This window comes from Notolepis coatsorum (genome assembly GCF_963971535.1).
Source record: "Notolepis coatsorum genome assembly, chromosome: 14".
NCBI classification, from domain to species: Eukaryota; Metazoa; Chordata; class Actinopteri; order Aulopiformes; family Paralepididae; genus Notolepis; species Notolepis coatsorum.
Genome location: NC_140178.1, coordinates 34,517,589 through 34,573,916, shown reverse-complemented (window position 1 = coordinate 34,573,916; position 56,328 = coordinate 34,517,589). Strand labels below are relative to the sequence as shown.

The 56,328-nt window shown below is 43.1% G+C and overlaps 1 protein-coding gene across 1 annotated transcript; it reads left to right on the top strand.

Moving 5' to 3' along the window:
- The first annotated feature begins 28,837 nt into the window (after positions 1 to 28,837).
- Positions 28,838 to 38,845, top strand: LOC311240156 (protein HEG). The gene is made up of 12 exons (XM_084328699.1): positions 28,838 to 29,509; positions 30,182 to 30,394; positions 31,430 to 31,528; positions 32,488 to 32,594; positions 32,701 to 32,759; positions 32,876 to 33,015; positions 33,177 to 33,317; positions 34,545 to 34,587; positions 35,067 to 35,104; positions 35,850 to 35,937; positions 36,164 to 36,362; positions 37,432 to 38,845. Exons 1-12 carry the CDS (start codon positions 28,864 to 28,866, stop codon positions 37,561 to 37,563), a joined length of 1,905 nt encoding a protein of 634 aa, XP_084184825.1. The 5' UTR covers positions 28,838 to 28,863; the 3' UTR covers positions 37,564 to 38,845.
- The last annotated feature ends 17,483 nt before the right edge of the window (positions 38,846 to 56,328 follow it).

Below are 56,328 nucleotides of genomic sequence, written 5' to 3'. Positions count from 1 at the left end.
AACATTATATATAGGATATAACCTTAAAGACTCTTAACAGTTTTGCACACATTAATAGTTTGGCAGTTATTGAGAGTAACTGAGTTTGAATATGGCCACCACCAGTGATGTCAACTCAACAGGGATATTGAATCATTGCGTTGTGTTAATTACAGCTCAATGCAACTACAAGGTGGCAGTCCCTATAAGACAAGGTATTGCTATTTTCTTTTCATTCACATAATTTCAGTTTGCTGTAATTGAAACAACACAAGGATTTAATGTCCTGGTGACATTACTGGTGAACATAATTAATTTACTCTCAATAACTATATTGATATATGAATGTGTGCAAAACCGTTCAGTCTTAGGATGTGTGTGAGATTATGTGCAAAGTAGCCTAAATCAGCAGAAAAAATAGAGGAGACGCATACTATTTATTCTATTGGGTTTATTCGCTTTATTCTATTGGGTTATCCTCATAATGTTATTCATACATTTTAATAAACCATACCTGTATCTTTAGAAAACTACATATTTCTCAATTATATTAATTCATTATAGAAATCAGGCAGATTTTACATCTTTATGACGTCAAAAGTTCAAGTCCTTGTCTGACCTTTGGGAGAGAGTTCATGTTCATGTATAGCCCATAGCTCTTAGACCATGGGGATATGTAGTCGAAGTATGTCCCTTGAAGCACTACTCTATTGATTGCATTGGTCTATTGGGGTAAAATGTGAAAGTTGAACAAATATCAGCCATCCTTTGGGAAAATGTGATAATGATCTTAACAACATGTGTATTTTGTCAGTGTAGGTTTGGCATTTTTTTCTTCTTTTTTCCCCCCGTACTTTTGGGTAACTGTGTAAAACCAGACAAATCAAATCAAAGCAATGTGAGAAAGTAATCTAAGTCAGATGTTGCCTATCTTTCTAAACCAAAGTCAGGCTACTTCAATGCAAGCCATAGAAGAGAGCACAGAGACTACAAATATTATGGGAATAGAGTAGATTCTTTTTTTTCTTTCACCACGATTTTCTCCAAATTACAAATCAATCAAACAATTAACAGTAATGTACTACTGCTGAACAGGACGTCGTGTGTCTTTCTCTAATCTGTTGCATGGCCAAATAAATAGATCTTCAAGTGAAATATGTATGCTCTTCTTCACAGCGACTATCTCTACATTCACAGCCAGAGCATGTACATGCACCCATGTACATGTCAAAATACTTCCCAAAGGTCAGTGAATACCACGATCACAACACCAGAGGGAGCTCCACAAATCATGTTAAACCCAGATTCGGCTCAAATAAGGGACTAAACACGTTTCGCAATTATGCCACATCAATGTGGAACGCCCTTCCCAAAGCTGTAAAGGAATGTGGATCACTACCCACTTTCAAAACCTCTCTCAAGGGACACCTACGGGAGACTGCAATTCAACACTGGCCCCTGTAAATATCCTAACCCAACCCCCTCCAATGTACAGTCATTTACCTAGTATGGTTTTGTCAATAGTCCAATGTACAATTTTGTTTGTTTGTACAGTGTCTCCCCCCCCCCCCTCAATGTACAGTTTTGCTTGTTTATACAGTGTGCCCCCCCCCCCCCCCCCAACCACCTCCAATGTAAATTACCCAGTATGGTTGTCAATATCCCAATGTACCCAACCCCCCCCCCCACCCAACCTCCTCCAATGTACAGTTTCTACGTCAAATGTATATACTCCCTTTTCTTGACTCCTTCTGTATCACAAACAGTACTGTATTTGCAAATCTGGTATGTCATAAATGTATAGATGTAGCAGTACTGACTATCTGTATGTCATGTATGTGATTTATGTCCTGATGAATTGAAAATGGGGGACCCTGATGTAAACAAGACGAAAGTCTTTCTCTGGTCTGCACTTCCTTAACAATTGTGTGTATTGAGCTGTACTGTATTGTACCCATTCTGCAATCTGTTAATAAAGTTTTCAATCAATCAATCAAGCTGTGTTTATTACCAATTAAATACGATGAATTGAAAATGGGGGACCCTGATGTAAACAAGACGAAAGTCTTTCTCTGGTCTGCATCCCCTTAACAATTGTATGCATTGAGCTGTACTGTAACTGTCCCCATTCTGCAATCTGTTAATAAAGTTTTCAATCAATCAATCAAAACCAGCAGCTCACAGCACAACCAGCGCTACATAGGAGCAGACAGAACGTGGGACCCGCCCCGCGCGAGGAGGGATTAATGCGCGAGACATCTAAGCGCCCTCGGACAGACAGACCCACCTGTGGCAGGCAAGAGTGCGTCTCTGGCAAGACCGTTAGGACGGGAGTAAACCGTTTACCGTAACAGTTCCTCGAACTCTTTTTTTAGATTCTCGAAATTCCATAAAAAAACGGTGAATATGTTACTTTGTCAACTGATTGTCGTCGTTCTTTTGGGCACTGTTGGTAAAGGTAAGTCAAGGTTATTTCTTCTGTCTATTTCCTCCCAATAACTTTTAGTTGAAGATGCGTTTTTATGTATTTATTTATTTTGTAATCAAAATAGGTTAACTCGAATATAGATAGGCAATGTGTCAAACGTTTTTAAATTACTTTTATTAGCATTTTATTTTCTTTACCTGTGAATAATTTCTCCTTGAAATCCACTTTGACACAGTGGCTTAAGTGTTTTGGGTATATTTTGCAGTCTAACGATTGTGAGTTGAGATTCTACATATTTCCTTTAAGTACATGTTTAAACTATTGGACTACATTGTTTAAACCTTTAACAAAGCAATTTTTTGTGTGCCAAATTGACTACTTTGAAAGAGTGAATGTTAAATATCAAGCTGACATCATTACAATTCAGTTGTTTCAACCCCTATGTTGTTGTTTCAACTAAAAAAGGCCAGTGCAAAATGGCTAGGCTATACTTGAAAAGTTGAGAGAAGTTATGACTTAATTTTTGTTTACAGCATAGTGACACCACTTCTTCATAACATAGTAATTCTCACACATGATTCACAAGTATTTCAAGCAAGGAAATTGACAGACTATTTGGGATTTTTCAAGCAGAGATGAGGGGGTTCCCCAAATCTAGCTACTTCTTAAGGACTGATTCATGCCTCCTTCGGCGTGAGTCAAGGCTATGGGGGCGGGCAGATGCCAGGGACATGGCACCATGTCAGACAAACCCGGCTCCCTGAAGCGTAGCGCACTCCAGCAAAGATCACTCTAACTCCCATGCAGCATGCCCGCGTGTTGTACACATACACACACACACACTAGTACATTCAACAGTGTATGGCGAAGTAGCCTGAGGAATTTTGATGAGGTTACGCTATAACTTATGGCCTCAGTAAGCTTTACGGTAGTTAATTCCATTGGTCATATAGTCTTCTTTGCCTATAGATCCAGGCTTTAAAGTTTGTCTCCGTCTTTGAAATGCCCAGAGGGATGAGGAAATGGTTGAGGGTTAAAGGTCACCATTATGAGGACTGAGAGGACTCTGTCATCATGTACCAAGGGACCCGCTGGTCGATGTTGCCCACAGGCTGTTTTTATGAAGCCCTCTTGTTGTCATGTTTAAGAACTCTCTTACCCAGAGAGAGAGAGAGAGAGAGACAAGAGGAAGCTCGAACATAAAGCGTGGCTAAGTCGGAGGCAGCAGTAAAGAGGTGCAGATGAAAGAACCTCCTGAAGGACTGTGATCCTCCTTGCCTGAGTCTGGCGCCAAACACACTTTCTCTTGCGGACCGGCGTTAGAAATCTTCCGGAGAGGATGAAAACATCTTCCTCTGCCCCCCGCCCCTTCCTCCCTGTCTCTCTCTCTCAGACATATGTTCTCCTGTGTCATGTTTCGGTAGGTAGTCATCATTAGGTCAGATGCAAAGTATGCAAGGTCTGCACGGGAGTTGATGGAGGGTTTGACCTGGAAAAGCTTTCACACACACACACACACACACACACACACACACACACACACACACACACACACACACACACACACACACACACACACACACACACACACACACACACTGATACACATGTAATCATTCCCTTTTAGCGATAAATCCCGATATGAGTGATTCAACGTGTGGGGAGGAGGAGGTCAGCGTGGCTATTCAGGGGGGTTTACATGTCTGTATGTCTCAGTGCCGGCAGATCCTCATCCAGCTCCTATTAATTCAATCAGTGGAGAGGAAAATCCTCATTGCTGTACACCGGCTGATTACGCCATTGTTAACCACCAGCGACCCCCCCCCCCCCCCCCCCCCCCTATACTTGTCCCTATGTAATAATTAAGCATTAGTGGATCGTCAGTGGAGCCTGTCTGTGACTGAGCCAATCAGCGTCCCTCTAGCCTATTTATTCAATTATTTCCCTACATTACCAATGTACCAATACCAGTCACAACCCTCTCTCCTGCTTTCAGTTTATCGCTTCTTCCATACACTTGTTGCTCTTCTTCTTAGCCCTGTACTTGCCTTATTCTTTTTTCTCTCTCTCTCTCTCTCTCTCTCTCTCTCTCTCTCTCTCTCTCTCTCTCTCTCTCTCTCTCTCTCTCTCTCTCCTCTCTCTCTCTCTCTCTCTCTCTCTCTCTCTCTCTCTCTCTCTCTCTCTCTCTCTCTCTCTCTCTCCCTCTCCCTCTCTCTCTCTCTCTCTCTCTCTCTCTCTCTCTCTCTCTCTCTCTCTCTCTCTCTCTCACTCCCTCCACACTGTGTCCTGCTGGATTAGGGCTGGGTCTTGAGGCAGTAAATCTCACTGGGTAATTGGAAAGCATGTGCCGGCGGTGCTTTAATAGGATATGATATGTGCAGAGGCCCAGTGAGTGCAGCTCTGCTCCAGAGAGCCATCTGTTACCTACGGGTTAGCAGCTCTGTTTGCTCTCAGATAGAGGTATAGAGGACACGTTGACTCAGCTCCTAGTGCGTGCCTCGTATTGAGGACACGCTAGAGGTTTGTAGGCAGATGAGAGAAAAAAAGTTATGAAAAGGAAGAAGAAAATGTTCCCAAGATTGGAACAGCTAGTTAATTGTCTCCTGTGCTGCTTGGTGTTGAGTTCTACCTTGTTCTACTGTGTTGAGCTCTACCTTGTCCTACTGTGTTGAGCTCTCTCTAGTCCTACTGTGTTGAGCTCTCTCTAGTCCTACCGTGTTGAGTTCTACCTTGTTCTACTGTGTTGAGCTCTCTCTAGTCCTACAGTGTTGAGTTCTACAGTGTTGAGTTACTACAGTGTAGCGTTCTACCTTGTTCTACTGTGTTGAGTTCTTCCTAGTCCTACAGTGTTGATTTCTACAGAGTTGAGTTCTACAGTGTTGAGTTACTACAGTGTAGCGTTCTACCTTGTTCTACTGTGTTGAGCTCTCTCTAGTCCTACAGTGTTGAGTTCTACCTTGTTCTACTGTGTTGAGCTCTCTCTAGTCCTACAGTGTTGAGTTCTACAGTGTTGAGTTACTACAGTGTAGCGTTCTACCTTGTTCTACTGTGTTGAGTTCTTCCTAGTCCTACAGTGTTGATTTCTACAGAGTTGAGTTCTACAGTGTAGCATTCTACCTAGCCCTACAGTGTAGTGTTATGTCTTACAGTGTTGCGTTCTAAAGAGTTGAGTTCTACCTAGTCCTACAGTGTTGAGTTATACCTTGTTCTACTGTGTTGAGTTATAGTCCTACAGTGTTGAGTTCTACAGAGTTTAGTTCTACCTAGTCTTACAGTGTTGAGTTCTACCTACTACTACTACTACTACTACTACTACTACTACTACTACTACTACTACTACTACTACTACTACTACTACTACTACTACTACTACTACTACTACTACTACTACCACCTAGGGACAGTGTTGAGTTATGTAATGTTGAGTTCTACCTAGTTCTACAGTGTTGTAATTTAGTGTTGAGTTCTACCTAGTCCTACAGTGTTGAATTCTATAGTGTTAAATTCTTCCTAGTCCTAGTCCTACAGTGTTAAGCTATTCCTACTAGTCCTACCGTTTTGCATTCTACCTAGTCATACAGTGTTGAGGTCTACAGTTTTCCATTCTACCTAGTCATACGGTGTTGAGTTTTATAGTGTTGAGTTGTACCTAGTTCTACAGTATAGAGTTCTACCTAGTCATACAGTGTTGAGGTCTACAGTGTTGAATTCTACCTAGTCCCACAGTGTTGATGTATAAGTATTTAGTCCTACAGTGTTACGTCACACAGTGTTTAGTCCTACCGTGTTTAGTCCTATGGTGTTAAATCACACAATGTTTAGTCTTACAGTGTTTAGTCCCATAGTGTTTAGTCCTGCAGTGGCACTCTGTGTTGACTGACTCTTAGAGGCACCTCTGGCTGTGTTATATGTTACCTTCCCTGCTGTTACTGTTTATGTGGATGTTTTGAGGTGTGTGTGTGTGTGTGTGTGTGTGTGTGTGTGTGTGTGTGTGTGTGTGTGTGTGTGTGTGTGTGTGTGTGTGTGTGTGTGTGAGTGTGTGTGTGCGTGCGTGCACATGTCTGTCAGTTTATGTGTCGTCAAACCCTGACAGCAACAGGAAGAGCTGTCATTGAGGACCAGATGAGCTGTCATTGTGGAGGAGGCCTAGAAGTCTAAGCTGTGAGCTAGGGAGTTGTGGCCAAATGCACTGTAATCTATTGAAAGCCACAGTGTGGCTGTTGTGTATGTAGAGCAGGGCATCTAACTACATGGCTATCAGGAAATTCCTTGTGCGGGAGTCCGTCATAAAAGTAGCAATTTCACTTTTCAGATTTTCATAGTTCAGATGATATCAGATGCTCCCGGAATGTGTCGCTGACACTGTATTTCAGTCATTTGAGTCAAAAACGCCTTGGAAAAAGATGACAAAGAGCATGGAAAGACAATAATATTACCGTAGTCGCTTAATTATCTCATCTTTGGGGTTGAGAAGTCAACGCATAATTTTAATCGTTGTTTACGAAGCAGACCCAGATTTGACATCACTGAATGGAGGGTTCTCTCTCTGGTTTAGGCGTTAGAAGAGAGTGGAGGATATTCGCAAATGGATGGAAATTGATACAGATCAATTCTAAAAACGGGTGGCATTCAACTTTAACTCATTCAGCGCCAGATATTATCCTCATCCTGTAGTCAATGGGCCACGCTAAAACTTAGGCATTTTTACTGTGCGTCACAGTGTTTGCAGAGCTATATCTATATTCATTTACATTTAGTCATTTAGCTGACGCTTTTATCCAAAGCGACTTACAAGTTCTGTACGACAAGTCATCAGGAAGGGCACAACTCTATCAGCTGAGTAACAATGTTCATCAAAGTGTTGAGTGCTACAGTGTAGGTTCGTTTATTAGGGCAAGTGCATGACAGTACGGTTAGTTAGGGTTAGATTTTTATTTGTAAATTTATTTTTTCAGATAATGGTTGAAGAAGTGCGTCTTTAGTCGACGGCGAAAGATTGGACAGGTTTCGGCTGTCCTAATGGGTGGGCAGTTCATTCCACCATTGTGGGGCAAGGACTGAGAAAAGGTGGCTTCTCCTTGATGACCCTCCCGGAGCTTGGATAGGAGTGGGTCTGAGACGGCCAGAAGATACAGAGCGTAGGGGTCTTGAGGGTGTGTAGTTAGAGACCATTGACCGGAGGTAGGCGGGGGCGGTTCCCTTTGCCGCACGGTATGCCAGGTCGAGGGCCATGAAGCGGATTTGTTCAGCAATGGGGAGCCAGTGCAGGTCCCTAAGAAGTGGGGTGACATGGGCCGACTTCGGTGGGTTTGAGATCAGGCGGGCCGCTGCGTTCAGAATGAGTTGAAGAGGCTTGGTGGCAGTGGCCGGGAGGCCAGCAAGCAGTGCGTTGCAGTAGTCGAGGCGGGAGATGACTGTTGATTGGACAAGGAGTTGGGTGGCTTCTTTTGTCAGGAAGGCGCGGATCCTTCTGACGTTGCTCAGGAAGAATCTGCAGGTTCTGGTTGTCGCTGCGATGTGAGCGGAGGAGTTCAACTGGTCGTCGAGGACAACACCAAGGTTCTTGGTGGTCGGGGACGTGGTCACAGCTGCATTCTCGACTGTGATGGAAAGGTTGGTCAGGGGGGAGGATTTGGCCGGCAGGTGGAGCAATTCTGTTTTGCTTAGGTTCAGTTTGAGGTGGTTGGTCGTCATCCAGGCAGAGATGTCGGAGAGACAGGCCGAGATCAGCTCAGAGACGTGGATATCTGAGGGAGGGAAGGAGAGGAAGAGTTGAGTATCATCGGCATAACAATGATACGAGAAGGCATGAGACGTGATAATGTTACCCAGAGATTTAGTGTAGAGGGAGAAGAGAAGGGATCCTAGGACCGAGCCCTGGGGGACACCCGTCCGCAGGAGACAATACTATGGCTCATTTGACAGTCACTATCTCTCCTCCAACATGTAAAAAATTGTAAATTATTTCATGTATACGTTCACGTGTTATCCCGTGGTGAATATTGTATAGTTTCAGAGTGATCCGGGCTAATTCCTGGAAGCTGCGTTATGGAGCGCTATGTGAATTTTGCTATAGGCGTTCGCGTTGCTCGCCTGGACACGTTACCATTTCCAAATCAAAGGTATATAATAGGTATTATGTTTCATCATGAATGCTTCAAAGGGGGGGGGGTCGTTTTTGATGCTCTGGTCGTCAGCAACGGCATACGTTTTGAATACTACATACGTTGATCGTTGCGATCGATGTGAAATCATTGTTGGATCAAAGTAGGATTGATGTCATATAGTCCTTACCTTTACTAGGAGGTATCCCAAAAAGAATATTCCAATTGTCTGATCTGACCAGTATTGATGTCCATCGGGTCCCTGACATGAAATGGCACAAAATATACATGAAGTGTGCTGAACGCGTTCCAAGGTGCTCGGATGAAGCGTTTCACTTGCCTGAGTCCAAATTCTCCGCCCGGACAATAATGTAACACACAGTGTGAAATAAGGTTTCAAAGGGTATAGGCGATATTGCCACCTAGCAGGATTCGGCTGGCATTGCACTCTCTGGGTCTCAGAATCAGTTCCAATGATAACACAGAGGTCCGAGAGAGTGTATAGGATATTAAAGTCGAAAAAAGAAAAACGGACCAAATAACGAGTATACTCGTTATTGGCGCTCACGAGATGGTGGGCAATAACGCGTTATTGGCACAGAAAGTGTTAAGGTAGCACACTTGGTACGGGTTCACACAAAGCCTCCTAACTAGCAGTCCCCGGGACCTCCCTCATTCCCCCTCCGTTCCTCCCCTTCGGCCTTGGACACTTTCACCCAGATAGGTAGAATAAAGTATGAAATAATGCACCCGCTGATGTGAGGAATCTGTGTGTCTGTCTGCTGAACCGGAGGTCTGTTGACATGAGGCTCCTGTAGGTGGTGAGAATGAAAGCTCAGGCTACTAGTAATTTCCATGAGATAGAGTCACTCCTGGTGAACTGGTCGTCAGCTGGGCGGCTTTGATCTAGCGGCTGTGGGTGCAGAGACGCTTAGCCCTCGGGGCAGGGGACGCTGGAAGAAACTGACCTGCGTGCCTGTTTTAGTGTGTGTGTGTGTGTGTGTGTGTGTGTGCGTGTGCAAGTGCATGCACATGTGCGTGTATGTGTGTGTGCGCATGCATGTGTGTGTATACATGTGTGTGTGTGTGTGTGTGCATGCGTGTGCTGCCTCACATAATGTGCACATGTATTCATGCGTCCTTGTGTCTGTGTGTATGTGCATGCATACCACAAAGTTGCCATGGAGAGATCTTTAAAATACCAGGTCATAAAGTAGTATGTTTAATGTTCACTCATTAGCTGGCAGTGGGAACTGGGCCATGCCTGTTAATTAGGGTGAGGGGTAAAACAGTGATATTACCTACATACATCCACTTTATCCTTCGATCAGCCTGCATAGTGTGTAATATGTGAATAGTAGCCTATTACCGATTGATGAACCACACATAAAGCAGTGTATAGAAATGGCCATGCTCCGAAACAATCCGAAAATCGATTCTAGATACGATGACAAAACAATTATGTTTCCTTGACGACAAAGTTTAGTGACAAATGGGTACTGGTATGATAATTCTATTTTATAATGTTGTACCAAACCCCGGTCTTGTGACAACAAACCAGCCATTGACTTCCGCAAACTAGACGACTATACTGACTCTAGGCTCCTAATGAGATCCTCTCCTCCTGCCCGAGGCTCTTCCTGCCTCTGTGGGGTAAGAACCTGTCTGTCCCTCACTCTTTAACCGGCTATACACATCCTTCATCATGCATTGCTGCTGGATGTGGTGATAAAAACTATTTCAGGAACGCGCTTTCCCTAATCACTGCTACATACTGGAATTATGTCACTGTTCCTGCGGAGGAACGAGAGGAGCGCGTCCGGAATGTTGAGGATTCCTCGTGGTCATTAAGAGCCTTTTCCTCCTAGAGATGTGTCATCAACAGTGTTGGGCTCGTTACTGAAAGAAAGTGTTTATGCATTACTCAGAACCAGTACTTCTCTTAACCCTTTCAATAACCACACTACAGACGGTTAACCGTCTGTAGTGTGGTAGTGAAAGGGTTAACCTTCTGTATTGTCGCAGTGAAAGGGTTAACCATTTGGTAGTGTGGCAGTGAAAGGGTTAACAGCAACAACCCACTTCACCTATTACTCACCGGGAAAAGTAATTCGTGACCCGTTACGTTATTATTATTAGTGCATTACACCCTAAAAACATCGGTGATGTGTTCTCACTTAACGGGGGTCAGGAGAAGGAGGCCTGTTTCACAGCCAGGCCTGGCATGCTGTCTCCTTGCGGAGGAGAGAGTGTCACTCAGTAGTCAGTCTGTGTCTTTACGACGTATTTCCTCTCCTCCTCTCGCAGCCAGTGACCTTTAAACTTCAGTAATGTAACGGCAGACAGGAACCAGGTGAGGAGATGAGAACAAGGGATGGAGGGGAAACACCAATTTTTCAATAGGCCTATTGCGCGGATAAAGATGCAAGATTCAGGAGTTTTATTTGTCACATACATACACGAGACATGTAGTGAAATAAAGGTGGCCATGCCCGCCTCGATTGTGCAAAAATACAAATAATAACATTTTATAATAAAATAGAATAGACAATAAAATAGAATAGACTTGATAAAAGGCAATACGAATAAAATACAATGCTAATAAGCTAAAGAATTAAAGGTAATGAGTAATATATACAATAATATACAAATATGCAGTTCTGTAAAGAGGGAATTATCACAATATTCATATTAATCTATAAGAATACAGAGGAAACAATAGCGTATAGTAGGGATGGGCAAAACTCACAAAATTACTATTAGATAGTCACTGGGAACTATTCGATTACTAATTGTAAATGTTTTTACTTAATCGCTAACGTGACATTATCAAACAAGCGAGCTAGCTGGCTGCTGTCACTGACGGCTAGATATTTGTGAGCTGCAGCAGGCTAAAGTTATATCACTGATGCTTGAAATGTGTGAGCTTAGTGAAACAACATGGCAAACGTTTCTACATCTTTCTGTTCTCCTAGCTGTCAACAGACTCTTATGCTACCTGGCTAGCTAGCGAGCTGTACCCAGCATTCAGGGATGTAACCATATACATATATAAAGGCTAGATGACTCACCCGTGCTGCTGGCCAATGGATATCGACATTGCCACAGGCAGCGCGCCCACTCATAACATGAATGTCTATGGTGCATAATATATATATATATATCTATGGGTGTAACAGTTAATAGCGACCCCTTTCAATACACTACACAGTGTAGTTGCCTCTTAACAAGCGGGCAGAAAAGTGGCAATTTTTTAACTTGAACTTGAGGACTGCATACTTTTTTTGCAAACCAAAACAACATACTTTTTTTTTATCCACTTTTTCTCCCATTTTCTATATTTTCTCCCATCCCAATTTCGTATCATCCAATTCAACCCTCCCCTGTCACGAACGCTGTTTCTTGCCTCCCACAAGCCAGCTGCAATGTGGACTAAGTCATACATAGCACAAGTCCCCTCCGGTACTTGAGGTAACAGCAGTCGCATCTTTTCACCTGCGCAGCTCGATCTCTCAGTGGCGAGGAGTAACGTGTGGGAGGCTCACGCTGCCCCCGACACTTCCTGATTCCACTGCGCAGGCGCACCAACCGACCTGTAGGAGTCGCTGTCCACAACGCCCCATCCCCACCCATCAGTTTCCCACCCCCTAATATGGCCAATGTGTATTAGTACGGACGACCAGCTAAACTGAAAGCAAATGTGGAGCGCTGGGCTTGAACAGCCGAACCCAGCGTCTCCAGATTTCGTGGCGAGCGCCTTGCCCACTACGCCATGTAGCCGCCCCCAAAACAACATACTTTATACTTATAGCACATGCATGAGCCTGGTCTCTTTTGAAAGATGACATTCTGAAGTTTCTGAAAATTCACTTTTAGTGCTAATGTAATAGAGTACCATAGGTCTGAACTTGAGTTGTAAAAAAACGTGTTACTCAAGTTTTTCTGTAGTAGTTAGTAGTCCAGAGGTAGTATTTCCCCAGAAGGTGGTATGGCTTACAAATCCAGACGGAGCCATAGCCTGAAGCCTTATGTAGTACATATCCAAATTTCATAAAGATCCATTCAGAAATGAGTGATTAGGAGTGATTTTGGTAAACTGTATACAAAGAAAAACTCAGTTTTCAATTAATTCGGCTGTTTTGCTCTTCTTGTTTTCGTGTTTCTTCGTGTTTTTATTTTTCTTTTAATTTAGATCCCCATGTGGGGTATCATTGGAAAGCCACACTCATTGGTTACAACGATCCACAATCATTTTCGAGATCGGATCTAGATTGACGGAACTACTGCAGCCTGAGTCGGGAGTGGTATTTTGCGCAATACCGTGTACTTTGCACAAGCCTCAAATACCGGAATGTAACTCGAGAACCGCTGAACGGATTTTCGTCTGATTTTCAATTCGATATATTGTATTACAAAATATGCACACCCGAGCCACTAGGGGTCGCCAAAGTGCCGGTTGCAAAAAATCCGAAAAACGTCCCATATGAACAAGGGACATATATTTTTTGATACAAATCTATATTTGCATTTATTTCATTATTTATAATTTAAAGACTATTTGAATATAAAAAAAAACGATGGCCATCCCTAGCATATGTAAGAAGGAAATATTATTCACACATCCTTATATGAACATATTCTGTACAACAATGTTCGCTCTATAGCCATAAATGGACTCTTGCCTCTGCTCAGTATCTATTTCTGACAATATGATACGTAAACAGCCTATGATATAATCAATGAAGGGAGATGTACCTTATAGACAAATATGGACATAGTCAGGAGGCCTATACACTATGTATCATGAGAACTCACATGCCAGATGATCTCATGTTGAATATGTATCAAGTACAATGACTCTCTCTTGTCTGAGAGATACTGTATAAAATGCACATACATATACTGCTACTCTCTCTCTCCTCTCCGCCTCTTCCTTATTCCTTCTTCTTCACTCTTCTTACTAATGAAAGAGTATGTGTATTTCACTAACAGTATGAATCCATATCGTAATAAACAATCTTATTTAACTTTAGGAATTGTCTCCTAATCATTCTGATATTAATTTAAATATTAGTATTCCGATTTGTATTCTTAATACCTCAGACCACGGATCTTGATTCACATCAAAACACATCATTACAGTATATTACTAATCAAACCCTTGTGATGGAGAACCATATACTGTAAGTCTATTTTAAGTTTCCAGAGGAATAATGTATTCAAACCTAATTATCTAAAGATGGTAAGTTAGAGTATTGTGTATGTTCATAGTTAAAGACAGTATACTAGATTGAGTTCTTTCAGGAGATGTATCAAATTCACATTCCAAATTATTGGGATTAACTTTACAACTGAAATACACAGGCTGCTGATATTTCAATATTATTGTTTATCATGTCAGTTTGGTATCATATTGTGATTCAATTATGATATTAAGATAAGATATTCCTATATTGTGATAATATTGCACAGAATGATGTCATCTAAATAAATAATAACAACCTCACATGAACAAAAGTTTCTCTCAAAATGGGATCTTCGATATTTGAGGGGATCTTAAATTAAAATAACAGTGTTGGTTGGATAACACACTTTACACATTATGCTGCATTTGAATGCAAATGAACAGCAATTGGATTATCTATCTTGGACAGATATTGATATCGGGGGGGGGGGGGGGGGATCCCAGATGATTATCATGATATGAATTTCTTTCATGTCGAGGGGTTGAAGGAAAGAGAGAACACAGCTAGGGAGGTCACTCTGGGTCTGACGGTCCAGTAGTTCATGAAGGGGTACTTCACAGAAGTGCTATTGTGCTACATGAATAGAAAGCAACTGAAGTACGGTACTGTGGTGAAATAAGAGCATCATCGCCAGGATCTCTCTCTCTCTCTCTCTCTCTCTCTCTCTCTCTCTCTCTCTCTCTCTCTCTCTCTCTCTCTCCTTATCCCCCTCCTCCCTCCTTATCTGTCTGTGTTAGTGATTTGAAGTGAAGCAAAGCTTTGACAGCTGCTACCTGACAGTGACGTCTCCCATGGCAACAGATGCACTTCCACATGGCACTGCTCTGGCATGTGAATCCAACCCAGGCCTCTTGTGCTCTTCTCTTTTTTTCCTCTTTTTTTTGCTAATATGTCAGAAAGTGATTTGTTCTTTTGGTTTGGGATTATGTACCGGTATGATTTCTGGTACTGGGTATCGGGCAGATTCCAAGCTGATCAAGGTTAGGTATTAAAGAATCTTCCCATTACTAAGATTTCGGCTTGTGTCAGAAATCCAAGCAAAGTGACTAGATTTTCTGCATTTTTCGACACATTATTTATTCAGTACAGGTAATGGACCGTATGCACTACTGAGATTTCATTAGTAAGTACTAGTAATTAGTATTAAGTTCAGGATCCAGAATGGGCATCTGCGGTTTAAGTGGTATTGTTTGTCAGAAAGTATTTGTTATTGTGAGTGGGTGGTTTTGTACGTATCCATTACACAGCCGCTTGTCAATCCCAGTGACAGCCATATGATTAGGGGGAGGACCACGGGAGTAGGTTTACCGGGTCAAACCGGACCTCCTGGTCCACGTCCTCCTCCTCCTCCTCCTCAGCAAGTGTTTCTAGGGTGACCCCACACGCACACGTGACCTCTCCTGACCCAGTCATCCCTTTTGTGTCTGCTGGGGATTAGCTGTCTGTCGGTTTAAATCCCAAGAGAAGGCACCCTGGTTAAGGGCCAGGGAGAGACTGCTCCTTCAGTGATTCAGCAGCAGTGTTCTAAATGTATTTACGCCTGCGGTTAAAGGTGCTGTACGTGGTATTTTCCATTTGTTAAAATAAGTGGTCTACATGTTAAAATAATAGCTCTACATTCTGACAGCCATCACTGATCTTCAAGTCCCTCCGCTCTGCAGTAAGCAGGAAATACATTCGGGAGAGAGAACCTACTGCAAAAATGGTCAGACAAAAATAAGAAATAAAACCTAGTTTTAAGTAAATGTATCCTTGAAACAAGTAAAATAATCTACCAGGGCAGTAAGCAAATTCGGCTTGGTAAGATTTCTTGAAATAGGTACAAATATATAGGATTCTCTCTCCTGATTGGATAACAAATGGGAAGGGATACCAGAAAAAATATGTTATGTTTACTGCATAGCAGAGGGACTGGGAGACCCATGTTACTGACCAAACACTCTACACCAGTAATGGCTGTTGGAATGTAGTCGAGCTATTTAACACTTACCAGAAAATTAATTTTCTGTTTACTGCATAGCAGAGGGACTGGGAGACCCATGTTACTGACCAAACACTGTCCAATGATGTTGGAACATAGAGCTAGCTCTTAAGCTGCGACAGCCCGTCGACGGGAAGTTTTTTGGACTTTTTGCAACCGGCACTTTGGCGACCCCTAGTGGCTCGGGTGTGCCTATTTTGGAATTGAAGGCTTATTTGTTGCTTGTCGATAGCGACAGGATCCGACAAAATCCTTTCAGCGGTTCTCGAGTTACATGCCGGTATTTGAGGCTTGTGCAAAGTACACGGTATTGCGCAAAATACCACTCCCAACTCAGGCTGCAGTACTTCCGTCAATCTAGATCCGATCTCGAAAATGATTGTGGATCGTTGTAGCCAATGAGTGTGGCTTCCAATGATACTCCATGTGGGGATGTGTGAATCAGGGATCTAGGTGAACAACTAAATTCTTTAACAGGAAGCCAAATTAATTGAAGTCTATGAGAAAACTGAGTTTTTCTTTGTACACAGTTTACCAAAATCACTCCTAATCACTAATTTCTGAATGGATCTTTATGATTTGGATATGTACTACATAAGGCTTCAGGCTATGGCTCCGTCTGGATTTGTAAGCCATACCAAATACTACCTCTGGACTACTAACTACTACAGAAAAACTTGAGTAACAAGTTTTTCTACAAATCAAGTTCAGACCTATGTAACTCTATTATGTTAGCACTAAAAGTGAATTATTTTCTGGAATCAGAAACTTCAGAATGTCATCTTTCAAAAGAGACCAGGCTCATGCATGTGCTATAAGTATAAAGTATGTTGTTTTGGTTTGCAAAAAAAGGATGCAGTCCTCAAGTTAAAGTTAAAAAATTGCCACTTTTCTGCCCGCTTGATAAGAGGTTTTTTAACACTTATTAAAAAAAAACTTCTCCAAAAGGGTCAATCAGGAATCTAGAAAAGCAACCTTATTTTTTATATTGACAACTATGTATATACTTTTTTTTGATTGAGTTTTGAACAGGTCTCATGGTCTTAGGGTCAACTTGCTCATAACATAGAGAACTGTGTCAACTTTGAATTCTAGTTGGTTAAAGAAACACAAAAATGACCCACTCCTATCCGAGCTCCGGGAGGGTCATCAAGGAGAACCTGCCTTTTCTCAGTCCTTGCCCCCACAATGGTGGAATGAACTACCCACCCCAGTTAGGACAGCCGAAACCCGTCCAATTTTTCGCCGTCGACTAAAGACGCACTTCTTCAACCATTATCTGAAAAAATAATAATAATAAAAAATAAGAAATCTAACCCTAACTAACCTTACTGTCATGCACTTGTCCTAATAAACTAACCTACACTGTAGCACTCAACACTTTGATGATCATTGTTACTCAGCTGATAGAGTTGTGCCCTTCCTGATGACTTGTCGTACAGAACTTGTAAGTCGCTTTGGATAAAAGCGTCAGCTAAATGACTAAATGTAAATGTCAATTAGAGATATAAGGTTTTTTGCCTGATGGGATGCCACAACTGGACATATTTATTACACAGATTAGATAGGCCTATATGTTTTCAAACACCTGTGCGTATACTTTCTGTAAAAAACAAACGGTTACAGTTAATTTTGTTATATGAAGTCTAAATTACATGCTCTGTTGACTTCAGTGAATGGAAATAAGGAAGCAGCATTGTCCTGGTTATATATAGAAGTAAATATTACTGTGGCAGTAACTGCAGGAGAACCATATACTGTATGACTGTTTACTTTGTGTTCTCCCAGCTGTAGGATGTCCCTCAATGTACCAAGGGTTATATTATTATATATATATATTATATTATATATCATAATTTGCTCCAACTTGCCGCATGCACTCTGTTAGGGTGGCTTCTATTTGGAACCCAAGAGCAGAACACAAGGCACAGGAGAATGAGGCGGTTTAGGATATTAATGATACACATGGCAGGTGACAAGGCAGGTAGTGAGGGAATACAGGTGAGTGAGGTATATCCATGAGATCCCAGGCATAGTCCAGGCTGGTGAAGTCCACGGGTGTGTGATCCTACACACAGAAGAACAGGGTTAGAACGAGGCAGGTACAGAGAGCACAACATACGACATACACTATATATATATATATATATAATAGTATGGAAGGTTCAGATAGAGTCCTACTACCAAGACAGGTGAAACAGCACTCGGACGAGGAGTGGCAGGGGACAGGGTGCAGGCCTCTTATCCTGGCTCGGTGATGATGAGATGAGTCTCAGGTGTGTACGCCGGCCGGCCCAGGTAGACAGAGTGGTGATGAGGTGGAAACAGGAAGAAGCCCATATAAGGGCGTGGAGACCTGCTGCCAGACAGGGGAGAGGAAGGCCCTGGCTGTGGCTGTAATACACTCACACACCAAGTCCACCTAATGTATGCAATTGTTGTAATATTAGGCCTATTATAATATTATGTAGTCTGGTAAGAAAGACAAACAAGAAAACTCTCCACAACGTTGATAAATCCACTTCCCTGTAATTAAAATGTTTACTTCCGTGTTCCTCCAGAGATACTCGACAGACTTCTCCTCTAGTTCGACTTGATGAGGCTGCTGTGGAGAGGTGGATGGTTGTGTAACCAAGTGGATTTGAACCTGGGATAATAGGATCCACAGGAAGCCTCACTAACTATCTGAGCTAAAGGACACGACCTGTTATCAGGTGCTGGTTGATTGTAACAGACACGTTAGTCGTTTACAGTCCTCCCCCCGAGAAGTGTGTTCTCGCACATTCTTTCGTCCATGTGTACACTTTCCCAGGGTTAAGGCACCGAGATCCCACCCCCCATTGCTACGTGAACCTGGATACAGATTCACAGGGCAATGAGATCCCACCGCTGCCACCAATGAAACCGAGTGTATTTGAACCTGGGACCATAGGATCCACAGGCGAGCGCACTAACAGGTGAGCTAAGGTGTCAGACCCGTTAGTAGGTGCTGGTTGACTGCGACCGACTCGTTAGTAGTTTACAGTTGTTTCCATGGTACCGCATTTGATGGAAATCCATCAGAAGATGATGATAGCAGTGGATACAGAAGGACCTATAAAAGTGGATTTCTACAGGGCGGCTGAGTGGCGCAGTGGACAAGGTGCTCGCCACTAATGCAGGAGATGCTGGTATCGAGCCCAGCTCTCGGCGTTGCTACCGGCTTGGCCGGTCGTTCATACTAACACAATTGGCAGTGTTAGGGGTGGGAAAGCCGGTGGGTGGGGATTGGACGTTGTGGACAGCGACTCCTACAGGTCGGTTGGTGCGCCTGTACAGCAGAATCAGGAAGTATTGGGGGCAGCGTGAGCCTCCCACGCGTTACTCCTCGCCACTGAGAGATCGCGCTGTTCAGGTGAAAAGATGCGACAGCTGCCTCCTCGTGTACCGGAGGGGACACGTGATGCAAGGCTTGGTCCTCACTGCAGCCGACCAGTGGGAGGCATAGTCTAGCAACGTTCGAGACAGGGGAGGGGAGAATTGAAGGGAGAATTGGCGAGGCGAAATTGAAATTGAAAAATTGAAAATAAGGAGAAAAAGTGGATAAAAAAAAAAAGTGGATTTCTATAAAAAGTTGTAGTGAGTTTTCTTGGTCATCCTTCTTACCAGACTACATTACAACAATCAAGTCGGTGGGCTTGGTGGGTAAAATATTAGCAAACTTGTAAGTACTATGGAAATTGTATACCATTTTCTGATATGCGGAAAATAACTGTTGCAGCTTGTGCTAGATGTGTCGTTGTCTCACTCATGTCTGGGCTTTTGTTCTGAACTGTGAACCCATCCGGAACTTGTTTATTCTCCACCCATCGATCATCCATAGCAACACTATATTATCACCAACATTCACGTTGGGGGATCCCCCTTTGAATGGCCGTTCTAAGGTTTCTCTCCTCCACATCGCCTGTGGTGCTTTTTTTCCTATTGCTAGGTTCTTAGTGAGTTTTTCCTTACCTTCACTGGGGTATGTCTGGGAGTGTTGCATTTACTTTGGATTTTATGTTGGTTTTTGTTCTTGATTTATTGTGATGTTTCTTCTTGACTTGTTTAAAGAAGACTTGTCCAGCCCATGGGGACATTACCTTGTGATTTTGGGCTTTACATATACATTTGATTTGATTTGATTCAATAGGCTCTTTTCACAGAATATATTTTGACGTGTCATAGATGGGTAGACACAGGTATAGATATAGAATAATGAACTACTTATTTTTCAAAATATCTGCTGTGAAAAGGGACAGCCATTTCAACGTCTCACTTGTGCTGAATAAGTATCCGTCTGTATCAAAAAGGTTTCATCTATAACAGCGAAATTTAAACCGCCCCTCCAAGTCTCACAAGACAAAGTGACGCTGACACAAAGTCACGTCAGACAACGTTCCCTCCCGTAAACAAATTCTGTGACTGCTCAGATATTTTTTATCTAATAATGTGTACTTAAAGGGGCACTTCACCAAAAAAAATTATGATTTATTTTGCATTTAATCTCTATTTAATCTCACACGACCTTCAAAAACTCTAAACAGTTTTGCACACATTCATTTAGTTTGACAGTTACTGAGAGTAAATAAGTTTGAATAAGGCCACCAGTTATGTCATCAGTAATCATTGCCTTGTGTTAATTACAGCTCCATGAAGTTATGTAGATGAAACAATAGCAATACCTTGTCTCATAGGGACTGCCACCTTATAATTTCATGGTGCTGTAATTAACGCAAGGATTTGATGACATCACTTCAGCGTCTTTGGGTTCCTGAAAGGCGCTCTATAAATACAATTTATTATTATTATTATTATTATTATTATTATTATTATTATTATTATTATTATTATTATTATTATTATTATTATTATTATTATTATTATTATTATTATTATTATTATTATTATTATTTATTATTATTATTATTATTATTATTATTATTATTATTATTATTATTATTATTATTATTATTATTATTATTATTATTATTATTATTATTATTATTATTATTATTATTATTATTATTATTATTATTATTATTATTATTATTATTATTATTATTATTATTATTATTATTATTATTATTATTATTATTATTATTATTATTATTATTATTATTATTATTATTATTATTATTATTATTATTATCACTGGTGACTATATTCAAACTAATTTACTCTGTCACACTAAATGAATGTGCACAAAACTGTTGAGAGTTTTTGGTTGTTTGTGAGATTAGGTGCAAGATAAATCTGTTTTGTTTTTGGTGATGTGCCCCTTTAAAAATAAGCAATTGTTAGAATGGAAACCTGTATCAGACCTTTCACAAACTTTTTTGGGAACTTACAGTAGGAAAGGTTATCACATGCACACACACACACACACATACACTATACACACACTACACACTACGCACGCACGCACGCACGCACGCACGCACGCACGCACGCACGCACACACACACACACACACACACACACACACACACACACACACACACACACACACACACACACACACACACACACACACACACACACACACACACACACACACACACACACACACACACACACACACACAAACAACCCCTCTTACATTTGCATTCCATCGTTGTGGCAGTGCTGAGAGAGATGTGATATAATAAGTGACTCCCCCAGACAACAGGCCCTGTGCCTCCTGTAAACACGACTCCTCCACTGTTTCCTCTCCAAGGCGCTCGCCGGTGACCAGGCATGCTCCTGAATTTGCACAGTGTTGATAAGGACGCCATTTGTTTACTGTTGGTGCTCTTTAGGAGATGGCGGAGGTGTATCATTTGAATAGTGGCCGCCCTAGAACAGTATTGCTGACTGTATTGCCGTTTCTCCACACATTCCCTGTTTGATGTTATTGCTGCTGCTATCTTCAGGGTTCAGTTTTATGATCACCTCTCCATTACAGAACTTGTAAGTCGCTTTGGATAAAAGCGTCAGCTAAATGACTAAATGTAAATGTAAAATGTAAATGTTCTGAAAATATTTAGTGTGTCGTCATCACACCAGAGAGAAAACAAAGGGATGGACACAGAGAGAGCTTATATCCATACTAGGGCCTGAGGGACAAATTCACCAGAGGCTTCTACAGAGCCGTTAGACGCCTTGGGCCCACACCCCTTTCTAGGGGCCCAATACTCGTTTAGTGACCCCAAAAGGTCATGGGACGCCACTCCAGTTGCTTTGTACGTATATAAAGGCTAAAAACCAAGACTCTACCTCTGACAAGTTATGGAGGCAAGGCATTATGCTGCCTTTCACCACCGTTTCCTTCAGCACACAGATATTAACTCATGCCCACTCCTGGCATTGACATTGGCTTGGCAGTGTGGTCCACCCACTGTAACTGACTCTAGGTCAGGCACACACTGTACTGTACCATCTACAGGATGCAAACTGAGATTGGTTGCCCAGTTTCGATAAAGCTGAAAATGGCTGTCACATACATTATAACTCAGTCAAGGCCCAGTTAGTGGCAAAGCTCTTTGGAGTCTTACCAGATGGAATCTTACCAGTTACAACTTAACAGACACAACCTTTAAGTTGCTGCTTTTGAGATACCGATAGAATCTATGAAAAGGACAAGACACAGCATATTGTAGAGCAATGTAGTGACTTTTAACATGGATGAGCATTGGCCATAATTCTCAAATCTGCACCACATGTAACAAAGATCAGCTAGATCCAGTCAATTGGTTTTTCAATAGTCTCTTAGGGGTTTGACCTTAATCTTAATGTTAATCAACTAAGATATATCGCTTTATGTCTTAAGCTATATGGGCAATGTTGATACATTCATGCATTTATGCTGCTGACCCCAGCTGACCATTTCATACCTTGTTACTTTAGTTACCAGTGCGGCTGACCCCAGCTGACCATTTCATACCTTGTTACTTTAGTTACCAGTGCGGCTGACCCCAGCTGACCATTTCATACTTTTTTTTTTGATCCACTTTTTCTCCCATTTTTCTATATTTTCTCCCATCCCAATTTCGTATCATCCAATTCAACCCTCCCCTGTCACAAACGCTGTTTCTTGCCTCCCACAAGTCGGCTGCAATGTGGACTAAGTCATACATAGCACAAGTCCCCTCCGGTACTTGAGGTAACAGCAGTCGCATCTTTTCACCTGCGCAGCTCGATCTCTCAGTGGCGAGGAGTAACGCGTGGGAGGCTCACGCTGCCCCCGACACTTCCTTATTCTACTGCGCAGGTGCACCAACCGACCTGTAGGAGTTGCTGTCCACAACGCCCGATCCCCACCCTTCAGTTTCCCTCCCCGTAATACTGCCAAATGTGTATTACTGTGGACGACCAGCTAAACTGAAAGCAATGTGGAGCGCTGGGATCGAACAGGCGATCCCAGCGTCTCCGCATTCGTGGCGAGCGCCTTGCCCACTACGCCACGTAGCCGCCCGACCATTTCATACCTTGTTACTTTAGTTACCAGTGCGGCTGACCCCACCTGACCATTTCATACCGTGTTACTTTAGTTACCAGTGCTGATGATCTCATCTGACCATTTCATACCGTGTTACTTTAGTTACCAGTGCTGATGATCTCATCTGACCATTTCATACCTTGTTACTTTAGTTACAAGTGCTGATGATCTCATCTGACCATTTCATACCTTGTTACTTTAGTTACCAGTGCTGATGATCTCATCTGACCATTTCATACCTTGTTACTTTAGTTACCAGTGCTGATGATCTCATCTGACCATTTCATACCTTGTTACTTTAGTTCCCAGTGCTGATGATCTCATCTGACCATTTCATACCTTGTTACTTTAGTTACCAGTGCGGCTGACCCCACCTGACCATTTCATACCTTGTTACTTTAGTTACCAGTGCGGCTGACCCCACCTGACCATTTCATACCTTGTTACTTTAGTTACCAGTGCTGATGACCCCATCTGACCATTTCATACCTTGTTACTTTAGTTACCAGTGCTGATGACCCCACCTGACCATTTCATACCTTGTTACTTTAGTTACCAGTGCTGATGACCCCACCTGACCATTTCATACCTTGTTACTTTAGTTACCAGTGCTGATGATCTCATCTGACCATTTCATACCTTGTTACTTTAGTTACCAGTGCTGATGATCTCATCTGACCATTTCATACCTTGTTACTTTAGTTACCAGTGCTGATGATCTCATCTGACCATTTCATACCTTGTTACTTTAGTTACCAGTGCTGATGATCTCATCTGACCATTTCATACCTTGTTACTTTAGTTACCAGTGCTGATGATCTCATCTGACCATTTCATACCTTGTTACTTTAGTTACCAGTGCTGCTGATCTCATCTGACCATTTCATACCTTGTTACTTTAGTTACCAGTGCTGCTGATCTCATCTGACCATTTCATACCCTGTTACTTTAGTTACCAGTGCTGATGATCTCATCTGACCATTTCATACCTTGTTACTTTAGTTACCAGTGCGGCTGACCCCAGCTGACCATTTCATACCTTGTTACTTTAGTTACCAGTGCTGCTGACCGCACCTGACCACCTAGCCCTGCCACACCTCTTCACCATGACCACGTATAATGTCACGTGGAATCATAAAAGCCTTTCCCACATTACATGACACTCCATGTCATTCTATTACTGTATGTTTACTCAATCCACTCCCCTATTACACAGTTTGAGAGAGAAAGAGATATAGTGCTATAGATATAGAGATTATAGATATGTGTGTGTTAGGGGTGGAATGATACGAGTAACTCACTATACGATATGATACTGATATTTGGCCCTCGATAACGATAATATCACAATATTTGCGATAATCAATATATTGCAAGAAATTGAATCTATGATACGTCACGATATCTGTCGGGGGATCCCCTTTGAACAGCCCATCTGAGGTTTCTTTCCTGTGGTGCTTTTTCCCCTATTGCTAGGTTTTTAGTGAGTCGTTCCTTATCTTCATTTGGGAAGGGAATATTTGGATTTTATGGTGTTCTTTGTTTTTTATTGTTTTTTTTTTTTTTTTTAATCTTTTTCCCCCTCCATTTTCCTCCGATTTTCTCCCAACCCAATGTTAGTCGTTATGCCAATTCCCAGTCCCCTTCCTGGTCGCTGCGCACTTATCCCCCACAGTCGGTCTGGGAGAGTGGAGGCTATCACGTGCTTCCTCCGACACACGTCCAGCCAATCAACCGCTTCTTTTCACCTGGCAGCGTGGATTCTCATCGAGAGGGCGTAGCGTGTGGAAGGATCACACTATCCCACTCAAGTCCTATCCGCGCTTAGCAGGCGCCCCGACCGAACTGTGGGAGTCGCTGTTTACAACGACCCGGACCCACCCCGCCAGCTTCTCCCACCCTCTAATACTGCCAATTGTATTAGTGTGAACGGCCAGCCAAGCTGGTGACAACCCCGGAGCTGTGAGCTGGATTCGAACAGGCGAATCCAGCTCACAGCTCCGGGGTTGGTGACGAACGCAATCTCCGCTACGCCACCTAACCGCCTGTTTTTGATCTATTGTGATGTTTCTTCTTGACTTGTACAAGAGGACTTGTACAACCCATGGGGGCTATTCCATGTGATCTCGGGGTATACAAATAACTTTGATTTGATTTGATTCTTTAGTGTGCATCACAAACTGGCCAATTGTACATGAAACAATGTTCAACAAATTCCATAGTGCCTATTTAACACACTGACCACAACTTGATTATTATTAATTAATTATGTCCCCAACGGAAAACGTTGTTACCATCAGCAATAAAAATATATATAGATCATCTGTTTTATCTAATAAGATAACGTTTTCAGTCTGTTCACCTCAATCCAATAAATTGTGCGTGGTGTGCGTGGTGTGCGTGTGTGAATGTACTCGTGTGTGTGATGATGACACAGCCTGAGTGTGTACTGTAGTGGTCTGTCCTCGACAGGTGTGTTAAGCCTGTTTCCTCTGTAATTGAGTTTCGGTTACTAAGCGATAAGGCCATTAAGCCCCATGGGGCAACGTTCAATCTCCATCACACTGTGTTCCTGGAAAATAATTGAATCATATTCGGAATCTGATAATAGTCTCAGATGTATATTCTTTTCACAACTTCCCCGTTTGCGTAAGGCGGCCACTCGTTTGGCCCGGCAGCTTGCCACATCACAGGCTACTGGAAGGGGGCTGTGAATGTAATCAGACGTTGCGTACAGATGAAGAGGCGAGGTAAGGCCAAGGCGTCACCAGAGACCTCCTACCGTCTCTGCTGCCCTGTGGCTTTGTCTGTTCTGCAAACACACAGACGGTGGTCTCCATGGGCTTGGGGACGGCGTTGCTTTAAGCAAATAAGGAGCTGCATTTTCTTTCCAGACACTTTGATTAAATTGGCCACACTCGAGGCGCAATGAATAGCCTACATTTATTTCTAATCTTTTGTTAGCTCTATGACTCAGTGGAACTTAGCCTAAACGTTTTAAGATGGAAGTCTATCCTTTATCCCGGTTATCCATGACTGCGTAGGAAAGCCATGTCGGTGAAAAGCTACCGAGTTGTCAGCGCCTGCCTTACTGACTCACTATCTCTCACTAATCTGTAATCTCCTACTGAGAGCCGCCCCTGTGAGAGAAGTCTGACAACACATTAATGACAACTACAGTATGGCAGTGAGCTTAACTCGTCTACCTTAAGAATTGTCTTGAAATCATACTTTTGACTCTTTCCGTTTGTGAAATTGTGGTGTGTCAATTACCTTACATCAGTGTTTTTTGTGTGTGCGCGTGTGTGTGTGTGTGTGTGTGTGTGTGTGTGTGTGTGTGTGTGTGTGTGTGTGTGTGTGTGTGTGTGTGTGTGTGTGTTTTTTTCATGGCTGCAGGGATGGAGTCAACACCAACTCCACCTGGCACCGGTGATTGGACGAACACAGCGCTAACCGCCGCCGACGCCGACACAGACACACCCCCACCCTCAGCTTTAACGTTCCCTCTAGCTGAAGAGACTTCCGTGAAGACTGTAACAGATACCCCTGACAACGGAGAACCCGTCACCGCACCTGCCGAGCACACAGTCAGTCGTACAGATTCGACTGAAACGGAAAGTACGCCATCACCCGGCACAATGGAGATTACCTCCTACCACCCGACCATCGCATATGCCTCAGTTCTCTCTACCACCGCAGAAGAAGATGGCTCCCCTTCGACTCCACACACTGGAACCCTGTATTCTCCAACTTCAGAGACAGGTCCAGCATCCACTACAGGTCCAAATTCCACCACCACAGCTAATACTGCCACAGACATCACACCCATAGAAAGTACAGAGACTCACCCAACCAACCCGCCCACAGCTGATAGTGAAGCAACTGCCACAGATAATCACGCAAACGACACACCTATTATTCCGACAAGTGCAATATTAGACACGCCTACTACAAATAACGTAACTGCAGATACACTAACCACATATACCACCATTAATACAGGAATTACAGAGAACACAGCAGATACAGGAAGTACAGTTGTGGTAACCGTAGTGGGTGCCACAGATACAGGAACTACAGAGAACACCACAGATACAGGAAGTACAGTTATGACAACCACGGAGACCATCATAGATACAGCAACTACAGAGAACACCACAGATACAGGAAGTACAGTTATGGTAACTGTAGTGAGTGCCACTGATACAGAAACTACAGAGAACACCACAGATACAGGAAGTACAGTTATGGTAACTGTAGTGACTGCCACTGATACAGAAACTACAGAGAACACCACAGATACAGGAAGTACAGTTATGACAACTGTAGTGACTGCCACTGATACAGGAACTACAGAGAACACCACAGATACAGGAAGTACAGTTATGGTAACCATAGTGACTGCCACTGATACAGGAACTACAGAAAACGCCACAGATACAGGAAGTACAGTTACGGTAACCATAGCGACTGCCACTGATACAGGAACTACAGAAAACACCACAGATACAGGAAATACAGTTATGGTAACCATAGCACCTGCCACTGATACAGGAACTACAGAGAACGCCACAGATACAGGAAGTACAGTTATGGTAACCATAGCAACTGCCACTGATACAGGAACTACAGAGAACGCCACAGATACAGGAAGTACAGTTATAGTAACCATAGCAACTGCCACTGATACAGGAACTACAGAGAACGCCACAGATACAGGAAGTACAGATATGGTAACCATAGCGACTGCCACTGATACAGGAACTACAGAAAACACCACAGATACAGGAAGTACAGTTACGGTAACCATAGCAACTGCCACTGATACAGGAACTACAGAGAACGCCACAGATACAGGAAGTACAGATATGGTAACCATAGCGACTGCCACTGATACAGGAACTACAGAAAACACCACAGATACAGGAAGTACAGTTACGGTAACCATAGCAACTGCCACTGATACAGGAACTACAGAGAACGCCACAGATACAGGAAGTACAGATATGGTAACCATAGCGACTGCCACTGATACAGGAACTACAGAAAACACCACAGATACAGGAAGTACAGTTACGGTAACCATAGCAACTGCCACTGATACAGGAACTACAGAGAACACCACAGATACAGGAAGTACAGATATGGTAACCATAGCGACTGCCACTGATACAGGAACTACAGAAAACACCACAGATACAGGAAGTACAGTTACGGTAACCATAGCAACTGCCACTGATACAGGAACTACAGAGAACACCACAGATACAGGAAGTACAGTTACGGTAACCATAGCAACTGCCACTGATACAGGAACTACAGAGAACGCCACAGATACAGGAAGTACAGTTATAGTAACCATAGCAACTGCCACTGATACAGGAACTACAGAGAACGCCACAGATACAGGAAGTACAGTTATGGTAACCATAGCAACTGCCACTGATACAGGAACTACAGAGAACGCCACAGATACAGGAAGTACAGTTATAGTAACCATAGCAACTGCCACTGATACAGGAACTATAGAGAACGCCACAGATACAGGAAGTACAGTTATGGTAACCATAGCGACTGCCGCTGATACAGGAACTACAGAGAACACCACAGATACAGGAAGTACAGTTATGGGAACCATAGCAACTACCACTGATACAGCAACTACAGAAAACGCCACAGATACAGGAAGTACAGTTATGGTAACCATAGCAACTGCCACTGATACAGGAACTACAGAGAATGCCACAGATACAGGAAGTACAGTTATGGTAACCATAGCGACTGCCGCTGATACAGCAACTACAGAGAACACCACATATACAGGAAGTACAGTTATGGGAACCATAAAGACTCATACAGCAACTACAGAGAACTCCACAGATACAGGAAGTACAGTTATGGCAACCTCGGAGACCATCACAGATACAGCAACTACAGAGAAAACCACAGATACAGGAACTACAATTATGGCATCCACAGAGACCATAATTGCTACAGGAACTACAACTAATGTTACCATGGAGACTACTAACACAACTCCTAAAAGCCCTACCTCACCTACTACCACCCCTTCCTTCCCTACCACCACCTCCATCACCACCGACTCGCCCAATAGCACACATGTGACTACTCCCACAGCAGGACCCACACCCACTCTACCCACCTCCACCTCCACCTCTACTTCAACCCTGCCTAACACCTCCCCAGGCAGTAGCATTGTAGTCACCATTGGAAATACCACCATCCCTAGTCCCTCAACAACAACATCTGGAGGTAGGCCTCAGAATACACTGAGTACTGATTTGTGGGATATTGTTGAAGAGGATACATTTATTTTTAAATCCAAGCTAGGTAGATTTCAACAATGCAAGGCTTGGGTGATATGGCCAAAAAACCTGCATATACATTATACTGTATATATTTACCTTTTAGTTGGTAAATATTTCAGCTATTGTTACCGACTGATATGTAAATATATATTAATTAATTAAGAGATAAGATCAAATAATCAAGATATCATGTGATATATGATATGATAAGATAAGATAAATGTGATAAGATAAGATATATGATATGATATAATATTTGATACGATATGATGCAATACGATACGATATGATATCATATTATATGGTTTTACATATAATAATTCAAAAATATTTGTTTTTCCAAACAAACCTTAGGTTGGTTGGAAAATGACCAACACTACAAAGATTTTACCTCATGGTTTTAAACAGAAGAAAATAGACTTAACTTAACTATTTACATTTTAAATGCTTATTAATATGTAATCAGTGTTACTAAATTGTGATAATCATTGATATTGTGGAGCCCTAATGCGAAAAGGAAGTTGATTTTAGCTACATTATTTAAACTGTGGAATTTGATTATTATTTTAATGTTATCTTATCTTTGATTGGTCCTCACATCTCTTTCTTTTTGTAGTGACGGGTGCGACCACTGTACATGCTAGCTCCACTGAATCACCCAGCGTAACTACGGCAACCTCACTCACCACCACCCCTCCAAACTCTGCCTCCACCCTCTCCACACCTTCAGACAGTGATACCACCACAGTCAACCAAACTGCAACCACCACTGAGCCAACAGCCAACACTAACAGCTCCACAGCAGTAACCACTCTCATTCCATTTATAGGTTTGTTTCTGTCACCAAACTATTTTGTCATTTTACATGGAAATCTATAAAGTCACTTGGAGCAAGAAGTGCGTTTAGGGTATGATAGATACCAAAATAAAGCATGTATTCATTAGTGATAGATAAAATAATGTATGTATTCATTAACAGTATGATAGATAAAATAATGTATGTATTCATTAACAGTATGATAGATAAATAAATGTTCACGAGCTGCACCCCGACTTTGGAACACCCTCCCTCAGACTATCCGAGACTCTACCTCACTCTCCATCCCAACTCAAAACCTACCTGTTCTCCCAAGCATACAACCTTCCCCCATAACCACTCTCCTCCAACTTACCACCTCCCTTTCCCCTTTCCTACTTTCTCTCCGTCTCCTGTCCTTTCTACCCCCCCCCCCCCCTCGGTTTCCTTACTTTGCTGATTGTTCCCCTACTGACTTTTGTATTTGTTGTTTGTTACTTGTGGTTTTATGTCTTGTGTATTCATACTGTAGCTTGTTCCCTGTGATTCTATGTTTCTCTGTTGTTTCTTTTGCTTATTGGCAGCGTCTTTGGGTTCTTGGAAAGCGCTATATAAATAAAATGAATTATTATTATTATTATTATTATTAACAATATGATAGATCAAATAATGTATGTATTCATTAACAGTATGCTATATTACATTATGCATGCATTAATAGTATGATAGATCAAATAATGTCTGTATTAATTTACAGTATGATTGATCAAATACAAAATGTATTCTTAGCTGCAGGCCCTACCTGTTTTGAATGATTTTCCTATGCAGGGTCTGCTGCTGCCCTGATCGATGCTTTCTCTGGTTGGAATTCCAACCAGGCCAATCAGCATCCATTATAGGCAGAGTCTAGTATACAGTACCTACTGTATCAGGTCGGCCCTTCCCTGAAATCGGTCAGACTGCAATGAAGTGAAACGGAATGCAAGATTTATAGTACAGAAACAGAGAGGTCCAAAGGGATGGCAGGACGTTTGTGTTAATGTGTTTGACTTCTCTCATCTGTCACAGCATGTCCCTCCACCCCATGTCCATTTGAAAGTGTCTGTTTGAACGGCACCTGCCAGTGTGTAGCTGGTAGCTACCTGTCAAACGGCCACTGTACACAAGGTAAGGATAATGCATAATGAAGGCATAATAACGATGATGATGATGATTTTGGTTGTTTGTTTTATTTAGATCCCCATTAGCTTTTGTATAGCAGCAGCTATTCTTCCTGGGGTCCAATAACCTACATGGTGACAACACAACAATATTAGGGCTGTCAAAGTTAATGCTTTAACTTTGGAGATTAATTAAAAATATTTAAAGCATTAAAATAAATTAATCTAGATTAATCTATGGAGTGAAAAATCTTCAATTTTAGCGCTGCAGATATAAGAAAGAGGTCTAGCTGAGTCAATGTTGATGGTTTTGTTGAACATTTGTATTTCACAGGAGAGAAACTGTATTCAAAGAAAGCTATAGTCTTTGAATCTAAATATACTTTATTTGTGTTGATTTTACATTAATTCCATGATTTTACTCAAGTAAATATCTGTTACAGGCTTCGGTCTTAAGTAGACAAATGCTATTTTAATCTAGATTAATCTAGATTAATTAAAGAAAATGTTGAGATCAGGACCTAATTGATAGACAAATATAATTTAACATAAAAAGTAACCGTACTCCCCAATGTTGACGTCACAGCAATGCGAGAAACCAAAAGAATGATATTCGCTACAGCCCTATTAATTACCAGAATTATTTTTTAAATAATACTCTTTAAGCTTTTTCTTAAAACCATGTGTATTATTATGATGATGATGATGATGATGATGATGATGATGATGATGATGATGATGATGATGATGATGATGTTGATGGTGTTTGTGTGTATGTGTGTGTGTGTATGGAGGAGTTATTGTGATGGGAAATCAACCTTACCACCATCTACATGTATGATGATGATGATGATGATGATGATGATGATGATGATGATGATGATGATGATGATGATGATGATGATGATGATGGTGTGGTGTACGTGATGAGGCCTCTGCTGTAACACACTCTGTGTCTCTTCTCAGCCCAAGTGTTCGCAGGCCTGCTACATCTCAACTTGAAGTTCCAGAGTGAGATGAGTGACAGGTCCTCTCCGATATTTCAGAGCACTACAGCTCGGATCTCTGCAGCGGTGAGTCGGTCCTTCAGACATGAAGCAGAAATATGTCTGTTTTGTTCCCCCTCCCTCGCTGAGTAAACCAGAGTACACTAATGCATTCTGTTCTGTCATATTATAGCTCAGAGGGGCCCTTGGAAATCAACCAGGATATTTACGGTCCGACATTTTGCAACTGACGTAAGGATTTTCTCTCTCTCTTCTGCGACGAACAGAACATTATGATTGTCACTTGCACTAAGGGATCCTTAACGGATGACCACCATACGGTGCGTCTGTGCTTTGTGACCCCACAGACCGGGCAGTGTACGGGCGGCTGTGAATAACGTGTTTGAAGATTCCAACGCCACTCAAAACTCAGTTGAACAGGCCATTCGGGAGGCTATACAGAAGGCCTATCAGACGAATGAGTTGTTGGATACTGCAACGTATAACAGTATGTATATTACTGATACTCTGTGTATGGAAATTAAGTGAAGTTCAGTTTGGCTGGGGAAGAAGCTGAATTGTGTGTGATGTTTCAGTTCTATTTCTAGCAGCATATTTATGACCGGCTTGTGTTTGTTATTGTGCCTGTTTCCATGTTCTTCCTCTTAGATGCTGACCTGTGTGTCCAGGAGCCACGTCCTTGTGACGCCTTGACGGCTGCGTGCTCCAGTACTAACAATGGAAGGGCCGTTTGTTCCTGTAAAGATGGCTATGTCTCCAACAACCTTTACTCAAACATGAGCTGCAGAGGTAAGGAACTACTGTTCATGTGTTCCTCTCTGTGGCTAAACCTATTCGTGTTTCATCATTTATCGTTTTTGTTAAAGGGGCACTTTACAAAATGTTGATTTATTCTGCACTCTCACACACATCCCAAAACTCTAAACAGTTTGAGAGTTAATGAGTTTGAATATGGCCACTAGTGATGTCTTCGATGACTTTGAATCCATGTGTTAATTACAGCTCAATGAAATGATAAGGCTGCAGTCTCTATAAGACATGGTATTGATATTTTTCATCTACATAATTTCATGGAGCTGTTATTAACACAACACAATGTCCACAATGACATCACTGGTGGGGTGGCCATATTTGAACTAATTTACTCTCGATAACTGTCAAACTAAATTAATGGGTGCAAAACTGTTTAGAGCTTTTGTATGTGTGTGAGTTTTTTTTTGTGAGATGCCCCTTTAAATTTGATAAGTTAGGATTACGGTGTGGTATTTCTGGGAACTATATATTCTCACCGGACAGAATATATTGTTTTGTTCTCGAATGATGGAGACAGAAGCAGAGAGACATACTCAGAATGTCTGAGAACAACACCAAGCAAGTGGCTGATCTACAGCACAATAGTAAAAATGCCAACAGACAAATGTTTTTGATCATCACTGAAATACCTCTCTGTGAGAACGATAAAGAGAGAGAGAAAGAAAGGAGAGAGAAAGGGCTTAGAGACAAGGTCAAGTGCTATAAGACGGTTCTCCAATCTCCACCCTGACCCATGACCACCGGCTTCATATATTATCTCTTTAACGTATTCCATTGCAACAGGGTCGTTCCCTTGGAAACAAGTTGAAGAATCAGTCTCCCTCATCAGAGGGCTGGATTGGCATTGACCTACAAATAAGCAGTTATAGGGAGAGATACTAAAGAATGTGTTTATTCCCTTACCCTGTTTTACAGACACATGCTGGCCAAGTTAGTATGACTTACAAAAAAGTACTATAATATTATATTATATGATATTTTCTATGGTAACTAATGCTTATGTTTCAGCATCCATTAAAATGTACTGCAAGAAGTCCTCATTAGGCTCATGTTTCCATTGCGTGTGCAGCCAGGCGGACTTCTCTATCTGCTATGTCTGTGTCCAGACGAGTCGCTTGTAATGTTCCCATATCAGTCTCTTTGTGCACTTTGTTCTGTTTTGGTCAGTCATCATGACGCTTCCCCCATCTCTTCTCCTTGTAGCTTGCCCTAGTGGCCAGAGGGCAGTGGGAAACACGTGCCAACAGTGAGTATCATATTGTTTAATTTCTGTCATGTCTGTCACAAAGGGATGGTAGGAAGGCCTAGAGAAGTAGAACGTCCAACTAGAACTCATTAGTCCTACTGGTAACCAAAAAGTTGCTGGTTTGATCCCTGAAACAGATAGAATGGTCTATTCCAGTTGGGAGCTTGTGATTTGGAGGGTGGCTGCCTGGTACATCTATGTGCCAGGGGCCCTTTAGCAAGGCACTGCACCCTAAAACTGTTCCAGGGACACTGTACTGCAGGGAACCCTGCTTTCTATTTGATGAACTGTATAGTGGATTATGTGTCTCTATGAGGGATGTGCAGAACACTTCTCATCTATTGTGGGAGGCTTTGAAGTAACTGGCGCCCCCATGTGTTTTCATAGCTCAACTGCATTAGGTGCCAGTACCATTAGAATCTGTCTATTGTGAGCATTATGGGTCTGACATATAAATGTCTTCTTTCTTTGTCTTTCAGATGTGCATTTGGCTATTCTGGATTCAATTGTGATGACTGTAAGTTACCAATTGTTTTAGTATTTATATTGGACTGCTGTTCATATTGAAGTGGTAGTAGTAGTAGTAGTACTACTACTACTACTACTTTATTTAACCTTTATTTTTACCAGGTAGTCATTAGTAGTAGTACTAGTAGTAGTCAGCAGTAGTAGTAGTAGTAGCAACAGTAGTACTAGTAGCATCAGTAGTAGTAGTAGTAGTAGTAGTAGTAGTAGTAGTAGTAGTAGTAGTAGTAGTAGTAGTAGTAGTAGTAGTAGTAGTCATAGTAATAGTTTTAGTAGTAGTCATAGTAGTAGTAGTAGTAGTCATAGTAATTATAGTAGTAGTCATAGTAGTAGTAATAGTACTAGTAATAGTAGTCATAGTTGTAATAGTAGTAGTCATAGTCATAGTCGTAGTCATAGTAGTAGTAGTAGTAGTCATCATAGTATTCATAGTAGTAGGAGTAGTAGTAGTAGTAGTAGTATTCATAGTAGTGGTAGTAGTAGTAGTAGTAGTAGTAGTAGTAGTAGTAGTAGTAGTAGTAGTAGTAGTAGTAGTAGTAGTAGTAGTAGTAGTAGTAGTAGTAGTAGTAGTCATAGTAGTGGTAGTAGTAGTATTCATAGTAGTGGTAGTATTCATAGTAGTGGACTGGTAGTAGTAGTAGTATTCATAGTAGTGGTAGTAGTATTCATAGTAGTGGTAGTAGTAGTATTGATACACACTTTGGTAAATTCATTGTTATGTTGTGCCTCTGTCTCAGCGGCTCTCCTGGCTGTGGTGGTCATCTCCTGTGTACTGGGAGGAGTCCTGCTCATCCTGGTTCTGTCCTTGCTCATATATTGCTGCTGGTGAGAATATGGAACCAATACTATCTCCCTACTTTACTAGTTTACTCTGATCCAGCTGCGTACGATGATGAAGCCATAACTAAATAGTATTCATGTTTACATTTCATGTACATAGCATTTGTTTGATGTTCTATCACAGGGCAATTTTCTAACCATTGAACCATTTCAATACTCACTAATTTCAAGATTCACGTAGCCAACTATATTGTCTTTTCACACGTTTCAGGAGGAGATGCTGCAAGAAGAAGAGGAAGCCTGATTACACTAGTCCATACCCGGAGGACTTCACTGGTCCCTGGACCATCCAGGGCATCTCCCCCATCCCTCGGGCCACCACCAACTGGGACACAGCCCCTTCCATGGAGATGACAGAAGGGGGCAGCACACACACCCTGGTGGACAGGAAGCAACACACTAATGGAGTGGTGAGTTACCACAGATATTCCTCTGACCTACCACAGGCCTTCCAGTATTGCACTCATAACGTCGTAGGTCACTGCACCACTTGTTGGCCTATAATATATGGCCAGAGGATGGGGTTTGAGATAGGTCAGTCGCCAAACCAAGTTTGTACCCAGGATGCCTCTGCTTTCTACCTCAGTGCCACCGTTCCCATCTGCATTGCTTATGTAGCTAGTTACTCCTATATGGACACACCTGTATGCATTCCAGATCCTAGTGTTTACAATAGCATGGTAAGTAACCTGTAGCTTAGCTCACGCTGCCTGCTTGGGCACTCCCCCCTGACCCCCAGTCTGTTGCTCTAGGGATTTCAACTGCCTCAGAAAGGATGGAACAAGGTAAGGCACAGCTTTGCTTTTAGGGTACAGCGTTACTCAAGCGACTTCCACTTCTACACACGAGAGTATGTGCCACCGAGTTGTTGCATCTGGATTTCATTAACCCTTTCACGACCACACTTACAGAAGGTTAACCCTTTCACCACCACACTACAGACGGTTAACCGTCTGTAGTGTGGTGGTGAAAGGGTTAACCTTCTGTAAGTGTGGTCATGAAAGGGTTAACACACCACATGCAACTTGGAAATGGCATCGTCTGCAAACTAAATTGCACGTGTAGTCTTTGTAACGCTGGCCTGATAGCTGCTCATTCCCCCTGCTAATGATGATGATGATGATGAGAATGATAATGGTGTGGTTCTCTTGGTGGTGGGAGCTTCTGAGGTCTTTAAGGATTCTAAGTGGAGTTTCATAGTTTCATAGCAGTGTAATTAATTACGTAATTCGTCACAATTCAAAATCGAGTGACTCTTCAATAAAATGCGGCCGATGCTGGAGGATGTGATTAATTGTTTTATTGTCGTCGTTGCATGTTGTGTGTTTTTTGTGTGTACATTGCATGTGTGTGTGTGTGTGTGTGTGTGTGTGTGTGTGTGTGTGTGTGTGTGTGTGTTTGTATGCACATGTTTCTACGTCTATCCATCTTGATATGGATATCTTCATTTTATTTTGTATGCTTCCTCTCGCATTTCAGTCTGGCTCATATGATCTCAACCCAGACGGAATGAAGACATTCAAAGGTAAAAACACCTCCCGATACTCCTACCTGGTCCAAGGCCATGAAAACCCCTACTTCTTACCCGGAGATGACGGCAGAACCAACTGAGAGATATGGAAAAACAGAAAGGAGAGGTCTGTGGGAATGAGGAGTATCAAACAAAACAACAGATCAAAAAGAACACAATGACTTGAAAACTCTGGAGATATACTGTAGTTGCATTTTTCCTCCTGCTTTTGCTGAGATTGATTGATTGATTGAAAACGTTATTAACAGATTGCAGAATGGGTACAATACAGTACGGCTCCAAAAAAAGAGAAGGACACAAGGTCTCAATATTTCTATAGATTTTGTCTGCAATGACATGACAAAGTCAGTACAGTAACTATAGAACATAGCAAAGGTGTTAAAAAAAAGAAAAGAAAAAAAAAGACTTCCCACCACTCCATGCTGGTCATGGCCACAAACAAATTTAAGTGTAATGAATAAATCAATAAAATTAAGCATACAGTGGAATGAAAGGGTGACTAAATAAACACAAGTATCGATTATAAACTGCAAGTAATAATGTAATGCCTTTTCATCAAGAAACACGGGATCAGTGACATCACAAAGGGCTGTTGCTGTGAAGAAGGAAAAAATACATATATATTTTTTTAAATCACGACTCGACATGACTACCAAAGAGATTCATCAACCATTCATGTTAAGAATTACAAACATGTTTTAGTTTTTTTTATACGATTTTAGTTTTTGTTTATTCTTGGAGTCTTACTGTTCATATCCAGTAGATGTCACTATTGCTACGTACAATTATCCTATTGCTCTCAGTGGAACGGTTGATTTTTTGTGTGTGTGTTATGAAGAAATCACTCTGTAGTATTTCATGATGAAGGCGTGAATCATATCTTTTCTTTTTGCACTAAATGTGTATGACGTTTACCACATGTTCTGTTTGGGATGGAAAATCTAAAGGCAAATCAAGTGAGAGAGGCTGTGATTAGATACTTTTATGAAATTGTTTTTGAGAAAAACTTGTTTTTTTCTAATGGCTAAAGAGGCTGGATCTCTAGGTATTGTAAAGGGATTTCTTTTGTAGCAGTATGTACAGTCTATTTTAGAGTCTGAAGCCCCTGCACTTGCAAAATGTGCCTGTTTTGATGACCTGTTTGCGGAATCGGAAACATTATGCAAAGCTCTTCGTAATATATCCTGTCTCCTGCTCCTGGATGTGCCAATTATAACTTATATACATTTCTTCAGAAACACGTGTATGAAATCTCTTATGTATATGTTTGTCCACGTGCACATTGTGTCTGAGACAGTGCACTGATACTATTTTATAAGTCTGTAAACTTTTGTACATAAAAAGATTTTTTGGCAGAGAATGTGTGTGTGTGTGTACGTGTGTGTATGCAATGGAAATAAATTAATTAATTTAAACACGCAACTTGTCTTGTTTTGTTGTCATAAATAGTTGTATTAAACTGTAAGTGTATCATCAATTTCATCTTCATCTAGTTCAAGTGTGTCAGTGAAATATCTAAATCCCCCTGTGTCCAGAATCTAACCTATTTTACAGCAGATGAGTCTATTTTTGAGTTGGTCATCTTTGGTACAGTTGAGTGGATTTAGATATGACCCATATTGACAGGGTTAGATTTGGCCCCTAACTATCCATCAGTGCAAATCTCTGACTTCATCGAAAGCACCATAATGGCTCCCTTCACTGACCCTGTCTAGAGCCATAATGGCTCCCTTCACTGACCCTGTAGAGCCAGTAACAAGGCTGGATGTGGCTGTTGGACTGCAGTAGGACCAATTAAATAAACTCCGTTTTGACATATGGAGAGCCTGGTACAGAGGGGCCGAGAGGGCAGTGAATAGATCCTCTGTGACAGGGGCAGCCGCAGGACACCGGCGTGTGACTCTCTTGACACTCCGGAGATCCTCTCATCCGAATTCCTTCTGTCAATGAATTACTCTCTCATACACCAGGACCCAAACGGAGGACAACATCTGGCGAGGTTAGGCTCAGGGTGGAGCGAACAGCTGCTGCCTCTGCGACATTTTGGCTTCCTTTACCCGTTCTCATCATCTCTCCCCCGAACTCACTGAATACTGCGTGAACGATGACTTCGCCCTGCGCTGCGTGGCATCGGTGCAGATCATTACGTATTCCGCGGCGGCAGAGCATTTGGACCTGACTGAATGGCCACATCTATCACCGTGTTAATGAGATCATCAGTCCATTCTGCCTGTCGGGGGAATGATATCCTCAATGTGTTTGGCTAAGCAGTGCTCCATCACACAGGCTATATTACCTGGCAATGTGCCAGTCTCTTCTACATCCAGTCTTGTTTTGACGCTTGTGCAAAACTTTCGCCTGCAGAATGTTTTGGCGTTGAGACCTATAGGAGTCTGCTCCTCTTTAGGCTCTTAAAACAGCAGGGATTCAGTTTGGTTTGGTGGGAGGTTAAAGATGGCTTTGCTTGTCTTTAATCTTGGGCAGTGGGTCACTGGAACACACCCTGAGTGGCATAAAGGGAGCTCAAATCAAGGGACTGGCGTACATATGGTACCATACTCAATTTGTGTGTTTAGTCTATTCTGCTCTATGGCTTACCGCCATTGCTTAGATGAGATTTTAACACCCGTCTGCAGTCAGTAAAGCCAAACAAATGAACAGCACCAGCTCTTAAAGCAACACGCCAACATTTTGGGAAATTAGCTCATCGTCTTCTCCAGAGAGAGAGAAGAAAATAGATACCAGTTTCCTCTCTGTGCGTTCAGTAGAAAGCTATCTGGCTGCACGTTAGCCTAGCTTAGCACAATGAATGGAAGCGGACAGTGCCGGTTAGCCTTTGGGAGAGGTGTTAGTTGGACAATGCCTATGCTAACCGGCACTGTCCGCTTCCAGTCATTGTGCTAAGTTTTCCTTTAACAGAGGAGGAAATACATGTCTTGCCTGTGTTGTATATCTACACACTGGGGAAGCCCAATCTGTGCATTATGTTGAATGAAAAAGGCTTTTTGAATTTCTCTGTTGAAATACAGTATTTGTAATACTCCCCTGGACAGTTCAACTTGTATTTTGATTCATGACTCTATATATATACCCCTTACAATCTGAATTGTCACACAGATGAACACCTCAAATGACAATGAACTGGAATATACTCTCACACATGTTATTATGCTTCTAAAAAGCTAGTCTCTAATACATACAACTTTTCTATGGCAATGTTCACACTGCAAGCCGTAGTGCTCAATTCTGATTTATTGCTCAGATCAGATTATTTTGTTTGGCATATTATTTTTTAAATGTGGCCCATTAATACCAGATTCCAGTGTGAACTGGTCCCACTCCTGAACTGACCCGCATCATGCGCAAATGAACAATAACGAAGACGGATGTAAACCCGGGAGGACACTGAAGTCACAGTTTATTATGGTTTGATTTATAACTTGATGTGCAGTGGAGGCCATCTGTGAGCAGGTGATAATGGGGGGCGAGGGGGAGGGTGAAGAGAGCCATTAATTTTTATTATGCTTTCAAACACAGACCGGTTATGAAACGGCCCCTCAAGTTCTGCTTGTACAGAAGTGTGACCCTGAATACAGTGAGGTAAACGCCCCCCCCCGTCCGTCCCTCCACAGACCACCTCCATCGCAGTGTAATATACACACCCGCCTAATTCGTCTGTTTTGTAAGACTGGCACTCCAGTCTTCAGCGAGCATCTTTCCATGATATACTGAAGCCAAGGCAGTGTTCCTCCCTCTGTGATAAAATGTTTTACGTCCAGTCCAGCCCTGCCAAGTCCGGCTCAGTCTGGTCCAACTCAGTGCGTCCACTGGCTCCTTAGCAGTGGTGAGCTACACATCCAAGTCATTTGACCCGGTGAAGCTGTGGGAATGGGCACGCAATCCAATAAGTATTGAGTGGCTGTCCTGAGCACCCGAGTCGGCCCCCCTTGTCTTGAGGAACGTCCTCCCTTCCCTCTCTGCGTGAGAGGGATGAAACTGCTGCTCTGGCCACAGACCCTGCCTGTCCCACTTCTACAGCTTTTCCACTGCACAGACGGGGGCGACAGTGGCTCAGGAGGTAGAGTGGTCGTCTGGTAATCAGAAGGTTCACGGTTAGATTCCGGCTCCTCCCGTCGAAGTGTCCTATAATGCCTTGCATGGTCGCCTCTGTCATCGGTGTGTGAATGTGTGAGTGAACGGTTGAATGTGAGGCATACGTTTTAAAGCGAATGAATGCAGTCCAGTTGAGTCTGTGCTGTAGTACTGGGTCTGCAGTGGGGATGGCACAGTACAAGCAATCCTTTGGTTTTCTATCAGAATACTGAGCAGCTAAGGATCTTTTTGTGTTGTATAGCATAAATGTAAAGTTGACATACCAGCCAGCACCATCTCCAAAATCCATAAATCTATTATTCAATTCAAGTGATTCAGATCCCTGAGTAGTGCACCGTGTGTACATTGCAGGAAGTGGACCCAGGAAGAGTCTCTATACACTGTAGTTTATGCTGTTTTTCCCCATTCAGAAATGTTATAAAGGGATAGACAGCCTGATATCTACAACAGCTGGCCTCACTGTGGAAAGGTGCATGTTACAAACACTTTCAAATACATTCAAATGAACTATTAACATTTTGGAATCGTGGGACACAAAATACAACTCTCGTCATTTTAAAGGACAGCCTGCTTCATGAGCATCTGTCACATCTATGGCAAATCCCATTCAACTGAGACTTCCACTTCCTGGAATTCACTAACGCACTCTATCACCTGAACATTTTGAAAACCGGGTGATTCAGGGGGCTGGATCCAGGCTGGGTAACTTTTCTGAGCTGAAAAACAACATCAACAAATCAAATCATTACGATAAGATAAGATATTCTTTATTGATTCCCTTGGGGAAATTCGGGCATCATAGCAGCATGGGGAGGGGGGAGGGGAGGTACAAGTATGGGCAGGGTAATATAGTAGCCTAGTAGAAAGTAGTAGAAAACATAAATATAGTTAATAAAATATTATCTGAATATAAAATATTAATCTGAATTTGAATCTGAATACATACTATGTGTAAGAGTAAAAGTAACCAGTATACACAAGGTGCAGCATACAGTAAGGTACCATAACTGGCATGATATACGTCATACATTGTAGTCCGTACAGTTTTTGGTGGTTAAGAGTTAGACACACTTAGTGGTCAGACATTCCTAATAGTTCTCGAGTTCTACAGCCGTTAGTTCTCCAGCTGCTGGCAGCTGTCCATGCCCACGATTGAAGTTCTGCGACATTGTCACAGAAAGTCATGGAAAAGTCAGGGGACAGAGAAATAGGTCTATAAGAAGTCATAGACCTGGGGAGTGAGGTTCCACTGTTATTGTCCTCCATTGCAGTCAGTCCAGTCACCTAGTGAAGATCAAGCTATCAGTAATCACGGCCATACCATATTGTGTAGTGTTAGATTTCGATGGCTTTTAAATCATGTTTCTTATCCTGTATTCCTTCAGGATAGGACTCTGCGTTGTTGGATGTTGAATTAAAGTCACTCAAATAAAATGTCCCCTTCAGATAATATACGACACACATTGACATAAATGGTTACAATATAATTTAGGTGAAGAGTGGATACTCTCAACTCCGAGCTGAATACCAAAGTGCCAAGATGCTCTTCTCTGCCATCCTTGCATAGCACCTCCAAGGTCCCCTTCCCTGTCTTGGCATCCATCTCCAACTGGCGCCTAGGTCGACTCCACCTTCAGCCTATACCTTGCGTTCCACAATGGCTGATATGCTAGAGACAGTGGATCAGTCCTTGAGCCCAACTACTGTGATTCTCCCCCAAATGGAGAGACACTCAAAAGTCATGTTTTGGCCAAGGCCCTAATGATAGATCTAGTAACTAGGCCTACATGACTGCTACCCAAATCCTTCAGTAGGCTCATAATGTTTTGCGGAGGGATAGATTATTGCTTATTATTATGATTATTGCTCTATTGTTTGTTTATACTTGAGAAGTATGATAATGAATGAATGAGGAGCCTGACAACTGGGAGGAATGGTGGTGTTGACAGCGGACAACAGGGACAGTAGGGTACTGGTAGTAAGACTGACGGTTTTTGACAAGTTCTACAATGGTGAAATATCCCTTTAACCCTTGTGTGGTGTTTGGGTCTGTGGGACCCATTTTCAATGTTTACTAAAAGAGGAATTATATAATTCATTCTTTTTTCTTTTATATTGGCCTTGGCCAATGACAAAAAAAATAATACATTTTCATTGAGTGCACACTCTGCACTGTTCTGGTCCACTGATTGATTGATTGATTGATTGATTGAATTTATTGGACAATCTAAAATCACATACAATACTGATACACAACATGTATAGCCATCACATACAATTTAAAACAGTCGAGGATTGAAACACAATAAAACCTTACAGTTTATTTCCATTGTGGTCCTCAAAGGGGGGGGGGGGGGGGGGGGGGGGGGGGGGCAAGATGACGAGTATGCACAAATAAGACATGCAAATAAAAATGTCAAGCATTATAAATATGTAAATATGAATAGAAAATTAAATAAAACAAACAAACACAAAGTCTGCAGCACACCTGCATATATCTTTATCCTGAGTGAGTAAGCCATTTCTTCATAGCCTGTTTAAAATGTATATCGGAGTCAATACTTTTTATAGACACTGGCAGTTTATTCCACTCACACTGGACACACTGGACCAGAAAGTGTGGAAATTGTTGGTGAAAACAAGTAAACATGGTAAACATTTTACAAAAAGGTTCACTGTGTACTTTCACTGTCTGTCTCCAACTTGTTTCATTAATATTTTTCAAGATAAACATGATTTATTCTATTCATGTCTTGATTATAATGGATGTCTTTTTTTATATACACTTATGTCACTTTCACACCTGAGCTCTTTGGTCCGCTTTAATTGAACCCTGGTTAGTTTCCTCGGATAGTCCGGTTGGTTTTGGGGTTGTGTGAAACCAAACAAGTGAACTCTGGACCGCCTGAAAACGTGGATCTCGGTTCGTTTGCAAGGTGAACCCTGGTGCGGTTAGTTTGAGGTGTGAAAGTAAACAGGACCCAAAGCAGGAAAATACATGAAATATCACACATTTCATGCTGTCTAGATTGCGTGTACCTGAGATAATCTGTTTTTGTTACAGCTTTATTGTTTTAAAATCCCAATAATGTTGTGGGTCTGCCAGACTCGTGAACACTGGGTGAGTAACAAAATCGCAAACACTACATATGGGTTAAACTATAACGTGACTCCCAGGCCTATAGATATTAAATGTATTTCTTATGATACATGTTCATAGCTAATATGATTCCTGTGATTATTGAAATGCGATTCACATCTAAAAACTTCATTAGAGTCAGATTGTAAGATAAACCTGTAGTTCAACATGTATTCACAGGGAATAGTCAAACCCCTGTTTATACTGTATGGAGGCAGAGTTCTGTACATTGAGATGGTGTCTCTTTAACTGTGTGTCTACGCTCTTCTTACCCAGGATAAACTCCCAACAGGACCCAATGGCTTATCTCCGCTCTCATCCTCTCCGCTGACTCAATACAGAGAGGGCTGGAAGAGGGTTGTGGAATGCGCAGTGCGCAGGAAGAATGTAGGAAGAATTCTCCTGATACTGCTTCATAATCAGCACTTGGGGAAGTTACTTCAGCCCAGAGAGAGATATATATATACACGTATAGAACAGAGGCTCGTAAATCCAGAGGTACTTTCATAAACACTTGGAAAGGAAGCGTCGTTATCCATCAGATTACAGTATAATGGGCCACATTTGACTGAAATGCTCCTTTCTTTCTCCTTAACTCAAAGTAATGTGTGCTTTCATGAAAGGGAGGATAAGTGACAACGGCTGCCATCTTCCTTTCTGGACTTGATGCCAACAGAAAATGATTGAAGTCAAAGTCGAGTTAATCTCTTTCTCATAAACACAGTTTGATACAAAGTGCTTCACAGGGACAGACACATGGACAATGAAAGGATGAAATATGAACAGTGTTAGAAAAATGTTGTGTGTGTGTGTGTGTGTTTGTGTGTCTATGTGTATGTATTTAGCATTTAGCATTTTTAGATTATATATCATCTTAGATTTAGATTATTGGATTATTAGATTATATATTGCATATATTTAGGATTTAGCATTTCGTTTTTTTAGATTATATATTAGATTAGATTTAGATTATTAGATTATATGTAACGGATGGTATCGTGAAGCGCAGTCAAGAAGGGCTGGGGTGAGTAGCGGTGCTATGGGTTAAACTCACTCTCACATCCTCAAAAGACGCATAGACCCAGTACTTAGAAGTGAATTCACCTCTTGGTATAGCGGTCTGTGTTGTTGCACACGGCGTGGGAGACTGGGGTTTGAATCTCCCTTGGGGCATTGATGTTTGAGGTGACGTTGTCACAACCGTTACATATATATTGTAACTATATTTATTGTAGGGCAAATATAACTGAGAGGGCATACATACCCTCATCTCGCACCTTGTTGCCCATATGCGCATGTCCAGAGTTAATTATATTGTATATTGTTTACACTGCCTTTTTAGCTATTTTTATTTTTACTTCTCCACTGTACTATAATTATGTGACCTGTACCTGTATGTCTTCTACTACCTGTACCTCCCCTCCCCCTCCCCCCTCCCCCATGATGCTATGATGCCTGAATTTCCCCAAGGGGATCAATAAAGGAATATCTTATCTTATCTTATCTTATTTATGGTGAAGGACATAAGACAACATTAATCACACTGGAAAGCTTGGGAGTAAAAATGGCTTTTCAGACCTTTAAAAAATATATTAAAATTAATTAATTAATAAGAAGCTGCCAAAAAAGCATCTGCTGATATAATACGAATTACAGTAGGTGACTGTTTCAGGTCCTGAAAAGCTCAGGGTCGGGGACTGTTGCTGATCTCCTGGGAGGTTGACGAGCATTCGCTGGGCAAGTTATGGAACATTAGTCTTGCAAGCCAGACAAATCTTGCATGATTTCACAAGCCGATCCGAATATACGAGGTCTCTAAAGTGAACCATATCAGTGTATGGTCTTAATATACGAGGTTTCTAAAGTCAACAATATTAGTCTATGGTCTTAATATACGAGGTCTCTAAAGTGAACCATATCAGTCTATGGCACTGAGAGGACCCAGGGGAATATTCTGAGTTCATAGGTACAGTCTCTGTTTCAGAACTGAGACACTACTATAGAATAAAGATCATTTGAATATAAAAAACAAAAACAAAAAACAAATGTTCTCTGGGTCCACAAAATCAGTCTCCCATTCATTATCAATGGAGAAGCTCTAGACTTGATACTTGATGACATCACGGGTTTGGAAAGAACATAATTAGATCGTTTTTCCCCCTTTCCGTGGCAGATGGAGGGAGGATAGTTCGCTCACATTAAATTTAACAATCCGCGATCGACAATAAATTCCTCGCGACAGGCCGACAAAGAGACGCTGAAGCCACCTGCTCTGCTGCTTCAGTGCTGCTGAACATCACAGCTTCTCCACCTCTTGTTCGTCATTCTTGCCCTTCAATTCTCACTCCCTTCCCTCCCCTTTTTCCCTCCCCCCCCCCCCCCCCCCCCCCCCTCTCCTCCTCTCCTCCCTTCTTCTGTCTGTTTAGTCACACTGGAGGCTGTAATTCACTTTCACTAATGTAGTTCCACAGAACAGAGCCCTCTGCAGTAGCAGCAGCGGCACATAGAACTCTATAGGAAACATTTCCCAACAGCCTCCTCGGCTGCCAGCTGACAGCTGCCAAGAAGAAGAGTCAGAGGGTCCCCCTTTCAGCTTCGTCACCTCCCTGAGAGAAGTATACCCCTCTCTTCCTCCACTCCTCTCGCTGTCCAACCAGCTGTTTATCTTTCATCCGACCATCTCTTTCTCTCACTCTTATTCACATTAGGTCTTCCTGCCCTTCATCTGTTGTGCAACGTTGACAACCCACTTGTTGGAAAAGCCTGTCATTTAATATCCTAGGAATATACGGTGAATATCTTAGAAGAGCGTAGGATACTCGGATTTAATGGGATTGTGATCACCTTGGCATTGGTTTAATCTTACAGTATAGTGAAAAAAGGTGTGTGTGTGTGTGTGTGTGGGGGGGGGGGGGGGGGGGGTAGACCTACTTATAGTGCTTAAAATACTTTTTTGGGGGTTAAAAAATCCTGTTGCCACAGACGATGAAGGGAATATGAAGAGAAGAAAACATTTATAAAACAAACCTTCTTACTGCCTTTTTACTATTATGCACCTTACTACCATGCTACTATACTTATACTACTACGTATCACACTAATTATGTATACTACTATGCACTCAGAGTGTAACACTCAAGTTCAACACTATTTGACAAATAATGCCAGCGACCCTTAGCTGCCAGAGATGTACCCCTCCTCCTGCGGACTTGTTGTTCACAATCTGCACGTTGCTTTGAACAAAAGCGTCAGCTAAATGACTAAATGTAAATGTAAGAAGATCTCACGGCCATCATTGGAAAAACCTCAAATTTTCTGTTTCTCCATCCCTTCATCTGTCATAGTGATTAGGTGATCCACCAAATGTTGCGACCGCCGTCCATAGCAACCGTCTCACTTCAGACCCACTTCCTCAACGCTATACTGCTGTACATTGTACTGGATGTACAGTGTATATATAGTGATATATATATATATATATTGTCTGTCTCTCTGTCTCCCTGTGCACTGCATGTTGAGCTGTCCTATTGTTCAAGTTTCAAGTTTTCAAGTTTCAAGTTTTGTTTTATTTGTCACTTGCATGTACATTACAGTGAAATGCTTGGTGCATGAGCCCCCTGATAATCTGTTTCAGATTCAGATTCAGATTCAGATTCCTTTTATTGTCACGTCAATCAGTACTTTACAGCAAAAAAGAGTGAAATTCACTTTGTTGTGGTTCCTCAACCATAGCAGCATCCAATCATATAAATAAAATTAGCATAGAATAAGAATAGAATAAGATACAAAATAATAATAATGATAATAATAAATAAAGATGACTATGTACAGTTCTAAAAAGTGTGCAGTGCAGATAACAGGATATAATATTATATATTAGACCCTAACACCACATAAGGGATATTATACAAATGTAAATAACAAAAGGCTATGTGCAATACAGTTTGATTGATTTATCAGCAGCAACAGTGTTTCTTACACTGGTTCTGGCTGTGTGACTGCAGTAGCGCTTTCCAGACCGCATCAGCTGGAACTAGGCAAAATCTGCATATGGCTCGCTGATAACAAACTATCATTACACATGGGCAAAACAGAGTCCATTCTCTTCGGTTCAAATAACAAACTCAGCAAGACCGACGGCTTCTCAGTTACAGTGGGTGACAATATTGTCACAAGGAAAGACGAAATTACCTACCTGGGTTCCATCCTAGAGGCAAATCTTTCCTGTGACAAAATGGCATCCAATGTAATAAAAAAAGTCAACCAACGAACTAGATTCTTGTACCGGATCTCCTCTCTGGTAAACAAGAATACCCTGAAGACTCTGGCAGGAGCACTCATTCAAGGGTACTACGACTATGCGTGCACCTCATGGTACCAAAGCACCTCAAAGGCGCTTAAAACAAAATTACAAACATCACAAAACAAACTGGTCAGACTACTACTTGACCTTACCCCCAGAACCCACCTCACCCCTGCCCACTTTGACAACCTAGGATGGCTTAGAGTAGACGACAGAGTACAGCAACTTGCAATGGGCCTGGTCTACAAGATACACTATACGACTAAGGTACCCATGTACATGTCAAAATACTTCCCAAAGGTCAGTGAATACCACGACCACAACACCAGAGGAAGCTCAACAAATCATGTTAAACCCAGATTCGGCTCAAACAAGGGACTAAATACGTTTTGCAATTATGCCACATCAATGTGGAACGCCCTACCCAAAGCTGTAAAAGAATGTGAATCCCTACCCACATTCAAAACCGCTCTTAAAGAGCACCTACGGGAGGCTGCAATTCGAAACTGGCCACCGTAAATGCCCAAAACCCCCACCACCTCCTAATAGACAGTCTCCTCCCCACCGCATATATATATTCCCTCCCCGCCGTATGTATATTTCTCTCCCACCCACCCACTCCCTCCAAATGTACAGTCTCCTCCCCACCGTATATATTCTCTCCCCACCGTATGTATATTTCTCTCCCACCCCCTCCTAATGTACAGTCCCCTCCCCATCATATGTATATACTCTGTCAGGATCTAGGGGTAACAGTACTGTATATTTGAATACCGTTTATGTCACAAATGTATCAGTACTAAATACCTATATGTCCCTATGCCATAAATGTCATGTATGTTGTGTATGTCATAAATGTCTATATGAATTGAAAATGGGGGACCCTGATGGAAACAAGACAAACGTCTTTCTCAGGTCTGCATCCCCTTAACAATTGTGTGTATTGAGCCGTACTGTATTGTACCCATTCTGCAATCTGTTAAATAAAGTTTTCATTCATTCATTCATTCATTCATTCATTCATTCATTCATTCATTCATTCATTCATTCATTCATTCATTCGTTCATTCATTCATTCATTCATTCATTCATTCATTCATTCAACAGTCCATGGTTGGGGTGATTAAAGTCCTTGATTACTTTCCGGGCTTTCTTGATGCACCGGCTCTCGTAGATATCCTGGATGGAGGGAAGCTCACATCCACAGATCTTTTTGGCTGTCCTCACGACCCTGCTCAGCGCTCTGAGGTTGAGGTCGGTGCAGGTTTCCCTCCAGGCGGTGATGCACCCCGTCAGTACGCTCTCTGTTGTTCCACTGTAGAACGCCTTCAGGATCTTGGGTGTCATGCCGAACTTCTTCAGCCTCCTGAGGTGGTAGAGGCGTTGTTGGGCCTTCTTTACTACATGATTTGTGTGAACGTCCCAGGTGAGTTTGTGGGTGATGTGAACACAGAGGAACTTAAAACTGCTGACTCTCTCCACTGCAGCCCCATCGATGGTAATGGGGTCCAGCTTCTCTCCCCCTCTCCTGTAGTCTTATGACCAGCTCTTTGGTTTTGTCCACATTGAGAGACAGGTTGTTCTGTATCGTATCGCTCTCGCTCGGCATCGCTCTCTGCACTATCTCGCATACGTGCACGCGCACTGAATAAAGACCACAATGTACCTTTAATCCCAATATTTGTCTGACCACACCCCTATCAGCTTACCCATATAAGCAGGGGTGGGGCCACCCACTCTCCTCCTTCTCGCTTTCACCACAAGGAAGAAGTGCCTCGGTAGATCCCCACACTTGACACCATGATGGAAGAAAGGTTTAGGAGCAGCTTTGGGAAACAAGGATACGTTGACATCATATCTTTATTTTCTCTCTCACTATTTTCGAGAAAATACGGCGATATTGTCTTCGTACTGGAGTGTCTGGAAGATGATGATCATTCTAAAAACCCTCCACCGGTTTTCGTATTGGGAGCACGCCGCTGCATGCTTCTCAACTGCAGTTCCTTGCTGTGTTTGTTGGGGTGAAACCTGTCAGGCCACAGCTGAACTGTCGGACATGCCGCTGTTGTGAGAAGCGGTGCGTTCCAGGTTGGGTGAGTAGTGTTTGCTGGCGGGCTCCACTTGTCTGTTAGTGCTATGGGGGCTACTTGACAAAGTTTATGGAAACCGGCCCCAGGCTAGGGTCCTTTGTTTAGCCACCTAGGCGACAGGAGGCCTTGGTCTGAAGACCATTATAGTTTTAACTAGTGGGCCGCGACCATTGACACTGGTGATCCCTGTGTGTTCTGGACGAGTGGATTCTCTCTGTCACCGTGTTAAGGCCCCATCTTTCATATCCAAATGAGAGTATTCCTTCACGAGGGGATATGTGCATGTAATGTGCGATAGCGGCAGATTCATGTTCAAAGTCAGCTACACAGGCCAGTTGGTACTGTGCTGATTCCGTCGGATGTGGTAAAGTCACCGTTGTGAAGCGGTGTTGACATCTTGTTTTCTCTTTTCTCTTAAAAAGTGAGGAGAGGTTCAGAACGGCGGCCTGTCTGGGTGAGTGTTATGTCATTGTTTACATGTTCATAGCTTACGGTTAGCCAGTCAGCTGTTAACTGCTGCGTTAGCCTGCTGGATCGCTGCATGGCCTGCTTAGGGCCTACTATTAGCCAGTCAGCTGTTAGCTGCGGGGCTAGCATGTCGTGGTCGCTAGGTAACGTTAGCTTGCTGATATGGGCCATGGCTGGCGCGGGGTAGCTTAGCTTCTCGCGCGCCGCCGTGAGCTCGCTTCTGATCGCGTGCGTCGTTAGCTGTTGAACGTGCTTTGATTTTAACATGTTTTACACTCTTGACCGCGACGTCATCCTTGACAGGGGATGTTTCGTCGACCCTGCCCTGAGCCTGGACGGCAAGGTTGCATCAACGGGGGACTGTAGTACGGGTTGGGGCGGTGACGCTACCCAGTTCGGACAACACAGGAGCGACTGTGTTCCTACGGTGTCTGTGACTGCACTTCGCTGATCTGCGTTCCGGGTAGGTACGGGGTTGACCAGACCTCATAACACGTCTTCTGGTTTTACTTTGCTAAATGTATTGTGAATAACGGTGTTTTTTCCCAAAACGTGTGTTGTTGCAATGCATTTAGGATACGTTGCGGGTTATGTGTGAGCTGTTTTTTGTCACTGGCAGTTAGCTTCTCCGTGCAAATCGGATCTGGTTGTTGTGTGAGAAACATCATGGTGTTTATATGCTCACAACTAAGGTAACTAACCTATGAAGCTATGCTTGGTGACAAGTGAGTAAGAGAATGTTCTTTCTCAGACTGTAATGACAATGAACAGTGTGTTCACACATTAACAGGTTTTCCTGTTTTAACTGGCCGTATTGAGGGTAAAATAGGAGGATTGTGTTTCCCCCCCGGTTCCCTGGGGACTTTTTCATCCTCCTATCAGACATGTTGTGCATTAATTGTGTCTTTTGTGTGGTAGGGATACGATGTAACTCTTAGCTTGATTGCTGAGGTTGTGCTAAATCTGCTGGAGAAACTTATTTCCTAAAGGGAAATTGGTTTGGTTGCTGTCATGTGTGCTTAGCAAGGCCTGTGGTCGATACTAATCAAGAATGATGTATTCTCTCATTGTGAGAAAAACGGCGTTCCTCTGTTGAGTGTTTTTGCCATTTTTTGTAGGTGATGATGGGTTGTGTGTGTCATGTGACCTACAACTGGGTTGTACTGGCCACAGAAGCACATGTGTATGTTGGACCGGGGTTCTTAGAGCCCTCTCTATTCTGTGTTTTTCCTTAGTAAAAATCAGATAGCAGGTTAGCTCATGCGCTGTGTGGAGCTGTGAAACGCTTCATAGAGCTGACTATGACTGTGTCATATTCTCTTTTTGTCGTTACATCGTATCATGGGTGTGGGGTCGTAAAGGGGTGAACTGGTAACCTTTCCTCTCCCCATTGTTCTGTCGGTCAGGGGTACACCCCCTGTCCTTCAAGGTTCCCGTCACGTGGCGGTTCGGCACGTTACGGGGGGGGGGGAGGGAGTTCCTGGTCCCACGGCCTGGTATATTGGGCGTGTGCACCGCAGGAATTCCCCCGCCATAGAGTACGTCACCGTGCGCGTCTCTGTTGGTAGGACTTCCGTGTGCTGTTCAGGTCCATGTGATGGATCTGTTTTCAGGGGGGGTGGTCAGGGCTCCTCCTCACCAAGCGCCTATTCAGGCCTTCTGTGAGTTCGGACTCCTTCTTCCATGTGAGGAAGCCTCCATCAGAGTACAGAGCCTTCCTCCTCAGATTGTCAAAGTGAGTGGACCCTCTAGAAGGGTCCTTTTCTATTGTATGTATATTCGATTCAATTCGTTTATTGAGTGTGTATGGGTTCAGTGCCTCTTCCCCGGAGGCCCTAAAACCAGTTTTTTACATGGCTCAAGGTGCAATATATTCTTTTCAATCTGTACAGCTCGCGTGGGAAGTCTCTCTGGGGATCCCCGTCTCTTTCCTATGGGAGGGTGGTGGGATGTAAAAATGTGAACATTTTTTACCCCGGCTGTGTAGACTGGGATACATACTGTTGATGCTTCCTTCTTTCTATTCCAGAAGTGTTGGAGTTAGGGAGTGTCACACCCCTCTTGTCGTTCCCCTGGGCGCCTTGGGGATTCAATGACAGGTCTAATTAGCCTGTTCATTGATGGGGGTGTGTCCCGACGCACGTATAGTGCTAGCTCGCTGTAAACAGGCGATTGACTGGCATGCCTTGGTTGCTTGTGGTTGAAACAGCGTTTTTATAAAGCAACTGAGATGGGGGTTTTTCCTCTTCCGACGACCACATCCCATGACCTGGGTGGGTTGTCGACGGATTCTCGTTCATGTCTGGGGGATGATGACGGGATGGATCTGAACATATGTGGTGGGGTCTCACGCCCTTGGGGTGGGCCACCAGGCGCGGTTCGTCCGAACGTCTGGGTGGCGCCTTCTTTTCATGTTAAGATCAACACGCATATCTGCCCTTCTCCTGGAGTAGGCATGTCGGCGTGGTTAGGGCACGGGACTGGTTCTGGTCACGCTGGTCCAGATCAGTTGAACCCGTTGTCCGCCGGGGATGCAGATCTGCTGTTCTGGTACCCTGAGGGACTTGGGCTTTTTTCAGGGGGAAAAATGCCAGGTCGGTCTGGGTGTCACAGGGTTAAGCGCTATGGAGACCCTGGTTGGGTATGTTTTTACTCAGCACTGTCGTCATGGCTTACAGCCATGCCATTCTGTACGCGCTCGATCTCGTCGGATCTCGGCCGCTACACAGGTTGGTCCTGGTTAGTACTTGGTTGGGAGACCGCCAGGGAATACCAGGTACGGTGTGCTTAGGGGCTGGTTCTCCATTATTTTTCGCTCCTCTCTCACGCATGGCGAAGAGGGGCCTGTGGGGGTGGTTTTTTGACCTCCTCTGGTGACCCTGTGCTTCCCGTACCGCCAGGCCCGGTCCGAAGTGATGTTTGCGACCCGTAGGCCTGGGTTAACCCTTTTTGGAAACTGAAACGCTTGTACTGCGGTATAGCCGGTGTATACCCGCAGGTGTGTTTTGGAGTTTTTTCTTGAGGGGTTATAGGAACAACCACCGCATTGGGTAACACCGAGGTGGTTGATTCCCTGGTGTGTTGGAGCAGTGTCAACTCCCGGGTTCACCGTTTGAGGGTGCCCCTGCACGTTCATGACGTCTGCCAATCGTGTCAGCCTTCTCTGCCTCGACCCCTCTGGGTGGGGGTTTTTAAATGGAGGCTTGGTCATGCAACACCGCCAGCTTACGCTCCTTCCGCCGGGGCGGCTGTGTTCAGCTGTCCCCTCTGGCGCCTGTCTCGTCCGCAGTCTCCAGGCTAGGGTTAACAGCCTGTTGCCTGGTTTTTCCCCGGTGCGCTGCCTGCTTCCGTTGGTTAACCTTTTTTGTGTGCTTACGGCCATGCTGACTGCCTGTTCTGCAGGGTCAGTGTGCCAGGCGGTGTACTATTGGGGGGACGGGGCCCGCTCGGCTTACGGCCATACCAACCTGAACACGCCCGATCTCGTCCGATCTCGGAAGCTAAGCAGGTTCTGGCCTGGTTAGTACTTGGATGGGATTCCGCCTGGGAATACCAGGTGCAGTAACTGAGGGGCCTTTGTCCGAATATGCTGGCGATGTGGGGGGCGGGGCACTACGTGCCCACCTGGTGGGGTCTTGATGCTGGCATCATGGACTTCTCCGGGCCCCCATTCTAGGGAGTCCAGTCCTTTTGGTGGGTCTGGGTCTTCCTTCGTGCTCCGCTGCTACGGCCTTGCCACGGGGTTGGGTTTGCCCTTGACCCCGTGATTCTGGGGGCAGTAACGAGGTTGTTCCTCCGTTCGTTCCCGGGTGGCATGCGGGTTGTGCGTGTGTGTAGTCGTGGGGTCAAGCCACGGTCTGCTCACCCTGTGCGTTGAGTTGCTTGAGTGCCTCTTCGCACGGTCGGGTCCGTCGCCCTCCCGTGAAGCCCCTAATAGGGGGGGTGCCCGCCATTAGGGTGGGTCGGGGGGGCTCGGCCCTCCCTGTTCTGATGGTTTGTGGGGGGCTGTCAGCGGGGTGTATTTGTCGGCCGTTGGCTCTCGCTCGGCCTCCCTTGTGCAGAGAGCGATGCCGAGCGAGAGCGATACGATACAGAACGTTAGGTTATGACTATAACCAAGTTCTGTTAGTATAGCGACGCTCGGCATCCGACGCCGCTGCAGCCTTTGACCTCGCCTTGTGGCGAAAGCTTGGGAAGGAGGAGAGTGGGTGGCCCCACCCCTGCTTATATGGGTAAGCTGATAGGGGTGTGGTCAGACAAATATTGGGATTAAAGGTACATTGTGGTCTTTATTCAGTGCGCGTGCACGTATGCGAGATAGTGCAGAGAGCGATGCCGAGCGTCGCTATACTAACAGAACTTGGTTATAGTCATAACCTAACGTTCTCCTGGCACCACTTTGCCAGGTTGTCAACCTCTCTCCTGTAGGCCGTTTCGTTGCTTTTGGTGATTCGGCCTATATCACTGTGGTGTCATCGGCGAATTTAATCACTGTGTTGGAGCTGTGCGTGGCTACTGTACGTACACAGTAAATCTTGCAGTGTCAAATTAACACTGTATTTGTTCCCAACTACAATTAGTGTTAAATTGACTCTTGCTCTTGTGTAAGAGTTAAATTAACTGTAAATAGAGTAAAAACGTAACACTTGCTTATGAGTAGAGGAGAGGGCTCAGGACGCAGCCCTGGGGGGCTCCAGTGTTGAGAGTCAGGGGGGTAGAGGTGTGAGGGCCC

Bases quoted from the DNA above. Each gene is read 5' to 3' on its own strand.
- LOC311240156 (XM_084328699.1), top strand. From the start codon at position 28,864: ATGGGAACCATAGCAACTACCACTGATACAGCAACTACAGAAAACGCC. The intron at 35,105-35,849 runs GTAAGTTACCAA...CCTCTGTCTCAG, and splicing joins TGGATTCAATTGTGATGACT to CGGCTCTCCTGGCTGTGGTG. The intron at 35,938-36,163 runs GTGAGAATATGG...CACACGTTTCAG, and splicing joins TTGCTCATATATTGCTGCTG to GAGGAGATGCTGCAAGAAGA.